Source organism: Liolophura sinensis, chromosome 8 (assembly GCF_032854445.1).
Source record: "Liolophura sinensis isolate JHLJ2023 chromosome 8, CUHK_Ljap_v2, whole genome shotgun sequence".
Taxonomy (NCBI): Eukaryota; Metazoa; Mollusca; class Polyplacophora; order Chitonida; family Chitonidae; genus Liolophura; species Liolophura sinensis.
Window position 1 is genome coordinate 28,987,238 of NC_088302.1, and position 60,948 is coordinate 29,048,185.

General features: G+C 39.9%; 2 protein-coding genes across 3 annotated transcripts; one reads left to right on the top strand and one right to left on the bottom strand.

Moving 5' to 3' along the window:
• The first annotated feature begins 12,725 nt into the window (after positions 1 to 12,725).
• LOC135473916 (protein rolling stone-like) lies at positions 12,726 to 19,565 on the top strand. Its single transcript, XM_064753849.1, has 4 exons — positions 12,726 to 12,848; positions 15,698 to 15,917; positions 16,454 to 16,570; positions 17,917 to 19,565. The coding sequence occupies exons 1-4, from the start codon at positions 12,759 to 12,761 to the stop codon at positions 18,354 to 18,356; spliced, it is 867 nt and encodes a 288-aa protein (XP_064609919.1). The 5' UTR covers positions 12,726 to 12,758; the 3' UTR covers positions 18,357 to 19,565.
• Positions 19,566 to 22,609: 3,044 nt separating this feature from the next.
• On the bottom strand, positions 22,610 to 47,568 carry LOC135472901 (uncharacterized). Of its 2 annotated transcripts, XM_064752627.1 has the most exons (10): positions 47,433 to 47,568; positions 37,134 to 37,305; positions 36,255 to 36,370; positions 32,887 to 33,068; positions 30,236 to 30,365; positions 28,612 to 28,665; positions 26,798 to 27,981; positions 25,803 to 26,083; positions 24,940 to 25,031; positions 22,610 to 24,529 (listed from the first exon to the last, which is right to left on the bottom strand). In XM_064752627.1, the coding sequence occupies exons 2-10, from the start codon at positions 37,247 to 37,249 to the stop codon at positions 24,321 to 24,323; spliced, it is 2,364 nt and encodes a 787-aa protein (XP_064608697.1). In that variant the 5' UTR covers positions 37,250 to 37,305; positions 47,433 to 47,568; the 3' UTR covers positions 22,610 to 24,320. The 2 variants fall into 2 exon arrangements, with proteins under 2 accessions (XP_064608697.1, XP_064608698.1); XM_064752628.1 differs by lacking the exon at positions 47,433 to 47,568 and having other exon boundaries at positions 37,134 to 37,421.
• Between the last annotated feature and the right edge of the window lie 13,380 nt (positions 47,569 to 60,948).

The window sequence follows — 60,948 nt, forward strand, 5'->3', positions numbered from 1 at the left end:
TCGGGCGCATTAACAAACTGTTTAGGATCAAAATCTCCCATTGTAAATATTTAGCCACTGAATCATTCACCGTTAAAATTAAGCAATCGCTTCTCACTTGTGTTTAACTTCAAATAAAAAAGGGAAACAATCAGTTCCCGGACAAGCCCCCAATTTCTGTTACGGTATTGAAAACGGCAACAGAAAACAGACTCAGTGACTCAATATTACAATGTAAACAATGCTTTATATATAAAATGAGACGTACAGTTTTACAGACAGTTCAACAACAACAACAACATACACATCAGTATTACCGGTCTTTACAAGTTTCCAGTTCACCTTTGCATCCCAAGGAATGTATTCCAGGAAATCCAACGTAAAGACCATGGGATAAACACACAATTCACACAAGTCACAAATTGTCCTAGACAGGTACTTCGCCAGGTTAGCGAACACGAACACAGTACACAGGTTACACAGAACTGGAACAGTCAAGCCTTTGAATGACGTCACACCCGCAGAGCACAACACAGGGTAAATACAGGCATGGAGGTATAATCCACTTCAGATCAGTCACAGCTCCCGCAGAAGCTCACAAACGAGCCGTTCAGAGACGTAGAGTAATGTCACCTTGTGGCAGAACGAACGTCCTTTGCAAAACTGAAAACTTCAGTTTAGAGTCCTTGACGACCTTGTCGGTCAGGTGAGGTCAGCGTGTTAAACAAATTACACAGTCCACACTGTATAATCATAATAAAGATCCGAACACCAATAAACGTGACTTCCGCAGAAATTCACATAAATCAGACATCAGTACTACTGTGGTACACAAACGGTGCCGGCATAAAAAATCTGTCCTCCCAAATGAATCTGGCATCACCAGCTCATATAAATATAATGGACTCGATACGAGAGCGTCGCACACTCCCCTGGCTCCCAGTGGATGCAGCAAAAATCCCTCCAGTCTGCACAGAAAACACGGCTTATATACGTGCCAGGTGGATTCAACTATTCTTAGACACAGAATTAACAGCCAATGAACATCCAGTTAAATAAACAGAGCATTGAACAAGGTGCTTTCGGCCAGGTCCGCACTGTACATATATAACAGGGCCTGTTACGCTTATAACATATAACACAAAGGTCCGCAGACTAACAGTACATGAAGACGTTAAATAGTCATACATAACACCACGTTTGATCCATGTATGACGTAAACAAACGAACTAGTTGTGTACGTTGACTTTTAGTCTGGTTCCCTGGCGTATTCTGCGTATCTGGCATGTGACTGAAGTGATTAGCGCCATCTGACGTCAGGAACAGGGAACCAGCCATGTGGTTCTCAACTCTTCAGTGTTTACTGGTAATGTACCGGTCCCGATAGCACAGTTGGTAGAGCGCCCGCTTTGGGAGCGGTAGATCCAGGATCAATCCTGGGTTGAGTCACACCTAAGACCTTAAAAGGGTTGTGAAAAGGACAGTGCCACGACTGGTTGACCCGTATCAGTATAATGGCTCTTGCGGGGCGGCTCAGTGTAGCAGCACTTGATAAAAGAGCGGTGGAAAGCTGTCCTGCAACAAGAGGGCACATTAAAAGCACTTTAAGGATTCCTACGTCGTCACATGGCTGAAAAATTGTTAAACTCCAAGCACTCTATAGCCATGTGGCTCCTTGTCTCCCTCCACATTCAGACTTGTGTGCACAACCACAGCACTGACATCTATTATTTCCGAAAATCTACCTTATCGTTTCACAATATTGTCTTCCCGATTGAGGTACAGTTTTTGTTTATTTTTCTATCATTGGAACCTTGTAGTTTCTTACCACAAAACATTACATTACAAAAAATGAAACCTGCCGCAATAGCGACTATGAAAAAGTCTTTCAGTTCCATTTATTCTATATTTTGGTTGTACCTTTTTCCAGGAAACACCGTCATTTCAGTGAAATAGTCTTGAGTGTAATGTAAACCCAATCCAAAGTGTGCGGTATGAATGTTTAAATCTGCACAATAACCTGTTAAGTGTAAACTATGAATGGTTAGATGCCTGATATTTGGACTGCAAGGTCAGCGAATAGCATCCGTGTAGATGTTATTAATCAGAAGTCAAAAGAAGCGCTGTGAAAAGGGCGTGATTACCCTTCTGTCTGGCGACCACTCAGACTTCACCTTGTTTCTCAATTTAAAAATCAGTGAGCTAATGGGACAGACTGCCGTAGATATTAGCTCTTTAAGCCTTACTGGTATCAAAGTCCACCAATGACCTACGTTTTCAAATAGCTTTTCTAATAAACACGGCACCATTGCGGTCGCTATGAGTTCAAGTCCAGCTCATGCTGGCGGCCGTACGTGAGAAGGTCTTGCAGCAACCTGCGGATGGTCGTGGGTTTCCCCCAGGCTCTGCCCGGTTTCCACCCACCATAATGCTGGCCGCCGTCGTATAAGTGAAATATTCTTGAGTACGGCGTAAAACATCAATCAAAAAAAAAATCTAATAAACATGGTACGAGACACTCCTATAGTCACAGCCAAATGCTTAATAAATCTGCCAACTTTATTTTTTTAAAACATGCGTTAAAGTATCATACTTAGTCTGAATGCCCTGTGCCCATGTTGTTTATGTATCTTTACCAAAAGAGATTATGTTTTGCCAGCGTTTATTTGTCTAGCAGTCTGTCTGTCCTTCTATCCACAATTTTTTTTTTTACTTCCAAAATGGTTCAATTTATCATTTACCGTGTATTAGTACATATATGCTTGGACAGTATTTATTTACAGATTGTTCATATTTTGAACGCTGCACGTATAAAAAAAACACAGCTTGGGTCTGAATAGGTTTGTTACAAATCGGATTGTAATGACAAACTTCGTTGCAATTTGTTATCATTTAATGCAAAAGAGTTTGTATTTAACATATATTTTGTTATTTTGTCTTTGTTGCAATCTGTTCACTTTTATGCATAGTGGAATGCTATTTTAAGAGTGGAACTTTATGATAATTTCAACATAGTTGTCTTTCTGAAAATAGAAGAAAAGTTGACGGTGGATGGAATGGGTTGATGAACGGAATATAACCGATTATAATAATTATTTAATCATAATCGATGAGTCATTTAAAATCATTATCCTGAAAAACTTTTCAACAAAACAGCTTATTTACACATATTTATATCGATGAACGAATTAATAATATTGATATATTACTCAACTAAATTTGGGGAAGATGTAGAAGTAAAGGAATCTTTAACTGTACTGATTTTTTTTTGATTGGTGTTTTACGCCGGACTCAAGAATATTTCACTTATACTACGGCGGCCAGCATTATGGTGGGTGGAAACCGGGCAGAGCCCGGGGAAAACCCACGACCATCCGCAGGTTGCGGCAGAAATTCCCACGTACGGCTGGAGAGGAAGCCAGCATGAGCTGGACTTGAACTCACAGCGACCGCATTGGTGAGAAACTCCTAGGTTTAACTGTATTGATAAAGATCCGCTACATATTAAAAATGCATATTTTCCGGTATATATCATATTATCATACAATGTATTATGAAAATATTTCATGAAGCAATAGTGCTTTATTCATCGATATCAACATTTACCATCGGTAAATCTTACTACTTGGTTTATCTTTGCCAAGAAATAGATGCTGAAACCAGGCATTGAAACCGACCTTGGCATTCACATCGTCAACCGTAATGGACTTCCTTGGTCAATTATCGCAAGACCAGTTTTCCAAAGCAACGTTTCACACAAATATATCAAAAAAGAAATACAGTACACAGAGCTAAAGTAAGAAATTCATGATGGATTAATGTAATGATATTAAAGCGTCAAAAGTTTTAATGATGTCTGAAAGATGCAAGAAATGTTCTAGGTGTATACATTTATCATTGTCCAAATCGTGTATTATGCTAAGATATAAGTTGTCGTTAATTAAATTCTACATCTCATCTCAGTTGTACTCTGACTGCAACACATCCCATGAGGTGACATTATTCAAAACTATTTAGACAATGCCCTTAGTTCCGGTTGTATTGCTGTCGCGGATCTCAAGGGTTGGCTGCAATTGTATATTTACAGACAAGCAGTAATTATTCAAATGGGTTGGTGGTCTAGCAAATTTCCTTATAACCCTGTTCTTAGCTCTTCACTACAGGTGGTTCGAGTGGAAGCGAGTTGGATTCAAATGCATTCTTCATTGGTATATATCGTCTATCTTTGTACGTGCCATATAAAAATCGATAATTGTAAATCCTGGCCTGTCGGTTTATAAATACTATAAATTAATCCCTGTTTACGTCATAGCGAGATAATAGTGATCTTCTCTATTATGCGCTATCTATCAAACATACTGACGGACATATATTGACAAATAACTGGAAGGTAGAGTTCAAAGAACGATTAAAATCAAAAGTAAACGAAGCTTTTGTCAAATCCCCTTTCACAGAAAGATAAATACTGAGACGGATTTGCTTTCATGTCATGTTTTTAAGCCTTAACCTTTTTCACTTACCTCAGGGGTAATATTGATCGCTTGCTTGCTTTGATCACCACAGATGAATCTATTAATCACCTGATCATTGGATAATAGCGGCAAGCATTGTTGATATCCGCAAGAAAATATTTAGTCGGATGTTTTGTATCTCAGAAAGATAACCTATATAGCCCATGTCTTCAGGAGTTTTTCGCAAAAAAACAACAACAATTTTCTGAAACAAAATGATTTTTGTGGTAAAAAAGTTTTCGCTGCCTGTATAAGGTTTTGAAAAATTGTTATACCGCCATGAGATGATATAGGGTGGAGTATACGGTTGCGTAGCTTTTGGGACGTCCCAGATTTTGTACACTGTATTACTGACGTTACATTAATTCAGGTATACTAGTGTTTACCCCATAATTCATACCTTTGTTCGTAGGGCTATTAAAGGCTACTACTAAATCAACGTTATCCTAGCGATGTAACAATTTGACCAGTCTGCAGTGTTTAACACAATACCTCAGCTCTGGGTGTTGTAAAAATCTGCAGAAAAGAGGACTTTCTCTGACTTGATTAAAATGAAGCAAGAGCCTACTCTCTCAGAAAATTCCCACTGATTCAGGCGTTGAAATGGATTTCGTCATGCTAATAGCATCTGCCTAAGAAAACTAACATTCCTAGTGGGCCCTCCGTGGCTCAGTTGATTAGCGCGCTAGCGCAGCGTAATGACCCAGGAGCCTCTCACCAATGCGGTCGCTGTGAGTTCAAGTCCAGCTCATGCTGGCTTCCTCTCTGGCTGTAAGTGGGAAGGTCTGCCAGCAACCTGCGGATGGTCGTGGGTTTTCACCGGGGTAAAACACCAATCAAATAAATAAATAAATAAATCTGAGAAGAACTGCAGTATTTTACATCGATATTGATAGTATAATTGATGACGATGTTTCGAGACAGGTTCACCTTTGAGCACACACGAGTATCTAAATGTACAGGTCGGATGGGTGTCTGCATACAATAACTTGATGCCATGGATGTCGTATCTGGTGTCTTCTCCTGGGCGTTCCAGGGAGAAAGGGTTATATTTAATTATTTCTCTGATTGAAGTCTTACACGGTACTCGGGAATATTTCACTTTTTGCGACGGTGGCCAACATTTTGGTGGAAGGAGCCCTCGAGAAACCCACGACTATCAGCAGGTTGCTGGTACCTATGCGTTGAAACAGACATTCGTTTACTCGTTGTCAATCAATATGGACGCTCCAGGTCAATAATCCCCTAGCCAATTCTCAAAACGACGTCAAACACAAACCACCAAAGAACTAAGAAAGTATAAAAAGTACGGAAATAGGACTGAATCAAGCAAAGAGAAGCAGTCAACAGTTTTCAGTGATGTTGGAAAGGCGAAAAATATGCTCTATAGGCGAATGAATGAAATCAGTATGAACATCCGGTGCGATGGTAGTATAAAATATGAATCCCAGATGCGCTTTGGTTTTTACTCTCTGTTCTGAATTTTTTTTTTTTTTTTTTTTTTTTTTTTACACTTTACCAGATATAATGACAATAGGCCGGATAATGCACAATAGGGCGGATAATGCACAATAGGCCGGATATCACCGGGAATGTGGGACGACTTGTTGAGTGCCTTACTGTCGTCGCTGCTCGGATTTTGCTCTCCACGCTGTCGTATATTATACGTTTTGAACAGCTGCATTCGACCCGCGATGAGATACCTGTATTTGTGTATTATTCATAAACGAATTTAAAATTTTAATGGGATATCATGCCTAGAATATCGACCTACCTAAATCGCTGAAAACTGAGGGCTGCTTCCAGAATCTCTCCTACACGTTACCACTTAATATACTATTTATATAATTATTTCTTTTGTAGTATTTCTTTAAGAACTCTTGTTTTAGGTTCCTTTGTTAATGGGTATTGGGATTATTGAATTGTAAAGCCGTTTCATAGTCAACGAGTGGTATACGAATGTTGGGCTTGATCCAGCTGATTATGTTGTTCAAAGGTCAAATAAACAATTGTAGTCTGTTCATTATAGATTGAGTGCCGTTATCCCTTACATATCACATCTTCGATATTAAACCAAACCTAAGGTTACGGACTCTCATTCAGTGTGTCGATAACGGTGTCGCAGTTGTCTCCCTTCCTCTGTTTGCGACCTTAAAAATCGTCCCAAATTGGAACTGATACTATTGCCTAAATTTGATTAATTCAATCTTCTCAGTTTTTCCTAGGAAATCAATGAAATTGTTTCCGACCGCGTGTCCCTCTCTCCCTCCGTAACCTATGATGCAGTGATAAACAAACTAATATTAAAACATTTAAAGTGACAATCTCAAACAAAATCAATTTGCGGTAATTGCCCACCACCCATCAAAATAGTTCGTAAGCTCGCGTAAAAATTTAGTTAACTGAATTTCAGTTGAATTGATATGTGATATGTGATAAGTGACATGTGAGCAGTTTCCATACATACATGGTAGCTAGTCTCATTACTTTACATTTGTCTTGAACAGATTATGCTTGGAGTTTTTAATGTGGATCACGCAAACGTGTCAAATGGCATTCCTGTCGGCTGCTGTTTTGTGTTACGCTCTGTAAATAAGGCGGTAAAACTGGTGGTCTAGCTGTTTCTGTTGTCAAATTTCTAGCCCTGTGATTAGCATCACTGCAATATTTTACGTTATGTTGTTTAATCCATGAAGCTGCGAATGTATAAGATACTTCTATTTAAGCATTTACATGACACTTTAGAATAAAGCCCTAACTCAGAGGAATTAGCAAGAGGTCGGGTTTTTCACTGGTTCCACTTGACCATTTGCCAACTATCACACTGTCGTCTCTGCTCTGAGGTTACTTTCCATGCGAAGCCTCCGTGACTTAGGTGGTTAGCCCGCCAGCGAGGCGCAATGACCCAGGAGGCTCTCATGAATGCAGTCGTTATGAGTTCTAGCCCAGTTCATATGGGCATCCTCTCCGTCCGTACGTGCGAAGGTCTTGCAGAAACCTTTCGGATGGTCGTGTGTTTTGCCCGGTTTTTTCCCCACCATAGAACTGGCCGCCGTCGTATAAGTGAAATACTCTTTAATGCGGCGTAAAGCACCAATTAATTAAATAAATAAATGTTCACAGTTTTACCTGCTTCCGACATTTTCATAGTAATGTATATCAGCTGGTTGGAATGAAAGAAAGTCGAAATTGCCTCGAAGTTAATTTAAGAATCCAATGTATTTTACTTTAGCCAATAAACATGCCAAAAAAAGTTTGCGATGAAGACGGTAATTTGCATTAACATATATACTGTAAGTCACAAACTTCACTTGCAGTTCTTAAGTCATGATTAGGCGCTCAATAGAAGATCCCTCCGATCCAATGGGTTCTTGGGAAACTGACTACTTCTTGACCAGTGAGGTAGCATGTAAGACTCGAAGGCCACCAGGAATTTCATTATGCTCTTAGAGATCTGCAGTGTTTTCTGTGGTTTATTTTAATTATATTAGATAGAATTCTTGACTCAACGTTTGGCGCGTTTGTATTAAAGGGCTTCACACGTACAGTGACATGTTTGTCTGGTTTTGATACTGTAGAAATTCATCGTAGTCTATTTGCGTTGTGACGTCTTAAAGCGACGACGCCATGGTAACCCCGATAAACCCGGTGACGCAACGACGAAATTCGAACTTCCCACAATGCACAAATGCAATCCTCTACATTCGACTATGTACTTCTTCAAGCAATTGTTTTTGCGATAAGTTATACCTATATGCTAAGTAATAGATCATAATCCAGTGGAAAAAACATAAAGAATGGTATTACGAAAATTGTGGTGACTTATGCAATCCACAAAACTTAAAGACGCATCAGTTATGTTTTGAAAAATATTTTGTTGAATACGAAAGATAAGAATGACATGTTGTTAACAGACTTATGCCCCTTGAAAAATTTCTCCCACAGTAGTGAACTGCTGCTAATGTATTGACATGTAGACGTTTATTATATAAAGGTTAAAATTTTACATTGTCTTGCTTTTGTTTATACACTATCTCATCAAATATAGTAAATCGAAAGTTACGTGTAGGATACCTTTACTGTAACAAAGCGTTGCGTAATTCTCTCTGACAGCTTTTAACAAAAATATCAGTAACAGTTATAAAAAGCACAGTTTAATTACCTGGTCAAAACAAGGGATTTGCCTATTTCTTTTATTTTTATCTAGACAAAAATGATACAAGGGATTTTAGGAACAAAATTGAAGAACTAAGAAAGTATGCAAAGTAAGAAATTAGGAGTTATGTAATAACCAGTTAACAGTTTTCAATGGCGCCGGAAACAGGCAGGGATTATTTTAGGTACAAATACAGTGAGTGTTTGCCAGTATGTACGTGTAAGTTATTGTTGACCAATAATATGTGTCTCAGTTGCTGATTGAATATCAATTCTTCATTTATCCATTGTGGTGATTTTACTCCACACGATGTATAAACATATCCTGCCTCCGGGTTTAGACACTTACTGAAGCTGAAGTCATATATTTACTCATAAGTAAATTAAACTAACTAATTGTAGCATAGAGCGAGGACGTTTGATGTCATATGTTGACAAACTAATTTCTGTAATAATAACTTTAAACTGTAGCGATGTTTTACCTAATATCAACCAGAATGTTATTTGGGATTCTATATCTTGCAAGGAAGTTTATTATTAAGGGCACATTGGTATGCCTTGTCAGATGCTAAGCCTTAGTTTAGATTTATATAATTGTTTTGTTTGAGGTTTTTTTTTCAACACTATAATGCATTCGTGATAACAACAGCTGTACTGTTTGAGATAACGTTTGAGACATTGTATCATTACGATTATATTATTGGTCTTAGATTATTGGCACTCCTGAAATTGTACAGATATATATGGTATATCTGGCTCACTTTGATGTAGTTTTGATCTGTTTGCAAGTTTGTTTACTTTCTTGCGGTATTCCACAAAGTACACTACGGTAATATAACTTACTACCTTGACATACCTTTGGCCCCCATATAGTAGCTTTCTTGAGCATAGCATTCCGATGGTAACTGGCGTTCTAACCGTGAGATTTTCACGACCAAAACATACATTTGCATCCTATTCTTAAACGCTGATATATATAGCACATAATCTAGATTCAAATATCTAGATTCAAGTTTTTAATTAATACACGATCCACTGATTTACTGGAAAATCGGCTACTGTTGGACATCTGAAAATCAGGCAAAGTTAACAATCTACCGATATGCTTTCGCAAATTTTTGGGACTGAAAACAACAAAGTAGAGGTGACTCTATAATCGAAACTGGAACGATCGGTAAATAAAAGTCGGTGTATTAAGCCCTGTAAAATATATCAGAACCTGAAATTCATGTCAACTTCTCTCGAACCGAACTTAAAATCAAAAAGATCGAATTTTTTGTTCTGTTGAAATTCTGTAAATGAGGATGGAAAAGTCAGTCAACTCAAGAAAATCGGCATATGTGATGAATCCAATTGGGAGTTGGATTAATTTTATTAATATCTATTAAAAAATCAAATTTCTCGTAATTTATTCGTAGATGACAACATGTTGTAATGCCGCTTGGCGAGGTGATTTACAAACTTGTGTAAAGATGGGCCCAGTGTAAGAGTTTGAAAGGAAGGGGACTAGGGGAGGGAAAGTTTACAAAATCTTATTCTTCTTATGACATTGAAACTGCGTATATATTCACTATTTGACTGTTTGTGAAAGCAAACGTTGAGCACATAATGCATGAAGGTTAATTATATATATATATATTGTATGTAAGTATGCATCAGTTCAAACTGATCCAAGGTACTGTGTTTGTTGAGTAATGGCGGACATGATTACACAGGGAAACACAATTCCAGTCAAGTCATATGTCAATAATACCACTGATGAAGTAAAGCAATTAGCTCAGTGATATTGATCACTGGGTATGATTTGGCCTATGTTGGAAATTCAAACACACATTTAGCCAGTCAGCAGCTAATATGGATTCAACAAGTAGATAAACGAATAGCTATCAAGTACTTTTGTTATCACCTGATCGATCATATATCAGGGTAAACATTTCGCACTGTCACTGTCATGGAGACAAATTGCCAACAATGACAGGAGCGTTTGAAAATCGACTGCAAAGGAATATTTATGTAAATAATATTTTGTTTGCAAACCCGCTCACCACCGAAGATTGCTCAAGACTATCCTCCAAACTAAAGGACAGGCATGTGTGGACTTAACTGGTGTCTTTGTCCAGTTCTCCCCTAGCAACTTTATTATCTGTACCGTGGCTTGGAGTGCCCTTTTCCAGGGGTCGGTCGCTAGGTTTGCTAAAATCGAAAATATATAATATGAATTAATATCGGTATTAGAACATTTTTGAACAAAAAAGGCCATGGGATTAAAACTCCATGTATTTATTAATTTTTTTTATCTTACTGGTCTTTTTCAAGATAAGTGTGCTTGAAATGTTTAATGTATATTATTGGTACAAGGTTTATAAGTCGAATAATCCAGGCAGAAGAAGCCTCGGTTTAATTCTTCGTGGCCCCTCTAAACCTTTCACTTCGCATCTTCTATAATCAGTGGGAAACTATCTCTTCACTAGTCAGACGTTCAAATACACAAACTGTTCTTGTAGGGTTACGCCTATGGGATAGTGATCAATCTATCTGTTACATATATATATATATATATATATATATATATCGGTGACGTGACCATACTACAAAATCAAACTATTGATCAAAATATGCAGGCCTGTACTGAAGCTTATATGGCGCAGTTCTTTCCCTGATGCTCTCTACCTTTTATATTAAATGATATGCATGACATGAGTATAAATCACATTGATTTATTTATTTGTTTGATTGGTGTTTTACGCCGTACTCAAGAATATTTCACTTATACGACGGCGGCCAGCATTATGGTGGGCGGAAACCGGGCAGAGCCCGGGGGAAACCCACGACCATCCGCAGGTTGCTGGCAGACCTTCCCACATACGGCCGAAGAGGAAGCCAGCATGAGCTGGACTTGAACTCACATCGACCGCATTGGTGAGAGACTCCTGGGTCTTTACGCTGCGCTAGCGCGCTCATCAACTGAGCCACGGAGGCCCCATAAATCACATTGAGAATGGCACAAAGAGTAAGTCCATCTTTCTAGTTCTCATTTATTGAATGAAATATATCCTATGAAACTATACTTAAGATACATATAACAGCCAGGTTATTTGCTTTACTCTAATAATAAGTTGTATATTATCGCTTAGTTGTTCATAACACCGCGTACATTCCGTACTACAGACATAAGCTTCAGTACATGTTAAGTTCTCTGAACCAGGCACCGCATGCACTTGTCAATTCAAGTCACATGGTGGATTATTTGTTCTGGCGGAGATGTTAGCAAATAGTGAAAGGCTATACATGACCTATACTATATTGTTCCGCAGTGCATGCATGTAATGTGTACTAACGTAAACTAACCTTAACTCGCCCTAACCTTACCCGGACTTTAAACTCGAATTTAAACCAGTAAAAAGCATTGGTATTTAACGTTGGTAAGCCGTTGTAAGGTGATGTATACTATGAAATAAACAACCCAAAATGTTAACAAAATTAAAAAAAAAAAAAACAGATCTTCCCTACTAATCGCCATTTATAAATTCTTGCTTACACGGTGCATACATTACTTTCTGTAGATGTATACAGTAACTCAGATTTACTGGCCTTTCACCGGAAAAGTGTTCCACAATAGACACAATCTTATAAAGATAAGGTATTAGAAATTGTGCAACACCTAACCACGATGACGGTATGAACGGATAGAAGTCTAAGCTAATATCTTATAATTTATAATTTTCATACTCCTCGTTAAACAGATGGTACAGTGCTGGTACATGTCACCGAATACTATGGAATCAATGTCACAATGGTTACATCAGAGGCGAAGTATGAAAGATGAAAGATAAAGAGAAGTGTGCACAATGGATGTGTCAGTACATACGGCGTTATCTAACGTTGCTGGAAGATCTGCATGCGCTCGCTGGCGACAACCTGCGAACATCGATCCTAGCAGAGCGCGTCTCCATAGTCTTCACTTGTGGACATGACCATAGCGACGGCATGTAGACGTACACTACATACAGGATGTATATAGTGACCGTATAAATGGTTGGTTGAGGCGGGATTATCTCCGCCTCTCTGCACTTCTAAATCATAAGTACATGTAGACTACGTATTTCAGCAGTCATGTCTTGTAGGACGTCCATCAGAGAGGAGTTCAGGCTAATTAACCTGAGATTATGTCACCATCAACCTCACAGATTCGTCAATGCCCAGGTATGTCTTTAAATTTCGTATTGAGGGATATATGCTGTAAAAGGGTATTTAAGCATACTGGATCATACATTAATGCCAGGAACCATTTAACTGCCCAGACATCAAAAGCTCTCTTTGCCCTTACAAGACAAATAACTTCTTTATCGATGCTTATTGATCTACAAATTGCCTTATTTAATAAGACTATCCAGCCAATATATTTATGGCTGTAAAGTTTTGAGATAGGAAGCTTTATCGGACCCTTTTTTCTGAAGTTTTGTAAATATTCTATCAATTTAAAGTTTTCGGCTAAAAACAACACTGTTTATGGGGGCACTTGATGTTTTCCAATGTATATCCAAGTATTCAAGCCCAAAGTATCTTTTTTGGTAAGAAATATGAAAGGAAGAGAAAGTGAGAAACCATACTGCATCAACTCATGTGAGAAACCATACTGTATCAACTCATGTGAGAAACCATACTTTATCAACTCATGTGAGAAACCATTTTGTACCAACTCATGTGAGACACCATACTGTATCAACACCTTTTACATGGTTATCATTTGTCGTAAAAGTATCGTATGAATCTGGATTTGGTAACGGTAACGGCATTGTGTGAACAACTCTGCCAGCTTTATCTATCTTTTATGCTGCTATATGAGGGGATCTCATTAGTATCTGTAGAATTCATAGCGCACATTGCTTTCGGCACATACATAGTTTTGGCATTCTGGAGTCACGCGAAGTAATATAAAAAAATAATCTATAATTGGTCAAGGGTCTCCAGCAACCTGCGGATGGTCGTAGGTTTCCCCCGGGCTCTGCCAGGTTTCCTCCCACTGGCCGCCGTCGTATAACTGAAATATTCTTGAGTACGACGTAAAACACCAATCAAATAAATAAATAAATAAATCTAAGAGGTCAACTTGGAACACTTTTCCAACGTTATTTAGACATAACAACGTGACTCAGTCTCTTTAGAAAGGAAAAGGGACAATGACTGCAGTACTGAGAGTCTGTTTGTTACATGATGACATTTTGCCTAGCTATAAATCTTATCTTCTCATCTATGACATACCATCTATCTTGTCATCTATCTATACCGAAACAAAACTAATGACATGTTTTCATAACAATGTTATCATAACAAAACTGACAAGGGCCTCAGGTGGCTTATACACGTTGATCGATCTCGTACTTCAGCAGTGGTTATCCGAAACAAGCAATATCGTTTGGGGCCTTGATCTCACCCTACCTTTGATGTCACCAGCTTTTGCATTCCCAGATTTATATGACGTAGAGCAAGGCTATGTATTCAGTGTTGTACATCACTGTAATGGTGACACATTGCTCTTAATTCCGCACTCGATGGTTGTAATTACTGACATATCCACTAGGCGCAGCCTGTATGGAAATAGCAAAGGAATCCTGGTTACTTTATGTAATTACGAGATATCAGTAACTAACAGAGCACAAAGGTTATATTGATTTTCTTGGACACCACTTGAAGATTACTCTATTCTCCACAACGCAACCATCATAACAGTTTGAATTTACTGGACATGCTTACTGCCTCGGTGAACACTTCATATGTCTGCTATTGTTATCGTTATTAACTATGTTGGCAAGATATCTTTATGGTTTCGGAAAACTATCTAGTCGGTTTCCAGCTTATCTTCCACAATAACCACTGTGAATCATTACATTCGCTAACTCGGTCCTGTCCTCAAAGTTTTGGCATCAGGATAAAAGAAAAAAAAAACATGGTTCTATAGCGTATGGTTTTGGCATGTTAAGAACACTCAAAACGATCGAGTCCCAGGTAAGTGAATGGAAGAGTAGAGGTTTAAATTTCTAAAAGATTTACTTTTCCAGGTAAACATCACTTTACAGACTGTAGACATTCCTAATTAATACACTAGCTTCATCTGTTTTCTGTATGGGAGCCGACACGACTAAAATAGCGTTAAATGTAATAGAGTTGTACAGTTGAAGTGGTTATGCTATCATAACCTTTATTCTGTTAAAGAATCTTCTTATTTTTTTTATTGGACACAGTGAAGGTTCTCGTCTTTAATTTGTATTATAGAAATTTTATTGGTGTTGTATTACTTGAAGTTAAATGGATACAGAATCGATGTTAATTGGTTAAAAGTAGAGAAGGGATTCTTGGGTTAAACCCTGCAGCCTTGGTCAGGCATGAATAAATGTGCCATATCTAAAATTCAGCTTAGGTGAGGCATAGCAAAGACTTGCCTATCTATCACACCGCAAATCAAACTCGATTTTGTATCCGTTTAAGATGTCAAATCACGAGAAACTATAACAGAAATGCTTATGTAACCAAATTTACGCCACCTTATCACCTTGTCTCATATTCGTATGTCACCCATCCCAAAAGTGTATAAAGCTGCATGTGGCAAACATATATTCGACTGAACGCACAATCGATTTTAAAAGTATTTTATTAATTTATTTGTTTGACAACTTGAATAATGTAAATAATGTTTTACGCCCTACTCAAGAATATTTCACTTATACGACGGTTGCCAGCATTAAGGTGGGAGGAAACTGAGAAGAGCGCGGAGAAGACCCACGACCATTCGCAGGTTGATGACAGGCCTTCCCACGTACGGCAGGCGAGGAAGCTTTAAAAGTGTAAGAATCCAGCTTATTTATGTTTGCGGCTGACTCTTCAGAAGTGTTTTCGGGTTGTTATGTTCGTCAAGATGTAGAAGTAAACCTAATATGACCAGGAATCAAGTTGTACCATTATTTGTACAACGTGTACAAGGTTATACCGTTGGCCATTACATATTGTTTTAAACGTGTGCATATATTCCTTTGTATTCTTGTTTCGATTTACAGTATCACCAAGTCCACCGGGTGTTTTATGTGATTTATCGGTGGGTAATTGCCTGCTTCCTCTTGGCCGTGTCCATTGTGTCCGGAAATCAGAACGGCACTGGACATTACTTCATATATTTAACACACTGGACTTTCATCAGTTTGACCTTTAGTCACGTGGTTCGAGCAGGGTCAGCTCTGTATTACCATGTGGCCCACAATGAAACTGACACTGTCGTGGGTGAGTAAAAGGAAAACATTTTGTCGTTCTCGGTGCAGGGTGTTTTTTGGAGTTCATTCTCAAGAATATTTTACTTATTCAGTACAGTTCAAGTGTATAGGTGGATGGAACTGCTAAGGTTGGCGCAGTCACCTCCCCAGAGCTGAGATCTGACTTATCTCCTAACTTAATGTATGCGCATGCGTACGAATGATATAGGTGAATTTGAAACATTTGCTTTTTGTGACTGAATACACTGGATTTAAGGGTTATAACGGAACTGTGTAAGGCCGATGGGTCTCAAAGTATGAAATACTCTATAAATGTTGACATTGAAATTTCTGTGGTATTCAATTCACCTATTCTCCATACAAAGTTTAACAACACCTTCATCTAACTTCTTTATCCCAAGTTAAAAAAAAACGATTAATAAAAAATTAATGAAACCATCCTGTAAACGACAGTTGTAGACGACTGGAAATGTTCTTATCGTGTACTGACGAAATAGGTAAGTTCTACGGATAAATGTGGTCTTTATCATGTCACTGGCGTTTCAGGTGAAATCAACGAAGACCGAATGCCCTGGTATTTGAAGTTCCTGTGGGTCAGTTTTAACGTGTCAGGTTCCCCGTCCCTGGCCGTGACAATCATGTACTGGGGCATGGTGTATACTGGTGAGTAAGAATTTGGGTATAAGCACTAGTAAGGATAGATCCCTATTCAACGCTATGTCAATCAAAAACGACAGCCATATTGGTTTTAAACGTTTGAAGTCGCTCGTGGCAACAATCGAAGTGCACGTATTGAATTTGTACGGTAAACTTTGACATGGTTACACTGGAAAAGATCAGCAGATTTTTAAATAAAAAAATATAAATGAGCATTGTTATTTAAACTTCCCGTTAATTTTAGCTAAGATGATATGGCACAAAGCTTCAAAAGCCGTTCTTTACTTGGAATCTTCGACGCAAAAACACATTGGCTAGGAAATGAAAGGGTTTTTATCTTGTTGGAAGAGATCCTGTAGGCCGGGAAGAAATCCGATGCTCTTATGGTCATCTTTGTAAAGCAAGATCAATGATTCCATTTACTCTGTTACAGACCCGACAGTATTCCTGTTGCTTGTTACGAATTTCCTGTTCCCTACTTACATGATCCAAGTTTAGCTAATGTAGATATCTTGGTGACTTTCTGTACGTTAGTACTTATGTCCCTTGGCTCCATTGTTTATTGGGCCTGGGTTGTTAATCGGTCAAGGACACTCGTGTTACCGTTTGAGCAATCTAAGCTTTTTTGAAGACCACTTGTCTTCAATCAATATAGTGTGCACTTGTGTACGTCTTATGTTGGACAGTTTATCAGTAACTTGCCAAAGGTTGGTGGTTTTGATTATCCTCCAACAATAAACTTAAGTGAAAAAAATTTTAGCATGACTTTAATCAACAGTGAGATAAATAAATCATCACGAATTGGCGGAAAAGGCACAGGAACTGAACAAATCGGGTTAGTATATATATATATATATATATATATATATATATATATATATATATATATATATATATATATATATATATATATATATATATATTTATTTATTTATTTATTTGATTGGTGTTTTACGCCGGACTCAAGAATATTTCACTTATACGACGGCGGCCAGCATTATGGTGGGTAGAAACCGGGCAGACCCCGGTGAAAACCCACGACCATCCGCAGGTTGCTGGCAGACCTTCCTACTTACGGCCGGAGAGGAAGCCAGCATGAGCTGGACTTGAACTCACAGCGACCGCATTGGTGAGAGGCTCCTGGGTCATTACGCTGCGCTAGCGCGTTAACCGACGGTAAGTATATATACAATGTTTACTCCTTGACACAAGCTATATTTGTTTATCGATCGTGTTTCAACCCTGAGCAAGACTTGCAAATTAAATGAACGAAACACAGCTTACTCCTTTGTTGTAATGATGGAAAACACCATGTTCACCAACTAACGGTGTGCTTTTGATACTAATTGTAGAAGACTCCACGGTGGATTTCGTCAACTTCGCTGTACACGGATCCAACTCCATAGTAGTAGTGTTGGATCAGTTTGTGACCGGGATGCCAGTCCGGATTCTACATGCCCACCATCCACTTATCTATGCAGTTCTGTACTCCCTCTTCACTGGGATATACTACGCTGCTGGGGGTACCACGGCGGGCGGCGAGAAAGCCATCTACGCTGTCCTGGACTACGAAAAGAGCCCCGGTCTGGCTGTGGGATTGTTACTTGTTGCCTCTTTTATAGCCATTCCACTGCTACACGTCTTGTTGTTTGGCCTTTATCAGCTACGAGTCTTTCTTTACCGGAAGTGTTGCCTTGGTAACGCCGTGAAGGACAGTTCACCAGAAACAGGGCAAAATGACAACACAATGGCTGTTGCCAATCCCGCTTTTGTTCCAGGCGACATGTGTTGAACATAATTACAGGGATATAATATCTTCTAGTGACTATTAAGGGCTGTTCGGGTGAATTTTTGATGTCATACAGGAATATACAGTGGTAGATATAATTGTCAATGTACACAATATCGATAATTTTTTTCATGGTACAAGGATGATTCTTATACTTCCGATGAAACACAAATCGCTCAGGCATATTTCAAACCGTGGAAAGATCAGGGTACCGCCATTAGTGAGGGGAACATCCCTAATGGGAAGGAAGTCTACTGGTCCGAGAAAACCAAAGAAGTAAGACCGATGTATTCAAACAAGACAAAAAATTACCAATGTATACGGTAATAAACATCGATGCATTTGAAAACTGTACCCACGATGAAGAACAAAAAAACATAATCTCCAACAGTAATAACGACAACAACGTCGTCCTCGCTTAGAGTCGGTCGTCGCAGCTTGAAAGTTGAGAGAAGGTTTGGAGTATAGCATAGAAGATTGAAAACTGGACAAATTTGATTGGCGTAGGAGAAGACGTCGACTGATACAAGTTCATCTGTAAACACGGTACTAGGATATGCATGAAGTTGTATATCATAATATAATTGTCATTTTAGTCCCGATGATTTGAAGGTTCCGATTAAGATGAGACAAAAGTATCACTTTTGCACATAACAAAGGCGAAGGAGTTGAATACCCAGACCAACAACACACCAGATACCCAGACTGACGGCATACCAGACACTAGTCTAACACGATTATCAACACGAAAGGTAAAAGTTTACCAAACCTGTAGTAAAACAATACCAAATACTTAGAGCAAACATGCAAAGTTTGTGGACAGACCTCGGTCCAGTAGGCACAGAGTCTAACACAATGCTATCAGTAAAGCAGCACACCAAATCCCAGTGTTACAGTATTCCGAATTCCTAGTCTAGCAGCACACCAAATCCCAGTGTTACAGTATTCCCAATCCCTAGTCTAGCAGCACACCAAATACTCAGACTAACAACATTGCTAAAAGCATACCAGACTCAAAAAAGGTCCTACAATTTTGTCGTCCGTTAATAAGTTGACAATCAATCATATTTGGTGGGTGCAGAATAACTGATTAGTGTACCAGATGCTAGTACCGTAGTTTTCCGACCATATTAAACTTTTTCTACATATGGTATATGTATATATTATTTATATAACAGCGTGCATATATATACATATATATAATTTTATTATGTACACAAATTAAAAAGTTTATATATGCGCATGAAAGGCCAGTTTATTACTTTATTACTATTACTGATAGTCAGTAAAATTCATTTTCCACAATAAAGTGAAAATTCTTTCCTTACATCAGTCAGCTGAACCATGACCTTTAACATATAAAATGTATTGGCTAATTAATTCTCATACATAGGACATTGAAATAAACCATGTTTTGAAGTTCATTTTTGCTCTGTTTTGTATGTAAATGAATAAATATAATTAAAGACATACAGCATAGAAAATAAAACCAGAGCAGTGTGAAAACTGGCTAATGGTCACACGTAACCGGTGAAATACGGTGTCTTGTCAGTTTACCTCAGTCAGGATTTTATTCTAACTGTTCACTGGTAAATGCATAAATGATAGCAAATTAGACGCCCCCTGGCACCACGCCTTAAGCAGAACTAGGTAAAATAAAACTGCAGTGATGTTAACTGCAATATATTAGACGTCACTGGTTAGACTTACTCAAAATGCTGTGTTGGCATCATATTTACTATATAATAACATTAAAACGCATTTTATCTGCTGATGCTTGTCCAAAATTTGCCACCTTAGAAAAGCTCGTTGGGTTCTGGTTTGCAATATTTCGTGTTTTGTGCATAACAAGGTGTTTATGAGTATTGCAAAACACAAATATGATATACGTTTTGAAAAATCTCAACTAATTATGGTTCAGCCATGGTCTAGCAGTAATGTAACTTGCTACTATTTAAGCATTTACATTAACGGTTAAAATAAAACCCTAGATGAGGTAAATAGACAAGAGTGTGGATTTTACTTGTGATCATTTGCCAACTATCTTTTTTCTGGAAATTCCCTTTCTCGTGTAGGTCGAATAACAAATTACCTTCGACAACGTTAGTTTTTTCTTCATAATGGCGGATGTCCGGAAATAAAATGAAATGTATTTGAGAGTCATGAAATATGAACCGTTGAACCTGGCGTGATAAATTTCATATAACACACTCTTCAATCTCATATATTCGTTATTTATCTAACATCTCGTAAACTGTCAGGTGAGAAATGTTGGCATATTTGGACTCAGCACCCAATGTTACATATGAAACGATCATAACTGATTCAACTTAGCGCAAAGGTACCTAGAAAATGCCTACTTTGCATAAAAATCGAACAACCAAGAAAATTAAGTTCCGAAAAAAATCTTAAGGTCTGCTCCGTCTTTGCTCTCATCGACGTAGGTCTTTCTGCAGAAATTTTATCTTCACTCTTCGTGTTGTGTAAGTTTTCTGATGAAAATGTTTGTGGTGCAATATGGCCGTCATCTCACGTTACCCATGACACCCAAACCATTTGGTGCACCATTTTGAATGGACCTCTAAAACGTGAATAAGCTTCAGAAGCATAGACATATCAATTTTGACTCAAGGTCTGAGACAAATTTAGTGAAATAATAATAGTTTCAAGCCATTGAGCCTAAAGGAAACGCAAATCACTGTATTTTAGTACTGGGCGTTTCTGCAATCAGAATCAGTAAGGATAAATACTCGGCGAAGACTCGCACTACAAAGGAATAAATGAAAATGCACTTCAGACTTTATAAAAGGGCAGTATTCGAACCTATATATATATATATATATCCTTAAAGCATAGCTGTGGGCATTGAGAGACGGGGAAGTATATGGTGATTGATACCGGGTCATAAGTGGAATGTGTCCGTTGTATATCACACGGCAAACGACACGGGATATGTATATCGAGGGAGCAATCGATGATCGCAGTGCGTAATCCTAACACCAGTTCTCCTATAAATAGATACACACAAATATGGGTGGCAACACACAACATGAAAGCAACTTTCTCATCTCATTGATGTTACCAAGAATTTATCGATATCCCAGACAGGAATCCTGTACAACTAAATAATAGTAATACGAATAGAGAGAGGTTACTTTCGTTTCTAAGAAGCCTTAGTGACACCAGGCGTTTATAGAGCCATTTGCGTAGTCATACGTTCGTTAAGACCAAATATCTAACACCAGTATGACTTGCAAGTCGGTATAGTACTAGTGAGACGGTTTTGTCGGTAACGTGACAAAACTTGACAAAAGGTCAACCCATAAAACGAAACATTCTTGAGTACGGAGTTAAACCAAAGAAAGAGACTGCATAATAGAAGATCAGGGATATTGAACATATCTACCCATAAATTAAGTCCTTCCAACGTTGTACAATTGAAGAAATGATGAGGGTGTTTGATAGAGCATTTCTGGTGATTTTTTTCCTGTTGAGACAGACGTCCTTCTGGCATAAATTGACACTATCGTCATATTTATTTATTTATTTATTTGATTGGTGTTTTACGCCGTACTTAAGAATATTTCACTTATACGACGGCGGCCACCCTTTTGGTGGGTGGAAACCGGGCACAGCCCTGGGGAAACCCACGATCATCCGCAGGTTGCTACATGTATTTATTATCGACTACTACCACTTTTATTGGACTATCTTTGTGTTTACCTCATCACCTAGACTGTATATTTGTGTTTGAAATCGACATATCTTTAAGTATGAAAAGATCAAAATATCTTTTGCAAACATCTGTATTCACATTAGAGCAGGTATACGTCTGTCCAGAAAAACGCGCAGTGTTTAACCATGCAGACAATTACACAGTTGATAAACTGCTTAAATAGAAAATACGGACGAGAAATCCCACCATTTCGTTAAACGACGAACCGAAAGATAAGTTGAAGTGAAGATACTAAACATCATATCGCTGCAGTTCTCACTGTTCATTTGTGCCTTGGTGGTCGAGTATGTCCGTCTGGCAGTTTGCTTCGAAATTAAAAGTCAGTGCACCATTCTCGCAATCACAGTTTACTAATAGCGAATGCCGTAAATATAATTCTAGGCGGTTTTGCGTAATATTACTTATACATGATGAGAACTTCAGGTCCGAGTGCTTTTCTGTTTAACCTATTTGAAAATGTAGTGAGTAGTAAGTTCGCTAAACGCTATACTTGTCAGTTATATCATTTTTAAACCCGGAAGTATGTATTCATTACTGGTTTTAGTCCTGTATTTTCGGGAAAACTCTTTAATACAAACGAATCCAGTTGTCAGATTTAGTTATTGTTTTTATTGAAGACTTGGGGCTGTCATCCTCCTCTACACCAGAATGCATCAGTTATCTGTACAGTGAATCAATGGCAGATTATATCCATATACAATTATATAATGCATACAAACAAAATTATCATGTAAATGTGAAAGAGATACGCAAACTCCGTGACAATTTCCAGGGGAATGTATTTTCCGTGAAGACTCCTTGATATGCTTAAAAGAATCCTGCACCGTGGGAAAGGTACATAGACACAGAGTCTGGAATGGTTGTCTAAGCATCCAAGGCCAGGGTCATTGCAGCAATGCCCTAAAGTATCGAATAATAAATCAGTCAATCCTTCATATTACGCGTGATCACGGCGTTTAGAGATCTTATATTTGTGCTAACGTCATAATCGTTCAATCCATAAGTCATATGGAAGATAGGAAGTTCAGACGATGAGAAAAACTCCCAGAACAGCGGTTTGCAGTGCTGTATACATCGCACAAACTATACATCAGCCCACTAGTACAATTTCATCTCAGCCAAATCTAACCTAGCTGGATCGTCCAGAATAAGTGACGTCACAAGCGCGAGCTGAAGATTTATAATTACGCACAAGCAAACCACCTATGTAAGATGCTATATACGGTATTTGGGCTGTAAGCTTTCATTAACCATGTTGGCTGTACTCGAACCATTCAGCTTGAAATGCATATAAAGCTTCATAAAGCATTGTCTCTTCAACGCACAAATTAAAGCATCACGCGAAATCCAGAAAAAATAGTTAACACTCTTCTAACTGACAGGAAAATAAGTTGGGACGAATTCACCAAGTATTATACAGTACCATGGAAAAAGGCGTTTTCTCTTCAATATTTACAGTGTCCACATATTATCAGTCAAGCTCGAAAAAAGCACATCTGTTTGACACGTCAATATCTGGTACATAATGTATATGAAGCTATTAACATATTTATGTACAAGTCAGTCTGATTTGATATTTTTTCCCAGTAGTTCCCAATGTAGTCTGGGACTTTATGTGTATTCTTCCGCGGTTACAGGCCACAGTTCGTTACAGTTCCGCGACCAGTTATTCAGCAGAAACCAGGCAACCAAGCCACACATTACACACGTTATGTAAGACTCCAGTAGCACTAAGAAAGGGTCAGTTTCACATCCATTCAAACATCCGTCATATACATGTACACTCATCACCGGAGGGCAATCAGGTGTTCTTTTTTTCTCCACATTAGAAATACAGCAGCTGTGACTGGCTGTATGTTGTGTTCGTGATGTTACAGGTCATGCCATTCGCTGTTTTCCAACAATCACAACTTGTTAACTTTGAGACGATGATGAATCTTTCAGCTACTTTGCAGAAAGATTTTCTTTCTTTTCTTTTGGTTTTAAACAACTTTATTCTTCAGATTATTGATTCAGTTACAATCACTGATTGAAGCTCTTAACATCCACTAGAGAAAGCTGCGTGGAGTCAATCAAGGGAAATAACTCCACTATTGTGTCCTGTTGGAAAAGTTGCGCCCCCTTAATCACGGTATTGGCTAAGACCATCTTGGCTGAAGACTCACGTCACGGACTGTATCTAAGCTTTGTAAGGGTGACCAATATTTATCTTAGTACAAGTAGACATATCTTCATGCAGAGGCTTGCGCGCATGTGCGGCCTTGTGTTCCTTTGCCCATTCCCCTCACATCAGTGTAATCTGGACGCACTCCCTCCAGCTTAGGTTGTTTCACCGGCTTCTCACTTGGTTTACAGGCCATCCCAAACAGCAGATCAACGATCTCGAAAAGCGTGAGTATGCTGGCGCCGATGAACAAGGCCGACAACCCACCAACATCACCTGGAGAGAGAACATAACACTCCAGTCAATGCCTAGTGTGGGATAAATCTGTTGCGTGTAGAGATACACACCTTAGACATTTTTTAAAAAAATCACACAAACATCGAAAATTTCTCGGATGCCCTACAAAAGGCAATTTTCAAAAGAGGGCATTTTTTGTAGAAGTCTTGACTGTTTGTTTTTGTAATCAGCACCCTAAATTTACACAATTATATAACACAAAAGAAAGGAGAGACACTACCTCATTCAGGTTATAAACGTTTAGAGCTTTGTAACATTCCTGGTCATGAAAAATTGGCTTGATTACCTCCCCTGGGCTGTTGATCTTACAAAACAATATAAACATATGGGACGGGAATATAAATTTGACGAAAATTTGGCAGGGTTCAATATAAGGAAAAAGTACGTACATGCTAGTGCAAAAATGCCATAAGAAACTTGCTGTATCACTTTAGTTTCGCTGATTTCTTGGAAAAATAGTTCCAGCTGTAGAAAGTTGTTTCTGAAATAAGAAAGAAAACAACCATTTAATCAATTACAAAATTAACTAAGCTTGGAGAGTAACAATGTTAACCTACTGGACAGGTTCTTGCAACTGCGAGGCTAGAAACGATGAAAAACATTTAGTCTTCCACCACAAGTTCTACGCCTCATTTTTTTAGCCAAGTACAATTTTCACCCAGTCGAATTTGAATCAAAAGATAACTTTTATAGATGCTTAAAACCATCCGCTTATTGACGGAGAGATTGTTTTTTGTTTTTTCGCTCATTTAAACAAACGTGAGCAACAACAGTTCTGAATGCTTTTAAACTCGGACGTAAGAGTTGGTGTGAAACAAGGCATGGAAATGATTTATTTATTTATTTATTGGATTGGTGTTTTACGCCGTACGCAAGAATACTTCAGTTATACGACGGCGGCCAGCATTATGGTGGAGGGAAACCGGGCACAGCCCGGGGGAAACCCACGACCATCCGCAGGTTGCTGACAGACATTCCCACTTACGGCCGCAGAGGAAGCCAGCATGAGCTGAACTTGAACTCACAGCGGCCGCATTGGTGAGAGGCTCCTGGGTCATTATGCTGCGCTAGCGCGCTAACCAACTGAGCCACGCATGTAAATGAGGCTATGTTGTGATCATTATGTACTCCAACACGATATTAGGAAGACTTTACAAAAAATAAGTTTTACACTTGTTGTAGCATAAAAATTTAGGTCTTTTCTTCTCGGCCATTCACAAATATCTATCCAACCAACGCCATTATTGCTTACTGGTAAAATTCTCCGTCTATTCGGTTGTTTCTTGTATATTCTTCTAGCTCTTCACAATAATCGGAGATTCTCGTGTTCGTCCTCTCTAAGGTTGTCCGTAGTAGTTCAGACTCGGATTTGATGGTTGGAAAGTTTAACCACTTCACCAAGGCTTTGACTTTGTCTCTGGGCATCAGGTCAAAATCGCTGATTCTCTCCTCGAGCGGTTTGACGGAGCGCGCCACAAACACTCCGCGTTCGCGGATCTCTTCCACCTTCAGGACGACGTTCCTCAGAAAGCTCTGTAAAGATTGCATAGACAAGTCATTAACACAACCCTTAGACTGCTGGACTGCATCTCTGTAACTGTAGTGTTAAACGTTTAGTCAACCCAGGTGTAGAAGTTGGCCATGGGCTGAAGATGTACATCATTTTATGGCACTTCTCCATCAACGGCACAAATGTTTTACATGTCATAGATATGGAGCACAGTGGTGAATTACTGGGTGAGTTCGTTATCACAACGTAATAGATCAAAACATTAACAGAAGATTTTGTCCCAGCAAGACTTCATCCCACATCCTTTTCAATCAAATCTTTGCAAGAACCCCGGTGTGACGGTAATGCTTGCTGTGTCACATATTGCAGAAGACAAAGTGACCTAAACTTGTTCATTAACCTAGGAAGATATATATAGAAATTTTTTAAAAGTTTGGACATGGAGGAAAACATTACACCCTAATGAAAAGGAAGGGCAGATCTGCATTGTGCCGCCATTATCTGAATCAACAAAAATACTAATCCCAGACATCCCAAATGAATCAACTTCCGGTTGTCAGCCTTAGAAGAGAAAAAAACCTCACCTACATTTCGAACGTTAGATTATTTTCTTGTTTACTTCACTAATAAACTGCGGGTTAAGACTTTTTATCAAAGTCAGACACTTTCTTCATTTTTTATTTCATGTTACAATGTACGATAGTCTAGTGCAGCACTCTTGTTCTCCAGTCACTCACCTTCGTAGCTTCAATAAGCCCACTGAGGGTCTCTTTGTTAAAACTTCTGGCCAGCTCCGATTTTTCAATCTTCTTCTCCTTGTATTCCTGTCTCAATGTGACGATTTCTTGCTTCAGCGCTTGTATTTTACCCCTCAGTGACGCGACGAGGGTGCCAAGGGATGACAGCAAATCTTGGATTCTGCCAACCGTCGAGTTGAAGTATCCACCAATGTCAACTAGCTTATCCACTAGATTTAAAATCTGATCTTTTTGAATAGTGTACATTTTGAATAACCTATCAAGATCAAGGACGAGTTCCTCTAGCGTAACGTCAGCCGCAGTGTTAATTTCATTTGAAACCTCCTCCAAAGTGTTGACCACTTTCTGATCCTTCAGGTCCGATAAACGCGTCAGTTCTTTCACACGGTCGTAGTTTTCTTTCAACTTCGCTGTCAGCAGACGCGCTGTCCTTAGAATAGTGTTCGTCAGGTTGTCGTAGAATTCACGCGTCTCTTTGAATTCACTGTACATTTGACCGTATCCTAGCAACAGGTCATCGCGGAACTTTTCTATGCCGTCCGTCATTTCACTCAGGATGGACTTCTTCACCCAAAACCCGTGGTCTTTGGACACGACGAGAAGGGCTAACTTTTTGTCTATGTCTTGAAGGGTATCATTCACTTTTTCTGCAGACATGTACGGAAAGTCTTCTCTTAACTGTGCTTTTGCCACGATTTCCATCATTGTGGTTTTCAACGTATTGTCCAGCGAGTAGAACGCCACATGTGACTTCTGCTTAAAGTTATCATATTTCATTCGTACCGTTCCGTTCAAAAGCTTAACCGCTTCATGTAAAGTTGTCAGCTGTTTTTTGTATTCTGCCTTGTACGAAGTCATGTCGTAGAAAAATTCGCTGATGTTAGACATACTTTCGTTAAACCCTTCGCTGATTGCCCTCAAAGTGTCATCGTCATAGGAGTATATGGTGTCGTCAACACGGTGGTACTTGTCTCGCGCGCGCTCAAACCCGTGCTGCAGTGCTACAACATCCGGCAACGTCCGCACAAAGCTCTCAGCGGCGTATACTGACGTCGCAGCGTTAGAGACGTCCATGGCGTAGCTTGTCTTTTCGCATTCTTGGTAGCAGCCGCAGGATTGGAAGGATATATTGTAGGAGGCAGGATTAGAATAACTGTAGCCTTCTGTGGAAGAGAAACCAAAGAATAATTACTTCAATCATTACGTGTATAAAGTATACACGGCAGAATAATGCGAAAATCTGAGTGATTTATGTGGCATATTTTGTCTGCTTCTCTTTGTGAGATGGAGCAAACGAAAGACTACTTTATATTTTACGGACAGGTTAAATAATTCCTTTGATGTGGCTTGTCTACGAGTGCAAGTTTATCCTTCTCTGTAGATGTTCTGAGGTTTAGATATGTGTAATGTCTCCAAATGTTGCTCAGATCATTGATTGCAGCTGGAGCCATGGATCACAAGGCGGCGGCCATACAGGTACATGGCTGTTTAACCTTGATGATAGATTCATCAAAGTTTCATGCGGCTCAGAATCTTTGTCCACCCAATTATCCCATTCGTCAGCGTATAAGGTCTGGCAGTGACATGGGGAATGAGAGGACGCACAGGCCCGTTCGCAGTGCTTGGAGCCAGCACTGCTAGGCGCCAGTCCTCCTGTCGGAAACGTCATACATATTTCACGGAGCACCATGCGGTGTGTTTAGCTTATTTTGTTCCATGTCCGCTATTATCATGAATATAGTATAACGTGGAGTCACGCAAGAGGCTGGGGGCTTTGGTTTATGACCACCTACCTTGTATAGGCAGAACGCAGGAGAAGTAGTCCCGAACCGTACATCCGCCGACATCTGGAATAAAACAATAGCAAAAGATAACAGGTTGGGTTTCAATAAGAATCAGAAGAGATAAAAAATGAAAAGAAATTTATGTTTTTTATCGCGTCTGCGATAAAACACTTTTTTGTTGTCTAATCCTTATCAATTCTGAAACTGACTTGACACGAAAGTGAATTGTACATGTATTTTTTTGTAAAACGTCGTGTTAAACCCAAAGTTTGAATTTTCTGTTTAAGTTCTGACAGACACTTTCGTGTGTTTGGCCAATTGGTGTGGGTGTATAGAGGGATTATCATACACGTATGAATATCCATACGCACTTGAGTGAAAACACATTATTAGGGCAGTTGTTGATTCAGGATAACGTATAAGCGTACAAAGCACAAATTCGACCTGTTAAGCTCGAACAGTTGCAGTGTTTTGTGATCTCGGGATAAAATTGTTTCTTTTTTTTGGTCCGTTTCTTTGTGGACATGACCATATAATAATAACAATTGTTTTATTTCAGACTGAAGTTCACATACAGAAAATATTTACAACAGGAGTAGAAGGCAGCAAAACAAAAAATGCATATTAGTTTAAAACTGATAAGTGTTTATAATATAATGTAACGCTTACGAGTGATTCGCTACTTGCATTCTACTTCTCCGAGGCCATTGTTCAGACACAGCTGTATACGTTGCAGGTCTCCACTTCACAACTTGAAACTTTCTATTTCCAAAAGTCTTACATGGAGGCATAGTATAGTTTTAGCTTCTGTGTTAGTAGGACTATTTCCATTTCACTTACAAGATTTCGTTTTGTAATTTCAGTTTTTATCCTGAATGGACTTAAAACTCTGTTTACAATCGTCTTATCTGACGTCATTGTACAGTTTTAGTTTCTATGTCGGTGGGATTTGACATTCTTTATTTCTAGCTGCCTTAAATGACGTCATTGTACAGTTTTAGTTTCCATGTTGCCGGGATTTGACATTCTTTATTTCCAGTTGCCTTACCTGGCGTCATTGTATAGTTTTAGTTTCCATGTTGCTGGGATTTGACATTCTTTTTTCCCAGTGGTCTTACCTGACTTCATTGTACAGTTTTAGTTTCAGTGTTGGTTGGATTTGACATTCTTTATTTCCAGCTGCCTTACCTGACGTCATTATACAGTTCTAGTATCTATGTTAGTGGTACATGACATCGTTTATTTCCAGTTGCCTTACCCGACGCCATTATACAGTTCTGGTTTCTATGTTAGTGGGACATGACATCGTTTATTTCCAGTTGCCTGACCTGACGTCATTATACAGTTCTGGTTCCTGTGTTAGTGGGGCATGACATCGTTTATTTCTAGTTGCCTTACCTGACGTCATTATACAGTTCTGGTTTCTGTGTTAGTGGGGCATGACATCGTTTATTTCTAGTTGCCTTACCTGACGTCATTATACAGTTCTAGTTTCTATATTAGTGGGGCATGACATCGTTTATTTCTAGTTGTCCTTACCTGACGTCATTGTAAATTTTGGGTTTCTATGATTGATTCCATTGTACAGTTACAGTGTTATGTGGATGGGACTTCCTATTTCCAGTTACCTTACCTGACGTCATTGTACAGTTGCAGTGCTCCATGATGTGGCGAGCCTCACAGTCTTTCAGACACAGGTCCCTCTGGTTCCGATGCCTTCGGTTTGGGGAGCACGTCCCATACGGTGGGGGCAGATTAACGTGCTGGTATTAAAAGAAAGGTTGGAATCAAGTCTTGACATCGAGGACCTTTACACGATTACAGCACAAATTAGTGTAAGTTTATTTTAACTGACCAGCATGTGACTAGCGAGGCAGTAGCATGTCAGAATAACAGTCCCTGCGCGCAAGTGGAATGATATCGGTTGTGTTTAAAGAACACATGTAGACCGTTAAAATTACTTTATAACTTCATCAGTTGCGTGCTACAAGTACGAGTGTGTAAAGGTCTGGTGAGCCAGTAGCGTGGCACTAAGGTAGTGAATTGAACTGTATGGAGCTAAAATGATTTTGTGTTTTACTCGTACTTTAAATCTAATTTACGCATGCTCAAGCCCAGCTCTGGCTGGTTAGATTGCGTCTTTAAGTCAGGATGTTTGTCAGGTACCTGCCAAAGGGCGGTGGTTTACTCCGGGAAGTCTGGTTTCTTGAACCCATCATCCTGACCTCCGTCATAAACTTTTGAAAAATTCTTTAATACGGTGTTAAACACTAATCGAATAAATGAATAATTAATTACACGAAGTTTAGTAAAGGCTTTAAAGAGGAGCCTTCGTGCCTAAACTAATTCGGCATATCTCTTCAGTGTACAGTTCATTTATGTCTTTGCAATGAAATACCAGCGCTTATTTGTCAACCATAAAAGAGAACAACCGTCGCTTCGGTTTGGATCCGACTCCCTATTGTGCGGCAAAAGGTCCCTCGTGTAATTCATTTAATTGGTGTGTATTTTTATTTAATTGGTTACTTACAACTCATTAAAGAGATTTTCTGCCTCCGTGCTATTGGTTTGTGTTGATCTATCCGGAGATCAATAGCCGTTGATTAGCTAGATTCAACTTTAAAATTGGATAGAAAGTTTGATTCAAACATTCACCTATAATTTTACAATGTATAAGGCCTCTGCTCTCGTTGCTCGATCATTTAAGGTTGCAGCTGAGCATTAGACCATCTAAAAGCAATTGTATATGAAACGTACACAAGATGTGTACCGCGAGTACAGGCACAGGAATATTAATGTGTACCTTGCTTACACATATTTCGTTTACCAATTTTTTAAATATGTACAATCGTTTACCTCTTTACATCGCTGGCTTCACCTACACATGTTTACAGAGCTGTATAATTTGCGTTTTTTATTTAATGTTTCTTTAAAACACAACTATTAAACTATTATTATTATTAGACAACTAGGGAAACGAAAACCATTAAAACGAAAGGTTATGCTCAATGTACCCTTTTCTGGTCACCTTTCGCGTTCTAATTGCAATGAAACGGTGAACAAAATTAAACTTCCGAAGGAGGTTCAAATTAGCATTATGCGTAATGATTGAGCGTCAAATACATGGGTCGACCGGCATGTTGACCAGATGTGCGGATATGGACGCAGAATTAGCGTTCACTTCCCTTCAGGGTTAATTACGTACCAAAAAACTCCGTGGAGGAAATTCCGGGCTCGCTGAACTAATGGTGAAGCGTGTTCTTCCATTTATTAATCCGGTTTAATTCAACCAATAATTTATTCTTCTCTATGAATTATTCGAACAAAACGCAGACTCAGTGTTGACACAGGTTGCCTCTCGGCCCGTGTCTCCTTATTGCTCGTCATTGTATCGCCGGAAGTGGCGATCGGAGGTTTAGGAATAGACTCATCCTGATTGGCTATAATCTCAGCATGGCTCGCCATGGCGACTAGTTTTTGTTCAAGAAGGCAAACGACAAGCTTACTAACCCTAGAACGTCTGACTACATCAATGATTGAATACGGCACGGAGACTGCGCAAACATTATTCTTTAGCCTTCGTCTACCTTGATCAGTGGAGACGAAATTGATAAATTCCTAATAAAAAGGAAAGATGGATTGCTCTGCCAACATCAGATGCAAAACTGTTTGCGAATGCATTAAAAACTTCGAGACCAAAGACTGAAGGCCTTTGATTGCTCGGGTCTAGGGGCACGATTTTAAACAGAGGTCTATCGAAATGCCGATCATAAACGTTTGCATGATATTACACAGGAATTAGGGTCAAGAGTGTGGTTTGTTATCTCATCCGTAACTACATTATGTAATGGCGAAGGGTTGATGCTAAGAAAGTTCCCTCTCTTGCTGGACTGTCTAGCTGGCCTCAATTCAGACGGCTAGACAATTACATCATGCCCTGTTCTAAAATCTACCTGTCTCTGGTTCTGTTGTGGTCTTACGTCAGAAGGCTTCTTAGATACCTGTGCAAAGTGCGGTGATTTCTTTTAGGCTTTGGTTTCGTTCACCTAACAGACTTGACAGTTTAAGTGAGACATTCGCAGGTATTTCGCAGGAATCACCGAACAAATTAACCCAATGTGACGATTTATGATGTGAGTTAACGTTTTCTAGCCCTTAAACGTTAATAGTGCTGAGTTTAGAACCCTTCTTCTGTAGGCTGAATTAATGTATTAAGAGTCAGCTAAGCATTTGCAAGAAATGTGACACCGTAGTTGTCATCTATCCATTTAACATGATCCTTACCAGCATCTTTTTAAGTCCGATTGATGTATGGGTTCCGACAGCTGCGTTGACGCCATCTTGGGCCATGATGGGAGCTTGGCCAGGTTCGTGCACCGCTACACGAACACCCACAGCTGAGCGGGGACCCAATAGGTACTCGTACTGCTCCACGTTAAACACCAGAGATAAACCAAGCGTCGAATCTGAAAATAAACAATATCATGTATTGAGTAAATTATCTGTATAAGTCACATATAAATCTGACTTGGGAACAATTACACAACTTGTGTGATCTTTGCCAATTTCAACGGGTGGGTGGGGATCGGGTGAGGGGAAGGGGAGAGGGAGCTTCATGGCCTTGAGGCGTGCTGGTGCAGCAGAATGGCCCAGGGGCCTCCCACCATTGCCATAGCTGTGAGTTCAAGTCCATCTCATTCTGGCTTACTCTCAGGTCGTACGTTGCAGGTCTGCAGCAACCAGTGAATGGTCGTGACTTTACCCCGATCTCTGTCCGGTTTCCTCCCACCATTACGCTGGCTGCCGTCGTAAAGGCGAATGTCCTGGAGTACGGCGTAAATCACCAATCAAATAAATAAAGAAATGTATCAACGCTTGGAGGCGACAACAAAGCGTAAATGGTGCACGAGTGAAACCAGTGTCATAAGTATCAAGTCCGTGATTGATGGCTTTAAGGAACAGTTATGAACATTTATATATTTTCTATTTAAACGTATATTAACCTTGATCTAAGAAGATTGCTTTGCAGGAGATTGCTTCATTCAATCCCACCTATCGGGACGATGCACGTGTTTGGCCCGCGTGCTAAGATCAAAAGAAACTTATGGGAATGACACAGTGTCCTTGAGGATGACACCCTTTCAGCATTACGAAGGCAGACCTTTTCCTCAGAGCAGCAATTTATCAGATTTAAGAACCTCTTCCTTCTTCTCTATCTGCATCACAAAGGCGTTTGAGCCATTTGCTGCCACGAGGCGAGCGGGAAAGCTGAAGTAACGGCTATGTGTGATATATAGGCCGTCAGTGCTCAGAGTGGGATCTGAATACACCTAGCAACACTATCTCAGCTGGAATATCCTTTAGAGGGTCAAGTATTTCATCCCGCTCACTTAACAACAACCGCTACAGGATAAAGCGCCAAACTTCCTTTAACTCACACAATGCTGAGGTAAAAATGGCACCCCATACTGCCAACGATATAATACAAAAGACTACGGCATAGACAGTAAAATCCGATCAGTGACGACAGTGTGATTGTTGGCAAAATGGTCACCAGTAACCGGTGAAACCTGGTCTCTTCTTAGTTTACCTCAGTATAGTTAAATGTCTAAGGTGTGTCCAAAGCCAAGTAACAAATTAACGTCTCATCTGGCACTGTGTACTACAGTATTTATGTACGGTATTTAGCTGTCATTTGCTCTTGCTAAGGTATTGCTACACTACAGCAGCGAAGTTTATGAGCTTCTGACCAATTAAGCTATCCTGTGATAGTGGGTAACTTTTGGCACTGAAGAGAAGTGCATTTTAAAACTAATTATATGTACACCCAGGCTTTTCAAAACACAAATACACGCCGATTTAATTTCTATATTTAATACATTCAAAGATCAATATTTCTGTAGAGATTATAAGTGAAAATTAATGAGCATCAACGTGCAGGCTTACTAATTATTGCAAGGCTTGGCTGCGGCTAATTGTGAGTAGTAAATTTCTGTCTACAATTATAACACTTGTACGATAGTCAAAAGTGGAGTTTGTCAAAGCAAATATGACTTTCTGCCATCACTATTGGTGTGCTAATAACTCACGATGAATATAATAAGAAAACTGACGACAAGGGTTGGAGAATGATGGAACATCATCATATGCGCTTTGATATACCACGGATACGTTTTCCACAGATCGTGATCAGAAAGTTGCAGTAAAGTGAGACGTGTTGCCGTTCAAAGCTGGCACTATGATTTATCGGATGAGATTTAACAAGGTGTCGTCCATCAAGACAAGCAAGGTGAAAAAGACGAGCATGCGGACAAGTTGATCTGATCCCTTAGCCTGCGCATTCTGAAGAGAGGCTGCCATCGATTAGCTGTCAGCGAACCACCAAGCTGCTTAGCGCCGCCTTGTATAAATTGGTGTCATTAGATCCACCAGATGTTTTCCGGGCTAATCCGCCTGTCGATTTGGGAATTCTCCCTGCCTTTCACTCAGGTTTTACGGCTTGCCCCTTCAAAACTTTCTGCGCTCTTATCCCTACGTTATTAATATCCGAACGAGGGAAGAATGTCGACGATATGGAATAAGTGGCTTCAACCATTCCTCAGATCGCCCGGGAAGGCTTTGACCGAGATATGCCGATAATGTTGCTCCGCTCAACTTTCCAACTCACTATCAGAATACGTCATCAGCGATTCCGATCAGTCGCTTATCTCGGAAACAGTAATTATAACGAAGGACATCACACCATTGGCGGGATTCCGAATTTTTCCGCGACCAGAAGGGCTAAGCCATATCTTGACGCCTAGACACCCGTTGTTAGTGCCAGACCAGTGAATAAAGCCGAGAATCACTGAGGTGATCGGGAACAGGTTGACCGTTATGGAAAAAACCGCCAGCTGAGGTATTTACCAATGGATCCTCAATAGTCTACCCTGGATATTGCTCAGCGAAGTCTGGATAAATTGTTCGAGCGAGAAGAAGAGATATTAACCCCAAAGAGGCGGATTTACTACTTCAAACCGATTCCAAAATATAGTCGTGACTGAAGAAGAAAACACGCAGCAAAGGTCACAGTGCCTAACCGAATGAAAATGTAATGATGATATGTTAATGTTACAGGTGTAATTTGTGTGATTATTTTTTTTTTATTGATGTTTGATTGATAACATTCTGCCAAGGTTATGGATGGAGGAAACCGGAGTACCCGGAGTAAATGACAGACGCCCGTCCGGACATGAAAAACCTCTCGACTTTATGCTGTAGCCGAAACGGGTTATAAATACGTTTTAGTGTGATGTGATATTATTACACAAAAAGATCCGAATATTTCAGTTATCTATGAATGCATTATCTAAAGTACTGCACTGTAGTCCAAGAAGTTACCAAACTTGTGGCAAGTTTTAACAGGTCATAATATAACTTTTCAATCCTCAATAGACTATATTAAGAAGACCATTAAGAAGAAGAAATTAAATATGCTCCTGTACAAACAGCTGGAGAAGGAATCGTGGATATAGTTTCCAAAAAAACTCAAAAATGCAATTTCGGCCTGCTGAGGTCCTTCGATCTTTGATTTTGAGACAAATCTCCCATTTTCCTGAAGGAGTCATGATTATTATATCTGTACGATACTACCATCCTGTGGGCATACGTACCAGCTTTGAGGGTCTTTCTCCTGGATGTTTTTGGGTTGAATGTAAAACATCTTCCTAAATCTGTGTGGACACTTTGGAAATCAGATAATTCGCAGGGTTCGTTATTTAACGTACAGCTGTGAAATAAAGCAAACAAATTTTGCGATAAGAACGCGTTATCAATCAAACGACTACATACAAGACAATGTGAGGAAATACCACTAGTGACTGGTGTTATTCAACGATAAGGAAACTGTTCGTCGTTAAGGCTTGCTCAAATCATTCACATTTATGTGATAAGGCGCTTATCACCAAACAGTACAGGTGTATTCACACTATCTGTAACTTTAATAGGGGTTATACTGGGGATTTTTGTCCAATTTTTTTCAATTTTGCTATCATCTTAGAATAGCCCAAATAATATATAACTCTCGACTAAGGGTCAAAATCTTGCCGTTCGAAGTCTCGCGTCGTTAATAGCATTTTCAAAATTTAGAATCATTTTAACACTATAAATAATACAGCTACGAGTCTGATATGTTATGAAAAGCAATAATTTGAGTTTATTCTTGGTAAACAGAGAAACTTTGATTTGTTTAGCCAACATGGGGGGGGGGGGGGGTGGTTTTGCTAAAACTCTCGGGTATAGCGTTAGTAAAACAGATCATTGTAACATGATACAGACTAGAGGTTATACATAAAACACTTGAATATAAAGTATATATATATATATATATATATATATATATATATATATATATATATATATATATATATATATATATATATATATATATATATATATATATATATATATATGAATATAAATATAAAGAACGACTAAAAGAAAGACCGACTACTTTACATTAAGTTTGGATAGTTTCTATAGACTCTACTTACCTGTGTATGAAGGATGCTTTGTCGTGAGAAACTTGGTTTAAGAAGTCTATATATTTCTGATTCGCCGATTGAGTTTCGGAACAGATTGACCTTGTCATGGGTGAAGGAGATATCATCGTGAAGCGCTGAGTGGATGTCCGCAAACAAACCCTTCTCCTCTGTTATTGTTAGTCTGAAAACACGAGCAGCAGTTTAGTTTTAGCAAACCTCCAAAAAAACAAAACAATAATTAGTTCTTTTATCACACTGTATAGCCAAAATGACACTTTGAACATTTATTGATGGACTTTTTTCCACATAGAAGGTAGATTTTATTTAGCGTGGCTCGTGGGAATTCATGTTTAGTATAGCTCGTTTGGTAAGTTGCTGCATTTCGAATCAGAAGATCCGAGTTCAAGTATTCATGTGACCAACAGAGTTAAGTCATCAACCATTTGGCCTAGATCTTGGTTACGATTCGGTGCGATGTCGTCTTAATGACGATTCTGTTTATCACATCATCCAACGCCCTGCAGGAAAAACACTGTCGTCCATCTGCTTTAACTGTACTGAGGTTTTCCAAAATATCCAAATTTTTACATTTGAGTTTTGATTTTTTTTATTTTTGAAGTATTTTGAAAGCTGTCAAAAGTTTCCTTTTGGCCAAAAGAAAGCACTAAATTTAAAAACCTGTGTAAGTCTGAAATGAACTGCCTGTCGAATACCACCTATATGTAGTAAATTTATGGTGGAATGAGGCAAAAGCCACATTTTGATTGCCATTAGAACTGGATGATCCTATCTGAGAAAAAAATGGTGGACGTCCTCTTTTACTTCCGAGAAAAAAATTAATATTTCTATAGCTCTACGCAATAGAAACGCTGTTCTGCCTATTGTTTAGTAAATGTGAATAAAAAATGCCCATATGGTTATGTATGTAAACTATGTATTGAAGGCGTTTTAATCAAAATTTTTCAAGTCTATTACTTGATTTCTTGAGTTTTATTCCACTTTTATACCTTCACGTGGACATTAATTTCTGTCATATTACATTGCTTTCACGCTCCGCCGCGTTAAAGCATATTTTCTCATCGTGTTAGAAAAGACCTTAAAAGATATGAAACAAGGATTTTGAAGCACGACTTAATCAACAGAACAATTGTCGCTTAACAAAAGTTGTGTGTAATAAACAAGGTTTTTCGGCACATTTCATAACATAAAATCGGTTATATGTGCATAAGATATTCTTTCTTGTCAAAAGTGTTAAGTTTTGTTCATAAATACAAAGCTTTACGACGTGCAGCGTGCTAGAGTTGGATTTCAGGAAAGTGCGTGTAATTGCAGACAGGAAGACAAACTCTAACCTAACTTGACGCGCTTGTCCTCACAGCCCGGAGGCTTTTGTCTTCGCTTTTACTGCGCATGAGGGACGGCAAGAAGATCAATACTGCTTATTGGCGAACGAAAGATTTTGCTTTTATTTCAGCAATGCGTAGATCGAAAATTGAATAATTTATAACAAGCCTTTGCATCCCCTCACAATTCTAGTATTCTGGCTAGAGGTATAAATACTCATTGAAGATCGCAACTTGCCTGTTACCAGGGCGTCCTTGCTCGCATGAGAAGCAAGGGCGGAACAGATTTCACTGACACCTTAGTCACTGAAGCGTTCTGAACAGCATTTGGACACGCGAACTGAGTGTTAGCCTAATGGGTTCTACCACAGTCTTTGCCTTCAAAACATTACTCAATTTGTTCTGCAAAACGCAAAACAAGCCTGTTCAATTACATCTTTAGCCGTTCCATGTTACCGGGTTCTTACCACGAAATGGGACACAAATTCTCAAACGAAATTTAGCGCCCAAAGAAACGGAAGCGCTGAGAATTTAGATTTCGCACAGAATTAAACAAATGAACTTATGATTGACGTTATTACCAAACATACATGAAAAGGTTTTAACCTTGAAATCTATGTTATATATCTTGTAATACGACAAGACTGCGATATACATTACTACAGGGATACGTGATGGGGTGGGAGATGGTGGGGGGGGGGAGGGATCAAGGGGCATCTATAAGATTTTTCAACTCATTAATGGCAACTCATTCAAAGGCTTTTCGTCAGTGGTAAATATGCGATTTCGTCATTGTTGTATCTACGATTTGAAAGCTGATGGACAACGCGACATGAACAATACTGCCATTGCTATTTGTGAATCGACAATTATATTGTAGATTATTCCTGCCTGATGTATGTGCTTGTTAAGGTCTAATTTGTTCTGCCTTTTTTTCCCAAGTTTTTCAAGCGAATATTATATATCCAGATGAATTTGCTAAACCCAAACAAGGATCCTGTCTCAAATTGCCGTCCTTCATATTAATCTATGATAAAACACGTACGGTCAAACACAATATATGGCTAACGACAGGAAACACCCATACAGGGGTAACTAATCATCACAGATGTCATTCGTTGAAAAACACATGGTGAATTGTCCCACGAGATTCTGCTGAGATCTACTCATCCTAAATTCCTTTTAAACGTCTTTGCGGGCGTTCCGGATTCCACTATGTTTGTGTTCATTTGGACAGTTACAACCTCAAAGGTAACAAATCTGATTTCGTCAGGTGGAATGCCCATGAGATGGCCGCATTACCCCTCTTCACAGGACAGGCCACCAGAGGTCTGCCCGTGAAAAAGCAATACTTAATCTTATCCATAAGTGACAATAGGTCATTAAAGCTGGGGCGCTGCGTAGGGCGGAAGGATGCCTGTTTAATCACTGTGGTTCACAAAACCTCTAACCAATGAATCCCTGTAGTTGTTGAAATACTGTTTTAGGGGCCACTTCCCTTGCGGAAATCGTGGCCCGTACGCGTGGAACCCTTTTTTATATCAGAATATATCCTTCCACAATCTGTCTGGAACTGGGTGGAAGAAGAAAAAAATTAATCCGTGAAAACATTTTGTTCTGGTCCAGCGGCCAATATTAAAAGCGTAGGCATGGTATAGTACAGATGATCTTCCTGCACCTGCCTACTTGACAAATTGCATATCGGTTGCCAATAATATCGTTGTGAGTTTCTGGTATAGTGACAAGGTTAAATCCACTGGACCTTTCATTTAGAATCTTGACAAATGATTGTCTTACTTTGTAAAGTTTTAGCGTCGGAGACACCAAATCACGAGTTTAATCTCGCTATAAAGAAGTCTGTCTTCGTGCAATGCGATACGGTTAAAAGAATAAATTTGCAGACATAGCACATTTTAATGTAGTTGTAAACATTAAAGACTACAGCGGAGAGAGCAAAACTAGAGCAGCGTCGACATTGTCATAATTGGGAAAGGGTTATACGTAACCGAGGAAATAAGGTCTCTTGTCAGTTTGCCACAGCTAGTATTGTTCTACCTTTTTTGTGTAAATGTTTACAAAGTAGCAACTGACACATCCCCTAGCATCATAGTCGAAGGAGAATTGGGCAAAAATGTGCAAACTTTAAAGTCACTGGTTTGGAAACACTCAAAGTAGCTGTCCCTCCAAAAAAACAAGTGTGGTCCAAAACCATAAAAATGTCTAAATGATATACATCCCAACATTGTCCAACTGGGCACTGTATCTAAAACTAAGCAAGGCCATACGAGGACTTACAAAGTGCAAGTATGTTGGTGAAGCCAAGTTAAAAACAGTTCAGTCGCATGAAAAAAAAAAGGATGATATGACATCGCAAAATGAACACGACTCAGAAAACCACTTGTTTGGATACCTGTAACTACTTACAAACTTGTAAGGAAAGTGAGTTGATAATAAACAGAAAACACTTAACACTGCCGAAGGTTAAGTCACCTTGTGGGAAGGTCTAAAGGGTTATTGTCGTCTAGCAGAAAAACAAGAAACTTGTAAAAGGTTTCTACCCCTATTTAATAAGGCCTTGGCGGTTTGCAGGTTTCCTTATCCTTCCATTTAGAGTGACAGTTTGCAGACATTTTCAGACAATTTTCGTCCCAAAGTAGAAATTACTTCAAGGCTCTGAAAAGAAAATCCTGTGGTCTGTCAATACAATCTGCACAAGATCAGGGTCTAATGGAAAACGTCACCCGCCTGTCATAAGTGTAACAGTGGTCTTAAACCAGGTCCGAAATTATTCCAGCTCAAGTAGCAAAGGATTACATCTTACTGGCGCAAAAGGTCTCAACCCCACACAGTAATTGATTTGACTTCGACGCTGACGTTTAAATAATGCCCAGGACTGTTTTAACACTTTCTGTATTCCGTCTAAAGACAATATTGCACACATGTTTTAGACAGAGAGCCTGTCTGTAAGTGTCAGTCAAGCCTAATGCTCTGACGATATTACCAGCCCGACAGGACAGTGCTACACATGCTGAACTTTATCAAAGCATATAATTATGATGAACAATTCACCCGGATAATTAAAATTCCCGCCTGACATCTGAGCAAAAATGGAACACTGATGTTTTTTGAAGACGTTATTATATTAAGCAGTTCTATAACACAAACATATCTCGCTCGTCACTTCGAATGAGAATGTACAAATGAAACATTTCTGCTCCATGACTGTACAAAATAACACTCTCCAGATCGTTGTCTGCAATGAGGCATGCAGAAAGGGTCCGGTTATCATTGCTAGTCATAACGAGAAACACCCTGAGGACGGCAGTGCGTCTTTGACAACCGACTGAAAATCCTCTATAACTAATAGGGAGAGCGGTCTAGTCACTTGAGCAGGAGAGATCGATGAAGTTTTCGCCAATATAGATCTGGCGCCTCTCGAACCTGCTGTAAAGAATTGATGAAGTGTCACTAGACGCCATTGCGTGCGTTGTTGGCTGTAACCTGACGTATAGCGCCCCGTCCCTCTCCCCCACCCCCACCCCCACTCCCTTTTACTCAGCGGCGACAGGCTGAGTTTGATCCAGTATCGTCCTAGGGTGCATTTTATAGAGCCCAATACGACACTAAATAACACAGACTCACGCTGGTACAATTGCCCCGTACATTTCAACTGGGCTACACACTGACAGGTTACCCCATGTCCGGAGACTCGGTCTCAGTTTAAATCCCCGCTCCCCACTTCCTACTCGGATCGATACACATCTTTGCAGTGCTCCTTTCATCCCCAATCCCTCTCTATCTCTCTGTCAACTAATTAACTCCCAATTTTCCATGACAAATGTGACAAAGTCGTCCTCAAAAAAATAGCACTTACAAACTGACGAGTGGTATGATGTTGTAGGCGAGCAAATGATGTGAAAACATTTATCTTGCTGTACGAAGGTTTTGTTTTCCGCTTTAACTGTGGCCTAGCAGCCGTATCTGTAGTTTAGGAACATTATCTGGTCCGATCACCACTCCTCACCTTTTTGGTACATGATATTGCAAAGCGAGAAGTCACAATTGATTATATGAATACATGGACAGGCAAAGAGATTTTCATTTCAGATGAGCACAATACATGTGATTGTACATTATGATCTGCTCCGGTTATAGATTTAACAACATTCTGGTGAGTATATTTTCATTAAGGAAGGTGCTGTTAGGTTTTGACAAGCTGCATGGCAACTACTTTTGTTTGTGGATTCTCCATCACCCAAACCGGAAGTGCTGCTCGTATTCCGGCTATCCACTGAGATCGCACAGCTTTTTCTGCCTTTATCGCATTACAGAAACCGGAATTCCAATAATGCCACATTAGCATTACAAGAGGCAGGCTAAGTGCCTACACGATTGTGTATTCAGTTTCAATGGCAGGAGCGCCTGCCATGACCAATGGACGTTACATATTATTCTCTGTTTCTTGTTCGGTGGCCAAATTTATTCCTGTTAAGCATTCGGCAATATTTCTCTCGTTCAGTGGGCCTTCACCACGAAACAAAAAAGAACATACCCGGGACGAAAAACATCGTGGCGATATTAAACATGGCCTGTTAGAGCCGGGCGATGAAGTATTACATTACGGTGTGGTGGATGGCGCTCGGGACAGTGGACTCAAAGACAAGTGATATTGGCCTGTGTAATCCCTCATATTCCTTTGTGATCGCCTATAACGCCAATCGCAATTTTTGAAGCAATTTCTCAGAATTCCATCCATTCCTAGCCTTTACTCATCGGCTGCGATCCATTGTCAGTTAAGATCAAGAGCGCCTCAAGATCAACGGTCCCAGGCAACGTTCGTCTCAGTTCAGCGACGATATCAGCGACTCCTCACAGTTAAGTAGGGCAATGGTTACAACCTTTCCGCAGTCATAAATTCCCTGATATCTTTGAACACCGAGGGAGGAGAGAGTCAGACAGAAACCAAACAGCAAAACCATGTTCGCGATAATCTGTGACCTGAAATCGTATGATCCTTAAAAGTGAATCAATGCCATTAACTTTACAATAACGAAAGAAGCATTAAGCTGCCTTTTGATGAGCATCATCAGCCACACCATGGTGATGAGCATTTCGCAAGCAAAGCATTCGAAACCCATGAATCAAAATCTTTCATTTCTGAATGCAAGACATTTATGAATGAAATTTTGGAAGAATTTGAATGTCAATTTACTTTATTCATTCATCTGTCAATTGTTCAACTTAAAACATTTGAGAAGATACCTGTGTGAAGTAGGCAAGAATCCTCCAAAAATACATGAAGTTCGTAAGAAAAATACATAATAAATGGTCATTAAAACATGCCATTCAGATGCCAAATAAATCACGCGCTTTTATAGGACGAGCAATTCTCTTGCCAGACAATTCTAAATAATACACAATGAGGGATGAGAATTGGAATAAGGCGACATTGGTGGAGAGGAACACTGCGGCGTGGACAATTTGCAGTGTAAATTTTGTTTTTACCCAACGAAGAAAAGCGGAAGAGGGCCTTTCCCGAGAAATTGATCCAAAGAGATAAACGAGCTTGATATGAATCGGGGACTGCAGGTCAAATTTCCATGACGAATTATTAGATCTTTTATCATCAGGCCGTAGAACCTGTCATCCATCCGAGCCAAGGTCTATTCACACGTATTTGTCTTCTAATCAGTCAGCCCCGCAATAGACGGGTCATCAGGTCAGCAGACGAGAGAGAAAAGTTGACCATAGCAGACGCATTGTTTACCTCATGACGTAAACAGCGCAAAGAACAAACTGATGATTTTCAGCTGTAAACACTTTCTTTGTAAACGCTTTATTTGTTTTAAATGAAAGTACGACTGCCCGCTACTTCTTCTTTGGCAATATCCAATCCCTATCTCTTCGTTTATTTGTTAGACGATTATCAGTGATGTATTGCCCGGTCAATCTTTGATTGACATGAGAAAATGAAGATTTGAATTTACGGTCCAACTTTCTCAAAATTAACTCAGTTGGAACGGTAACAAACTTCATCTAAAGTTTGAAATGCAAGGCCAAACCTTTTATCTAACATGGAGTCATGGAAGAATTTCTATGTTGAACAAGTTGAAAACAAAGAATACAAAAAGTCGCCGCCAGCAAATTATTTTGATTGTTCGTCTTTAAGTACTGCAGATAAAATTTGCACACGTGTGTTAGTGAGACAATTCACATCAAAGAACGATTTCCGCAGATAAAATACAACCTAGATGTACATATGACATAAAATTGCCAGGTGAATAATGATTTACCTAGCGTATGTCATGCAAAAAGGACTGTAGTAAATGTGTTTATAGATGGCGCCACTGGTGGCCCTACTTCCTGTCCTCAGGCCATTCCCTGTTCGGTCATGAATTATTCTATTTACGGGAAGCTGACATGTGCGTTAGTCGCCGAGCTGGGTCGGAGATCCGGTTGACAGCCCACGATAGCGCGGTGAGAAACTTTGCACTTGATTGCGCACAGCGCCAACCGTTACTGCTAATAATTGATAATCATATTTTATTCGAGCGTGACTTTTTCTTCCTATCCCCGCGCAAGCCATAGATCTCCTCCTATAGAATTATGTTGTTTTAATCGACGTTTTCAACAAAGTTCCAGGGGTCCGTTTCACAAAGCGCACGTAGAGCTACGTCCTCATAACTTCCATGGCGACGTAATGCCTACCATGCTGCTTGCCATGGAAGTTAAGCGCACGTTACGTTACGTGTCCTTTGTGAAACAGGCCCCTGGCCTAATTGCATGATCTCTACGATCTCTTGTCGCCATAATTCAAAGACGGCGAGAGGAAGGCAATGAGAGAGTGGGACTATTGGAAATAATACACCCACCCAATGTCTCTGAAGAGCCTATCCTGCTCTGTAGTGGTTACCTAACTCACCCTCACGAGTCTCAGTCCGGACATCACTCCACGGGCCCCATGCACGCCATAAAACAAACTACCACTTTAAGCGAGACGTTTTAAGTCTACTACCCAGCACAGTCGGGGTGATCCCAAGATGCTTCCCCTCTTAAAATCCTTAATTACACCCACGGACGAATTGGTTTCACAGTTTAATGTTGATTACAGTGACTTCAGTCCATCCCAAAGGGAATTCTCATGGGTGGAAAGGGTGGAACATCATACTTTTAATAAAACTGCCCAACTACTATTACCTTTTCTAAAACAATACTATACTAACGTGAAATTGTAAACACGGATACAGGAACATCCGACCATTGTTGGGGATATATCAACGTTCTTTTAGTTAAATTTTAACAACGACATAGGACCGTTTAGCACCTAATAATGATCAGGACTTTGTATTTAGACAAATTGGACGTACTCCTGGGCGGCTGTTACTAATAGGTTTTTATGACTTCACCCGATTCATTGCAATTACAGGATATAGAATTGTGTCAATCTTCTCATTTCCTAACTTAACCTCCCTGCTCAAAATTCAAAGCTCCTCTGAGTTTTGTGAGAAGAGCTGAGATTTGATGATCTGTACAAATATGAGTTGTTCTCAGTTTCGAGGCATCTGGGTAAGAACAAATTACTAATGGCTGTAAATATTATCTGTGATCATCAATAACATCTGTTATAAAAGACCATTGCACGTCAGCTTGTTGGTTCCGCCATGAGCTATCATTAACACTGGGCGACAGTATAGTCTTGCCGACGGCGGAGGCATTGGCAGAGGACTTGAGCCCTGCGGAGAATTGTCATCGGTGATGTATAGCTGTGGCAGCAGGTGCTTGTTTGAAACGCGTCCCTGCAACCGTTTGTCTTGGCCAGAAGGGGGGTATGAGTGTGAGAGAACACTTTGACACATCAAGGCGCTACGTCATGTCTCCTTAAATCTTCTGCTGACCCTTCGTTTCAGCTTTAGATTTCAATTTTCAATTTGATTGGAGCCCAAGCGCAGGTGGGATATTCTGTATTACTTTCCCCGCGGTGTCGTCTTTCTCTCAACACTACAACGGCGGTATGTCTGTGTTCACCCATAAATTTCTTCCCCTTCTATGTTTTTCTCAAATTTCTGACAGGCAAAACGGGCCGTCTTAAAGGTGTTTTTGCATCTTGATGGGCAGGCAGCGTCACTCGCGGATAACTAATGGTGGGCATCTAGTACAGAAATTGCCTGCGGTAAAGTGAGCGGAGCACCTGGTCAGTGGTTTCTAAGACAAAGTCAGAGCAGATCGAAGCTAAATCCATTACCCCTAGAATAGTCTTGAAATCAACGAACGATAGGACAGAGCTTTACTGAGCACAAATGGATTCTGTGCTATCCCGTGAGGTGGATCTGAATCTACACTTTCAAGGTATCAGGAAGCGGACACCAGAGTCTTTGTGTCACTTCGTGAAAACTGTCACTAAAAAGGCTTTTCAGCTTTGTTTACGTGTCTAAATGACTTTATCTAATAGGAAACGTGTTTTAAAATGATTCCACCGTCGCACATATAAGTGAAATACTCTTGAATAAATAAATAAATGAAAACAGATTAAATTTTTCGCCTTCTGTCATTGAAAATGAGTGTGAAATGAGAATGGACAGTATTGTTTAACTACAGGGCGACACCAAAGTTTGGTTCATAGGGTAATTCGGCATATCATTTGATATTAAAAACAATAAGTGCGGTATTAGTCTCTTGATTAATACATTTATTTATGGGGCTTAAGTACATGAATGATAATGCCACATGTTTGAAGTTGAAAGCTATTCTGACCAAATTAGTCTAGTTTGGTGCAAATTAATGAAACATGCATTACAGGCGTGAACAGGGCATGGAGAAGTCATCAAATGATTATGTCAAAAATCGTCTGGAAAAAGGAAATAAGTTTTGTAAATATTTTGTCGACGGAAGTTAGGCCGTTCCACGATGCACACAACATACAACTCTCATGCCAACTCACAGAAGAGAAAATAAAGTAAAGACTTACCGGAACTTGTTAAGGTTACAGATTGTTACGTTTGGGAAATGAAGACTCTCTAAATGCTGTACGTCTATGTCGGTACTGGTAGGGTAGTTTAGATACAACAGCACTCGGTCACGTAACTGATACACGAATAAGCCCAGGCAGCAGAGAAATAAAAGTACCAAAAAGAACCTGAAAAGATAAACAAAAAATAGGATTTAATCTTTTGGCATACTAGCCAATGGACAAAAGTTTTTTCAGCATATCAGGGTGTGAAGTGAACTGATTGTTGTGACAATGGATGTCCAGTCTAGGATTTACAAATTAGTTATGGGGTTGGACGATATCTTCAGGTAGGGAAGATTACAGGATGGAAGGTAAAACCAGATAAGTAGCCAAAGTGTGATACTAGGCCATTGACCACACGTGGCCGCTGAAATCCGGACTTTTATCAAATTACCCCTGACAATTCGTGTAAATGGTTAAATCAAGTTACTAGCCCTATCCAAGCAACAGAGCTTCAGTTGAACGGGAGTAAAACAATACTGCAATTTCCATCGGAAATTATAAGACGTCACTGCTACTGAATTACTTATAATCTCTTGCTTTATTTGGAAATTTAAGAAACAATAACATGAAAACATCGTAACCCAGCAAAACCTCGGTTTCAATACAAGCATGTAATATAAAACACTACAGTGTGAAGAGTAAAACCAGAGTTGACGATGTAATGTGCAAACATTCAAACGAATCATCTTCCCATTCCTTCCATACATCAGAGGTTCCTGGTTGAAGGAAAGACGAGTAGGGCCAGAATACATTCATTTCAGCTCATAAGTCTCAGTAAACATATTTACTTAAAACCACAGATGCACTTTAACCAAGATGTGAGGGTTATGTTATATAAACACGTTTATATAGTAATGAACTGTGCCTCTTGGAAGCCTGTCGGGCTCTTATGGATCATTATATTTCACATTTCACATGGCATCAGCACTGTAATACACATAAAGAATACCACACATTAAATATCTCCTTTTAAGTATATTTTTCAACCGATATAAAAGGCTTCAGCATGAACATATATGAATTAACATCACGGACATGAAAGAAAGGATTTACGAACTATCGCACACAATGCTTCAGTGAAAGCAACCAAATACCCTTAAATCTTCCACATACAGCCATCTTTTCTCTCTGTTTATAATGTCTTTATACAATGCATTATTACACGGATTCCATTAAACCTGAGTATTCAGGCCACATGTTGCCATTCAAATGAAGGGAGTTTATTTTCCATGCATTAATATCGGTTCGTCTGTCACATTCTATTCCGTAATAAACTAATCAAGTATCCATCAGAATAATTACTGCCCAAAAGATCTCAAGTTACTTCCTAAATATACTTTAGGCTGATATGCCTTAGTTTGGCTTTCTAAAAATACATTATTCTCATTATTAAATATATTCTTTATTGAAATTTCTGATGTATTAAGGCCTTCTGCAGAGTTTGTCCTTTGTGGTTTGCTTGTAAATGATGCACATGGAATAAAAAGCGCCTGTATTCAAACAGGACAAAGGTATGGCTGATGTAATAAATTGAAGTTATTCCACACAGTTATTACATGTGCGGCAATATGCAAATTTATCAATGGCAACATTTGTTTTACCGCAGGTAACCATTGTGACTGCTTGCAGTTTTACCGAAGTAATACAAAGCTCATCACTCCTATAATTATTACCCACGTTTTAGATAAACTAACAGTGTCCATTGTTCGATGTAACATTAAATAAAGTATATTGTATTATTCGGGATGTAACTGTAACCAAGCAGCAAAAAATCTGCCAAAAAAATCAATTCAGCGTGAGACTGTATCATCTGGCTCGCTATTCGCAGTACGATTTGTAACCTGGGACAAAAACAAGAGGACGGAAAACGATCGCTGTGTGTCCTAAGATAATCCCTTTGAACGGCTCTAGAGAAAACAAGAGACCCTCTATGTCAGGCGTTGCCTGTTCGATTCCATGCACATCGTGTGTTCGCTTACAGGAAGGCGTGCTTCGCAGAACAGGTCATAGCGTTTCAAGCCCACCACTTCACAGCTCTCACTGTGATGCGAAAAATCGTTAGCGAGAGAGAGAGAGATGTAGGTGCGTGTGGAGAATAGTTTACCTGTGTTATTCACGTGAACAAATGGCCTTACCTGAGCAAATCCAGCAAGCTAATTAGGCGGGGCAGATGAGTTGAGGTGGGGTTAATCAGACGTTTGAACCAGGTGAATCCGGTCCAGAGCGGTGGACATACCTCACGCTGTGTCGTTCCAATATCGCTTATAGATTAACTAATATCAAAATGTAGTCTGTACATCAACATTTAAGTTACAGCATAAGTTTAAGTTCGTTTTATTATTTTTATTATTTTATCAGTTAAAAGGACGCCTTTCCTAGCTCATCCCGCAGCCCAACTTGCTATTTCTCTTTCGTCCCCATGCTATCCCCCGATACACACCCACAGGCCTAAGAAAATACATCACGTCTACCACATTAAAGCCCAGCTGAATTTGCAAATCAATTAACAGTGTGTCATTATAGGGTCAGGATGCCGCAAAGCATTAAAGCTTGCTCCTGGCTTCTTAATGGTAAGCAATGCCTTTCTTCTGGCTAGCTGTCTAAGAGTTAAGTACTGACAATCTGTTTCATAAGAGATCATCTGTTTTCTTTGGGCTATTATTTATTAATTTCTTCATGCCATGCCTCCAGAATGAAAACATAATTCATATGGCGTCGCAGTTGACCGGACAACTATGGCGGGCTTGACGTTATCCGGCTTTTGCCCGGAAAACCACTGCCAAAGTGCTGGCCATATTAGCACGGGATTTATACGAGCCATACATGTACAAGGGTTTCCACTCTAAGCCCCAACACTCGAAAGACCGCGGCGGATTTCTTATGAATAATTTAATTCAGTTCCTGTGAAATACCTCCAATTTATTGATTCGGGCTCATTAGATATGGGCAGGGGGATTGGCTGACGTATAAAACTCCACCCGCGGGACTACCGAGGAAAAGGACAAAATATGACCAACAATGTGATGTAGAGGGGAACTGTACCCATATGGGATGAAGGGAACAGTCTACTTCCAATTCTTCTTCTGCACGGCACCGTGAAAACCAGTGACTCGAAGTCTAATTCTGCCGGCATAAGGACACGTTTGAATTTCATATTTAGACGGGGTATTGGATGGGCTGGTACTGTTAATAAAGCCTTAAGTGGTTTGACCATTTTTTTAAATATACAAAACAACACCAGTGTAACCACGCAACAAAGCGATAACTGAAAGTCTGTAACGCCCAATTCACATTCGTCATCGAACAATCAAATAACTACATCGCGCGATATGCAATGTTCCATTAAATGAGCTCTTATGCAATGGTAGTTTTTGTTCGTGAGCGCCGAGTTTGAGCCGATTCTCATCTGTGGCATCACTCCTGGGAACAAATAGGGCAAACTTTTACAAACGGCATTCACCGCGCTCAAAAGACCCTCGCGATGCCTTTGATGTCGAAGCTCACATAGAGTTCAATTTGTCTGTTGGTGTTATTTTTTTATACTGTTTTGTTTGATATACGGTGACTATTTAAGTATGCTATCATATCAAACACTAAATAATTGGTACCTATGATTACAAGTTCGTAATATCACATTGGTTTAAGCTTGTTCGTCCATTAAATTTCTCATTTATTCAACCAGCTGTATGCGTTCAATTATATATGCATATCACATTTCTTCTTAATGTATCCTGTCCGTGTGCCCTGATAAAGAAATAGCAACGACTTACTCCAGGCGCGTCATTTCAATTAAAAACTATGCTACTTGAACCTTCGATGTATTTGAAGAAAACTACACTTGTCATGATCATGTATATCTCTGATATAGTTGGTAAATATTGTATTGTTGTATTTAACAAATAAGCTTCGTGAAATCTTTTGAGCTGAAGAAACTATTTGTAGAGAAGATTTGCAAGACCACGTGCCAGCCATGGAGTCATAATGATAAAGTTTCTGTAACATTTACTTCACAGTACTATCGTGGATAAAATGGGAATGGGAAGCTGGTACCGGTAGCAAGACGCAGGTCACCCACAAGACGTGTCTATAGTGAGACCTGATCTGTCAAATTGTAACAGATCCTATAAGTGTATTTGATCACACCAAAACCAATATTGCTGTAAGCAGACAGAGTACGGGGATGAGAGGCCGAAACAAGCCAGATGTGATAATATTCAAGCGCCTTATGAATCATTCACAGCGTTGGCCGTGTAACTTCTGATTGCATTATCATTCTAATGTGATTTTCTGAATTTCTGATTCGGAGCAAATTGACATTCTAAAAAGCTCTCTCAACAACGCCAGAAAACCAAGGACCGTGATCGTTAGATGCACTTTGGTTGCCACTGCATTGAGAAGGTTGCCGTTTTAGGGTCACAGTTGGGTCAGTTTCTATAACTAGTCGACCTGTGTTGTGAGGTTGTCTGCAGTTATCGGGAACTATAACAGTTAATGCCTTTACACCTTTGTCAGTTACAGGAAAGAAACACGATATATAACATAACTGTCCATGAAGAAAAATAATGAGCAACAATGAAAAGCATTTAGTTGTCCAGGAATGATTTCTTTGAACGGCTTACAAAACCCCGTGGACAACACGATAAGATCAAGACGGTGGCCAAGAGAATTGACGATCCACGAACACGATGTCCATTCCAAAGAATTGCTGCCGTTGTCATCAAATGTATGGAGAAGAATGATGCATAGTTATTTTGTCCAACCGTTCTCAGGAATATTGGATTAGATGGTAGAGTAGGTTATCACGGGAGACGAACCATTTGGTTTAATTCGTCTTCCCCGAAACGTCCCTCTCTCAGGAGCTAATGGGCAGCATACTGGCGGAGAGATGTGAGGTGTAGGTATACGAGAGTTTGAGCGAGATGGATGTGTGCAGAGTGCCTATGACAGATACCCGACGGACCCGGGACACTCCACTCTACCCCGGCTTAATCGGCCATGTCGTGCTTGCCCATTTGTCTGAGAGAGAGACGAGATCTCGCGTCTGTTGAGGGACATTTTAACTGACGTGCGGCCGTGTAGAGGGCGCGGAAGCTAGCATCTGTAGTACGGACACGGTTTGACGGTGTGATTAGCTCAGATTAAATTAATGCTCCCCGATGATGTATGAGTGAACGAGAAGTGAATTGTATGAAGCCCGGGGCCAGTGACTGTAAAAACCCGCCCTGCGATAAATTGGCAAGGGGACTTCGTGCCTTGTTTTACTAATCGACCCACAAATTACCCCTAGCACTTGTCTTCCCTCACGGGATCAGGATTGGGCTGTTTGGATTGAATTCCCCTGCTGCTGGACAAATGTATCAGCGCGGATAAGACAATAGCTGTGAATGGCGGGTATGTATGTTTAGAGACATGCCTTTTCTCTCTGGCACTCTCGTCCCTAGAAAACTGAACAGGAAAAGTGTGTTAGCATCCTTTTGTTCTATTGATTTTCCAATCCAATTCTATCTGAGGGGTGGTTGTCTGTGAGAATACGAAGCCTCTCCACTCGACGACCGTAAATGCGGTTCTCTTTGGAAACAAGCACTTGATGTTATGCACATTTTATTGCTCTGGATATTGGACATGCGGTATCTATAGAACAGTCGCCAAGCCTCCACAATTACACCAGTAGCAAACGCTTCTCTTCTTAACTCAGTAAAATTTTATTGTTAAATATCGCAATAACATATGCAGTATCTCTAAACAATCAAGTGACACAGGAATCCTTACAGCTAAGGTTTCTTCTTGTTAAGATGAATGGCTATATTCCCGAATTCTTAAAAATGACAGCGTGCCTTCAGAAAGGTGGATAACTTGGAATTCTCCTTTCTTCGGTAATTTGTTCTTGGTGTGATCATCTTAATTAAATCTACCCTATATGGAAAGCTTCACAAAGATACTCACTTCTGTTTACCGCCAAGTCTTATTCTTTTATCATGTCCACTATGATCTGTTGGTACGTATCTAGAGCTGAGATAAAATGATCCCTGTTTGCAGGAACAATCAATGTCAAAATTCACCGAAACATTCTACTAATAACGGAATGGGAGCTGGGACTCTTAAGTGGTAAAATACGCCAAATGTTACAACTTTTGTTTTTGTCTGTGGATTTGAATGTTGATTATAGCAGCTACATCTGATAGCAACACGTAAAATGTTTCGCCGAAAAACTTATCTCAAGACCCAGCAGTAAGAATTTTGGAATGAATTTGTACAAGACAAATGCCACTAAATATTGACATGTTTGAAGGGAAACACAGACCACTGGAATTGAACGTATGTGTCAACTTTCATAACACACATACAAAATACTACAGATTCGGTCAAAGAACGGGACGAGTGGGACGAATGCGAAGAGTGGAATGGACACCGCCGGCCAAGTGTCCTGCTTGATCAGACAGACTGGGGATAAAACAGAACCATTCTACTCTGAGTATGTGGCTGTCACATCCAAATGGTGGCACTAAATCACCGAGGAACATTTTAGAGCCCTTCAGTCCGAATGAGTAAGGACGGTTCAAGGAGGCATATAGAAAAGCGAGCGTCTTATTACTCTCAGACACGAGCCCCGTAAGCACCCGCTACCGGAAGAACAAAACACCCTCTTTCCGACTCGCCTGAATAATAGATAATGCTTCACCAACTGCGCTCGCAAAAGCTTTGCTCTCTCCGGTTAACATCATTTGCTTAAATCCGTCTTCCATTTCGCCTCGAACTGGTCTAGAAATTAAATCTTGCCACGGTAGAACACACCTTATGTGTTCAGAGTCGATCTAATCCTGACAATCTCTGTTCGTTCATTAACCCTAACCTGACTCGTCCACATTGCCACACAAGTGTGTTTGGGGAGGGCAGAGATTCCACGCACAAGCTTACCTTGACTGGCAAAGCCTTAAGGTCTGGCCATTGGCATGGTACAGGCCTACATAAACGCACACATATATCACACAAAATACCGATCTTCAAACTTTTTCCACATCAGATGTATAAGATCAAGTACAAGGCACGACTAAGCATGGGTAAGCTCTCTGCAAGTAGTCATAACGTTCCTATAATGCAATAATGACAGTGTTGAATGCTGTGAAACACACCAGCGGGCATGGGCACGAATATACGAACGACTGACCAAAGAGATACAGTGGAACGGTGACTAGTGGAGAGAGAAGATTAAAACATGTTTCCGACCCATTCCAAAATCATGTTTTTCGGCCTTATGAGTAGAATCAGAATCATAACTTTAAAAACTGCATGAACAATTTGAACAAAATTATATATTTTGATTCTCCAAATAAAACAAACAAAATAGTTCAATTCTTCGTGAAAGGACTCCTGTATATATACCTTCACCAAGCGAGACGTTATATGTTCTACACTAATGAGCTGCATTGGTTGCACAGCATATAGGTTGAACAATCCTTTATGCTTGAAAGATAGCAGCAACGGTAATAACACCAAGTTGGGAAAGGCCACTTTGAGCTTAGCATATAATTTATACTCTGTGACGTTCAGACCTGCTAATGTACAAAGTATGCAAATCAAGACTTCTCCGCTCCCAGCCGGCCTTGTCGATTGCTGAAGTCCAAAAGCTCCTCAGCTTTGGCTTTTCCCTTGTTCTCGTCTGTACAAAGAGCGGCAAGAGGCTGATCCTGGATTGCGGAGAAGAACACAGCATGATGCTGATCCGTCCATCAGACATGACTTTGATGTCGACTGCAAGTCACGGTGACTGGGAAAATAATTATGACTGTCATCTGAGCTGACAACGAAATCAATATTAACCCAATTATGGTTTTATCAGCGGGACAATGCATGTCTATGAATCAGGAAGCGAAAGAACTTCCAGTTGCTCTCTTGTTCCATGGGTAATATGCGGGATCAGTGAATAAGACCATCAAATGGGTCTATGATGTGGGATGAACACTGTTCACCCTGTACAGAGGTCTTAATGCCTCGTCCGCCTCGAATAATTGTTTCCCTATAAAGCGAGTGATAATCCCCAGTTAATAAGAGAAGGCGCTTAGACACGGGCACATTAATTAGACCCAAACTCTGGTCTGATAACCGCTGTGTGGTAAAAGTGCTGTTAAATTCCCATAACTGTGTGCCTCTCGATGTACCCATATACAGAATTGTCTTGAGCTGACCTCGACATACCGGGTCTTCAATAGCCACGTTTAAACTGGAGTTCGGCTGTTATATCAATGTGACACTAGTTACTGATACTTACCTTAATTAACGAACAGTTCAACTTTTATTCAACTCATATTTATTACTAAACTTATGTAAAACTATTTCATCATATCAACTTAATTTGTTTTTTTTTCTTCTTGGTTAAAACATCTACTGTCTATGTTTTTGAAGTTGATTAACATTGGACAAGGGTTCTGAGGTTTTGCTTATTGAGGCGTTGTAGTGTTTTCAAGGTTACGCATCTGAATTGCCTCCGTAGATATATACATCTAGCTACTTTTTAGACAAGGTCATATTCACTTATATCGCCACCTTATTTACAACTCTGGAATCGCGAGATTTTCCACCAATCAAATCTCTAGTGCCACATCTGGAATTTTATGTATAACCTATGCAAATTCATTTAAACTCAATTCCCTGAACACATTTCGGACTGCAGGCCTGTTTTAACTGTTATGTCCACTGGAACATTGTAGTGCAGTCAAAGCTCGCCAGCCAACGTCTGTCCTCATAGTTTGTAACGTGACAAGCAGACGTCGATTTAAGATGCGTGGAAAGCAATAAGCTGATTAGCACAAACGTGACATCGTAGAAAGAGGTATGGGGAGGTCTCTGAGACAGGGATTAACTCATGTTTCTATAATCTACAACAAAGCGCGCGAAATACTGAGCCCACGGTACATGGCGGAGGACTGTAGGGTGAAATTATGTGAGTATCACGAACACTGACGAGTGCCATTCCCTTTGAGTGTCATTCTACAATAAATGCCTGATGTTTGAAGTGATGGAACAAATTATGTTTAAAAGAAAGGGACTGATGCCTTCACCTTGTGAAGTGTTTGCCCAATCGTCATGTGGAGTCACTGGTATTAATTGGGCCAGACCTAATGGAACCATGCCGTAGGACTAATTCAACCTAAACGTTCAACGAAATATGTGTCTGTTTTACAGAAAATCTTTAATGTGATAACTGCCAATAAGGAAAACCGCGACTCTTGTTGACCTATTGGATTTTGTTTTTCAATCAAAGAAAACGGAAGAAGCGCTAGGAAAAAGACTTCGAACACTCTGTGTAACGCTAATAGAATTATGCTAACATGAGTGGCGACGTCCTAATTTGGCGCAGCGACCTGCCTACGCAGTTGTACATGACAGATATCCATGAGGCCACCAGTCTTACGTCTTTCCCGCTTTACGTCTCACCTCACCTGCCTACTGATCACTTTAGCCCTTTGAAAAGGCAAGTGAATTCGATTATCGGTGTCTATTGTAGACTCAGACGTTTGGGCTAGTCCTCTGTTAACTCTCTGGGGACGAGCTTTTCTCCTGAACGACGGGCCTTCCTTAAGATTTCCAAACATGTCCGAACTGAATTTCCTCAGCGGCCAAAGGGAAGGTCGGTTAGAGCGTAATATCCCACCAATTAGAGCGTTTCCTAGCGGAGAGAATCAATCAGTGCAGCGAAACCATGCTCCTAAGCCGCGCGGGTAGAAAGGCAGGCTTCACCCAGGCATAACAGGAATAATCAAGCGGCAAGTCCATCTCTAACCCGGCACCCGTGGGAGAAACCCCCTCCAAGACTCCAGACTGACTGTTGGATTTACAGCAACGCGCTCTTATCCCTAAAGACATCACAAGGGCACGTAAGCTGGGGGTCTTTAAAGCTTAGAAAGCTGAGAGCACTCTTTAGACTCAAAACATTTCCTTCGCTGTGCACTTCTCTTAGCGACTAATGGTGTTCCATAGTTTAGCCTGGTGACATTTACTGCACACTGTCTAAAATAGCGTGTTCTTTACCAAGAGTAAACTCCATCTGACCATACGGGTCTTCACGTTTTCTTGAAAAAAAAAGTACGCAGAATATTTCGACAGTCCTAGTTTTAATTCAAAAGATAAACTTGATCTGTCACTTAGTAATAAAAGAAAACCGACACGTCTATGTGAAATGGGCAGTGTTTTTGTATTTAGCACTTGGAAATACCCTTGACATTTTATCGACCGTGATTCATCACAATTAGTTTCATCAGAGGATCTTATCAGACGGAACAAATGCAGCCGGAAGGTATTTCGAACAAGGACAACAAAGCAGTAACGAATAGCGCTGTCGCAAAACACCCATTTGCCCGGGGTGAAATTTGACGAGGTGATTTCAGTTGAGATGTAACACATGGCACTGAATTGCCTCGCTCCTTTAACATGAGAATGACGTTATCTTCAGCACACATACAAAGCCCGAACTCCTGCAAAACTGTTCTTCGACATCAAACAATTTCAAGGAACTGGGCCAATTCCGTCTGTCTTATAGTTAAATTCACATCCTGATGATTACGTGATGCCTAAATACGCGTAAGCTACATGTTTTTAAGATTGCTGCATACTTTTTTTGTCTACGTCTTTTTAGTTTCTATGTAATTATATTCTTATCGCAACAAGAATTACTAAGCAAACTTCACGTAGTTGTCAGTTTGACCAAGTGCATGTCTTTACGCATCCCGCCCAACCCAACTACTACCATGCATCATCACACTCATTCCCGCCGTTTTAACCTATTTCTATACCTATGGTTGAGCCAACGGGGGTTGTGTTGAAATCTACGGCCTCCCAACGGTTTGCAGTAAAACACTACATGCTAATCATCGGTAAGGGAGATTAAATACCAGCTTCACGCAGATGTGGTTTCTGTAAGTGGAAAGAGCACGAATTCAGACAAAGCAATCTAAATGCCATTTTCCAGCGCATCCTCTAAAACCCTCATTTCCTTCACATCTGTAGTTTATGATCAATCTTCACTCAGTTTAAACATTCAGAAACCTGAGACAAACTACAGGAAAAGACAGCCCAAATCGATCAAAGTAGCAAGACCCTTATTCGAGTTGGTACAAGATTGTAGAAGAAATAAATATGCTTAAACGAGGCTGCTATCATCGGATATGGTGGTAAAGTCCCCGCAGAATTCCTCTTCAAGGCATAAAAATATCTAAGTCACACGATCATTAATACTCCAAGATACAAAACTAAAGAAATGAATGACATTATCAGTTGAGACAGTTTCAAGAGGCTGTCTTAGATTAAAACTTGACGTCATTGTTAAAATACAAGTATTCATATAACCAGGTGATGATTCATCTTGTTCACGATAACATTTATTTATTTTATTTATTTGATTGGTGTTTTACGCCGTACTCAAGAATATTTCACTTATACGACGGCGGCCAGCATTATGGTGGTTGGAAACCGGCCAGAGCCCGGGGGAAACCCACGACATTCTCACGTACGGCCGGAGAGGAAGCCAGCATGAGCTGGACTTGAACTCACAGCGACCGCATTGGTTTCATGATAACATTGACCATCTATATAAATATTCACATCAATGTCAAACTTCCCTGTATAGTATTCACAAATATTAGCAATTTACTTCCAAATGCGTATTTAATGCTTGTGTGGTTTTCCTTTGTGGAAGCGCACTTTTATTACATATAGTTCTCTTCTGGAAAGGCTTTGCACAAAATGGGGCACACCATTTCATAGGAATACCTGGCAGGCTTTTGTAGCCACATATGGCGATGCTTACCAAAGCGATATAATCTGATAATGTAACCGGCGGTCGAAGTAAGAATACATTTGTACAGGCCAGCGAGGACTTGATAGAGATGGGCTTTTACAAACTGATAGCTCTCAATGGGAGTTGGGGATTCATCATAATGTCACTTAAACCAGTCCACCTTTACCACACACGGCGACGGTCGTCCGTCCTAGAGTAGTGAAGAGACGACCCGGAGTCACCGAGACAAGAGCTTCTCTTAGGGACGCGGCTATTAGACGAAGACATACGAGAGAACATCAGCTAGCTGACAGCCGCCTGGTCAAGGGGAAAGGTTTTCGCCAATATCCAAGAGTTTGGGGGACTATTTGCTAAATTGTGTGTCTTTATTGTGAGAACCACATTTTCTCTGTTATTGCTCCCGGGCTGACGATATTGAATCTAGCACGTTTGTCCACAGAACCCATCTCGTGGATTGTTTATGAAGCGATATTAATACAATCGCGGCAGCGAAAGCTTTTTGTCTCGCGCCTCTAGTCTGAAATAACAACGTGTTTCCTGGGTTATGAAATGGGCTGTCAGCTTTTTATTGGCATCAAACAGCCAACGTGCCATGTGATAGTTCCATCCGTATGAACTATGACCCTAACGTTACGCATATGACGTCACATGTTCTTGAAAAGGGAAGAGATTTTTTGGAAGAACATGCGTTAAGCATGGGTATCATCCAAGTGGTATCAGGTAACCGTATTTGTGTGCGATGCCATAAAACTAACAGCTGTTCCAGGATTTCCATTTTGGAATGAAATAAAACATAAGGTTTTGTCAGGCTTAGGCATGATTAACTTGTACCCAGGGCATCATGTAACGTTCTCGTTGAAGAAAAGATAATCTGGATTACATGTGCAGATAAAGTAGCATATACATATTCAAAATAAGATAGCCTGTATACATCGGCATACATTTATTTATTTATTTATTTATTTGATGGGTATTTTATGCCGTACTCAAGAATGTTTCACTTATACGACGGCGGCCAGCATTATGGTGGGAGGAAACCCATGACCATCCGCAGGTTGCTGACAGACCTTCCCACGCATGGCCGGAGAGGAAACCAGCATGAGCGGGACTTGAACTCACAGCGACCGTATTAGTGAGAGGCTCCTGGATTATTACGCTGCGCTAGCGCGCTAACCGACTGAGCCACGGAGGACCCGCATACATTAATAGCTATCTAACTGATTCTGTAGTCTAGGGTCCATTTGGTGTAGTCCAGAGTCCATTGGTGATTTGCACTGAGATAAGCCGTTGAATGGATGTCCACGACTAACTGACGAATAGATTTACGTCCTTCACAGGCTGGGAATTGGATAGTGATTAATATCATAGCGATTTATACATACAGTTCGAGTGTAATCATAAAATTAGTAAGTCCTTTCTTCAATTACTGTAACAATTGCCCAAACTTGTGAATCAAGATGGCAATTCACTAAGTAGGTAACCAAATCTGGTTCAGTGAATTAGCTTACTAGTTTGATGATTGATGATTTTTTGACTGTTTGATTGCCTGCTCGGTTATTTGGCGGGTTATTTCGGCTCTGCGCGTGCACCTGTGTAGAAAATATTTAGGTAATTTGGACCCACTGTTCTGAAACTTAAATTTACATTCAAGCTGACAACCGATTCTCTCTCTCTTTATCA

Coding starts and splice junctions, on each gene's coding strand:
- LOC135473916 (XM_064753849.1), top strand. CDS start 12,759: ATGTCTTGTAGGACGTCCATCAGAGAGGAGTTCAGGCTAATTAACCTG. Junction 12,849..15,697: donor ACAGATTCGTCAATGCCCAG/GTATGTCTTTAA, acceptor TTCGATTTACAG/TATCACCAAGTCCACCGGGT. Junction 16,571..17,916: donor CTGGGGCATGGTGTATACTG/GTGAGTAAGAAT, acceptor TACTAATTGTAG/AAGACTCCACGGTGGATTTC.
- LOC135472901 (XM_064752627.1), bottom strand. CDS start 37,249: ATGATATCTCCTTCACCCATGACAAGGTCAATCTGTTCCGAAACTCAA. Junction 36,371..37,133: donor AAAGCATCCTTCATACACAG/GTAAGTAGAGTC, acceptor TTTATTTCACAG/CTGTACGTTAAATAACGAAC. Junction 27,982..28,611: donor CTGCGTTCTGCCTATACAAG/GTAGGTGGTCAT, acceptor TCTCTTCCACAG/AAGGCTACAGTTATTCTAAT.